The following is a 60,399-nucleotide window of genomic DNA, read 5'->3' on the forward strand; positions in this document are numbered from 1 at the left end:
CTGTCACCAAAGAATGGAGCTTTACTTTGTTAAATCTGGGAAAAGAGGACATTTATGCAAATACATAATGATTAATATAGATGTTATAAGAGGGGAAAATTGGAAAAGACAAGGAACACCACATACACTACTGTTCAAAAGTTCTAGATGGGTAAGATTTTATGTTTTTTAAAGTCTCTTCTGCTCACCAAGGCTGCATTTATTTGATTCAGTAAAAACAGGAATATTGTGAAATATTTTTTGAATTTAAAATAACTTTTTTATTTGAATATATTTTAAAATGTATTCCTGTGATCAAAGCTGAATTTTCAGCATCATTACTGCAGTCTTCAGTGCCACATTATCCTTCAGAAATCATTCTAATATGGTGATTTGCTACTCAATAAACATTTATTATATTATCAATGTTGAAAACAGTTGTGTAAATTCTTTTTTTCATGATTCTTTGATGATAAAAAGTTTAAAAGAACAGCATTTATCTGAAATGGAAAGCTTTTGTAATGTTATAAATGTCTTTACTGTCACTTTTGATCAATTAAATGCATCCTTGTTGAATGAAAGTGTTAATTTCATTCCAAAAAAACTTTTAAATGCTAGTATATAATGTTAAAAAAGATTTCTATTTTAACACTGATAATAATAAATGTTTCTTGATCATCAAATCATCATAATAGAATGATTTCTGAAGGATCATGTGACACTGAAGACTGGAGTAATGATGCTGAAAATTCAGCTTTGTTCACAGGAATAAATTACATTTTAAAATATATTCAAATAGAAAAGTTATTTTGAAATATTTAATAATATTACTGTTTTTGCTGTATTTTGGATCAAATAAATGCAGCCTTGTTGAGCAGAAGAGACATCTTTCAAAAACATAAAAAAAAATCTTACAGTACAGTCAACAATCAAGCAGTAACTTTTGTTGTAAAAATAAGATTTGTTTCTTACTCTGTGAGTGCTGCATGAGCGTCTATGAAGATCTGTTGAGCTAGTTCTGGAAATGCTTTAGTGGAGAAATCGGGGTCATGATCCTTTATTTTACGAATCCTGGTCAAACAGAAAACCATACCAATATTAGCCCAGCATAGTTCTGTTGGGTTTGACTGGAAGAATGAAACACAGAGGCAGAGGTGGGCCTTACGACAGCTGTGACGCTGCACTCTGACGCAGCTGTTCTGTGCGCTGTTTCAGACCTTCTTTGGACAGAGTGGAGAGGCGAGCATCTCCTTCAGGAGGAACGTACGGATCAAAGATGCCAGCTGAAAAAAAAAAGATCACAACCGATGACTAACCATAATGTGAAAATCCAACATCACTTATTTAACTTTATACCATGGTCTGGGTGAATACTTGATTCTGATTGGCTGCAGGGTGTCCATTAAAAATTGATAATGTACACCTAGGAAAGGCGTCCCGTCAATTTGCCTGATGACAGTTCTAAATGATTGCGCTGGCTCAAACTCACTGATCAACTGCTGCTGTCGGGTCGCGGTGGCCACGTTGCTTGGCAACGCCTGTATACGGGAGATATTAAATAGTGCGCTCGACTTAATAAATAAGTCCGTTAAAAAGTGATAATGTACACCTAAATAAACCGTCAGGCGTAACCAAGGAAACCAAGTTATTGTTTGTAACTTGTAACTTTAGATTTCGATTGTAAAACTAATTAAAATATAAACTAATGTTTTAAAAATGTGTTATTTGGCAAGTGACCATGGTATAAGCGGGTTAATGCCCTTCGAGGTGTCCATTGTCAGGTATTAATGGACTTCGGCGGAGGCAACCGTCCGGTAATGGACTTCGGCGGAGGCAACCGTCCTCCGCTGCGCATCGGACGGTTCACGCCTCGCCGTCGTCCATTAATACCTGACAATGGACACCTCGTCGTGCATTAACCCTTACTTATACTACAGGGCCGTTGAATGCTTGAATCTGATTGGTTGACGAACGTTCTAAGGTGTGCATTATTTTCAGGGAAACGCACAGCTAAAGTAGTTCCAGGCAGGTCTTGACCGCATTATAGTTCCATATCACTTCGCGTAGTTAACGGTAATAACGGAAAATAGGATACAATTCATAACAAGAAAAAACATTTAGCCGAATGCGCTTGATCTGGAATTTTCAATGTCTAGCTTCACAAACAATGGAAACATTCAGTTTAATTTGAATAAATAAAGTATATAGTCCTATCTATAATCAATAGAAAATTAAACTGAATATAGGCTAAATAAATGGATAGTCCTGCAGCACGGATTATTATTGCAGATAATATAACAAATAAATAATTATTGATAGGCCTACTTGTTAAAAGGGCTTTGTGTTTCATTTATTTGGCTAGTCTGTCATCTGTCAATAATAGAAAAAAAGAATGAATTCGAATTAATTAAAAGGAATTGAATTAATAAATAAATAATAATATTGACGCACATGCTTTACTGTCTCATTATTGCAACATCTCTCTCTCTAATAACTGCATTAATAACTGGGGACACACTTTAAGGCCGGTTATGAATGTAATTCGATACGTATGACTGATCATGCCCAAACGCATGTTCAGCGCGTTCAGTCTGTGTTCAAAGTCGGTGTTTAAAATCTGCAGTCGATGAAAACAGTCAGAGAATGTGTCAGCTAGTCGTGTGTGCCCAGCATTAGTCAGCTATCAGTGGCTCAAACCTCCGTTACTAACTCTAAAATGATGTTTTGGAATTAGCAACGGAGCCATGGGATTAGATGCGTAAGAAATTAGTCCTACATACAAGAGCATTTTAATGACAAAAACTTTACAAACGTCTTGAAATACATACCGGTAATCTGAACAATGTTTCGAGGTGTGGTAACTTATCGCGAGCCGTCTCATCGGCCACTCCGCTTCGCGTCGTGACCGCATTACCACCTCGGGTGTGCATTATTTTTCTAATAATTCAACGGCCTGTCGTCAATTATTCCTTACATATATCATCTGAACATCTGAAGAGCAATGCTCAAGACTTCAAGGTTTTGAATATGAATCTGAACAAAAAACGAGACATATATCACAAAACTTGATGCAATAATACAGAACCAGTAAAACGTTTGGACACACTTGGCTGAAAGTACACTAACATTCAAACGTTAGGGGGGTTGGTGTAGGGCTGGGAAAAAAATCGATTTGATTTAAAAATCGAGTTGGTAGGTCAAATCGATTCATATTTTCAAAAAATCGATTTTTTAGATTTTTTTTCTCCCAATACATAAATTTTGCATTCACCAAATCTTCCTTCAGGGTTTCCGTAGAACGCTCCCTGCGGCGCAGCCCTCGATGCTTCACGACATCACGTCAAAAATATTAGCATGTTTAATTTTTTAACGGTCCTCCACGACGACGACGGCGCGCGAGTGAGTGAGAGTGTGTGTTCGCGAGTGTGTGTGTGTGTGTGTGTGTGTGTGTGAGAGAGAGAGAGAGAGAGAGAGAGAGAGAGAGAGAGAGAGAGAGAGAGAGAGAGCGTGTATGTGAGTGAGTGTGTATGTGCGAGTGAGTGAGTGAGTGAGTGTGTGTGTGTGTGTGTGTGCGCGCGAGCGAGTGAATGAGTGTGTGAGACGGCTCGCGATGACTGGTCGTAAAACAATGTGTAGTCTGACATGTTTCTTGTCCACGACATGACAAGATTTTTAGGAGTCAAAATCGTGTAATCTGACAGTGACTATTGTAACAGACAAAAAAAAATCGTGTAATCTGAACCAGGCATAAGAGTTAGGATTTTTTGTTGTTTTATTAGCTCAATCAATCCAAATACAGTATAAATAATTTGGATGTTTAACAATCTTTGTTGCACAGTGACTTTTCAGTTAGAGAAAGGGTTTGCCTTTGCAATTTTGTTTATGTTGATGCACTTTAATTAAATACAATAAATATATATTTTTAAAATAGATTTACAGTTCACAGTTATTTTGTTTTAAATGGGGGGAGAAAAAATCAAATCGAATCGTAAATCGAGTTTTTTATAAAAAAAATCGCAGATTTTTTTAGGGGAAAAAAATCGCCCAGCTCTAGGTTGGTGTGAGTTTTTTATGTATGTTTTTGTATGTAAAAGTCTTCTATGCTCACCAAGGCTGCATTTATTTGATTAAAAATACAGTAGAACTGTAATATTGTGAAACATTATTAAAATTCAAAATAACTGTTTTTGTTTCAAATGTAATGTATTCATGTGATGGTAAAGCTGAATTTTCAGCATCATTATACTCCAGTCGTTAGTGTCATATGATCCTTCAGAAATCATTCTAATATGCGGATTTGATGCTCGAGAAACATTTTTTGTTATTAACAAAGTTGAAAACGGTTTAAAATCTTTGTGGAAACTGTGATACATTTTTTCAGGATTCTTTAATGAATAGAAAGTTTAAAAGAACAGAATTTATTTGGAATAGAAAGCAAAGAGACAAACAAATAAATCATATTGACCCCAAATGGTAGTGTGTTTCATGCGATTATCTTAAAGGGATAGTTCACCCAAAAAATTAAAAATCTGTCATCAATCACTCACCCTCATGTCGTTCCAAACCCATAAGGCTTTCATGCATCCTCGAAACACAAATGAAGATATTTTTGATGAAATCTCAGAGATTTCTATCCCTCAATTGACAGTCTACGCAACTACCACTTTGACGCTTCAAAAAGTTCATAAAGAATTATAAAACTAATCCATATGAATTGAGAGGTTTAAATTAAAATTTCTGAAGAGAATCGATTGCTTCATATGACGAACAGATTGAATTTAGGCTTTTATTCACATATAAACATTGATCAGCGAACGTAAACAGAAGCTTAACTGAACATGCTTGACGTCAAGCTTGATGTTATGCTGTTAACACGTCATGCTTCTGTTTAACACAACTGATGTGTGAGTTAATGAATGTTTATAAGTGAAAAAAATCCTAAATTAAATCTCTTCATCTTATAAAAAAGTGATCGAGTCTCTTCAGAAAATGTTGCCTAAACCATTCAATTTATATGGATTAGTTTTACGGTCTCTTTATGAACTTTTTGAAGCATCAGTGGTAGTTGCGTAACTGTCAATGGAGGGACAGAAACCCATCAGATTTCATCAAAAATATCTTCATTTGTGTTTCGAAAATGAACGAAATTCTTGCAGGTTTGGAATGACATGAGGGTGAGTGATTAATGACAGAGTTTTTGTTTATGAGTGAAATATCCCTTTAAAAACGCTTTGAATGGAAGGCTTATGGTTACATCTGACATTGGAAATAATTCTGCCAATGTACACATTTCTAAAAGTAGTGTGTAAGTAATTTACTAAAGGATGAGTAGGTGTCTAGACTAACTGGAATGGAAGAGTTTGCATGTATTTGTGCAAGGAATGACAGTAGTTTGATATGCGTACCTGTGCACGAGATGTTGATGGGTCTCTCTATGTACTGCTGTCGGACCACCACACCCGCAGCCCGGGCTTTAGTCTCCTGCTCGGTCTGTGTTCTCTCTTTCACATTCACCGCTGGAGGAATGAAGTAGCGTTTCTTCGTGCGGACCGGAACCAACACCGGAACCAACCGCACGTCCAGCAACGACGCGGCATACTGGGTTATACGAAGAAGGGATTTTGGCAATAAATGAGTATAAATTAAATTAATATTTGATTTTTTTATTTATTTTTTACAAAAGCTGTTGCTTTTCCTTTAAAAAAAACACAAGGAAATAAATCACCCAAACATTTATAACATGCACTAAAGTCTCTAGCTGACACTCAATGAATATCATTCAGATGCATGTTCACTGAAGTTATGCGAGCAGCATTAACTTATACATTAAAATGTATGTGCCCTCCCTGTTGGGGTAATATCTAAATAATTTCATACCTTAATATTTTGACATGTTATCGGCTGAAAGTATTTCAACGTCCTACAAATGGATGTCGCCATGTTCTTTCAACACTGACTTCGTGTAACCGTCTGAAAAATGGCGAACATGTGCGGATCTGTGATCAGCGCTCTCAGGTGGAGAGGAGAGGCACTAGAGTATCCGACCTCACGCTTGTCAGAGCGACAGTCCTTTGTCATTGCTTGAAGTTTTTTTTTTTTTTTTTTATGAATAATTTTATATAGATGCATTTTCAAAGAACATTTTACAGCCGGCAAAATATCTAATCTCTGAGCATATCTAAAAAAACATATATTCACTATAGAAATGTATGATTTTACACGATTTTATTTCCCATGACATTTATAAACAAATCTTATTTCCAGTTTTTTCATGACTGCTTTTAATAGCTACCAGCTAATTTTAAAGCTGGGACAGATGAATCACTTGTAATTTTTAATACTTTTATAAATGCAAGCAGTCCACTGCAAAAGTCTCCTCTATTGCATCAGATGTGATTTTCTTTATTGCCTATAGTTTTTGTTGTCTTCGGCAATAATGTAATGAAAATCTTGTGACTCTGTGACACTATCATTGATGTTTGAAATCAGACTATCCAAATTCATTCAGATATGCAAACCGCAGTCTGCATGTTGCACAGTGAACACAAGCGCCCAACATAAAATCTGTGCTTCATTGACCAAAACTTAGCATTTGTAATCCTGATAAAATCAAAGTCCTCGTCTTTCCTCCCATTGAACCTGCTGCACATGATTTAAACTCATTATTTACATTTATATTCATAAGTGATATGTTTTTGAAACACTCATTTGAACTGTGTGAATGTCTATGGCATATACATTTAAGGAATACATGTTCATTTGTGTATCGTTTACAAAATGCACAAACACATAAGAGCATGAAGAGTCATACCTCACATGTACAAATCCAATATAGCATTCCAATACAGTTGTGCCCATAATTTTTCTCATCTTCTTTAATGAACATCAATTGTATTTTTAAACAAAAGCACATTTCAGGGAAAGATTTAGAGACAGATTTTGATGATCATGAACCACATTGGGCGCCACATCAGATAATAAATTCTGTTCAGGGTTCAACAAGGGTACCATGCCATCGAACAATAAGGTTGTCCAAGTTAGAAACCAGGTTAAATCATGATTTTTTTGGGGGGGCTTTTTTTGATTTCAACAACAGTAAAATAATCATTAAATAGATCTTATAAAATGTTTCTCTAACAGCTTTGCATTATCATGGCAGATGCTAATGACATTTCTGACTTTTTGTGATATTTTTCTTCCATTGTGTCGATTTCTCTCGCAGTTTCTGGAGGTATAAACCACTGGAAGTGCTGAAGAACAGATGACAGTGACGTACAGGAGACAAGGGCAAAGACGTATGTATATATAATCACATTTCAGATTAATTGAAGGTCTCAGAACTAATGCTCGCAGTTTACAATATACACACAGTACCATGCTTATGCGTCTTCAGTCCTAACCGTTTCTAACGATGGGATTCAGAGCCGTTACCATAGAGTCCGTTCAGTTACCAGTGCATCCCAACCTTTAACCTCCATTCTGCCCAGTCACGCCGCAGAGGATTCTGGGTAAAATGCGTATATAGCCATTACTAATAAAACTGAAGGAGGAGATCGTCATTTGTACAGAACAAAAGAAAACACAAACAAACAAACTTAAAAATGAGCATATCAACATCATGCTTGACTTTTTTCGTTTTTTTTTTTTTTTTTTACCGGTAAATGCAAGGAAAGAGAGATGATTGCGTTATAATACCACTGCATTAAGAGGGGTGCCATACTGAAGGAACGGTGTGTTGACATGCATTACCAGCTCATAAAATAACATGGAGAATCTCTTGCGTTTCAGTCACAGCTCTGCTCGAGTGCACTTGCGCCTCCCACTGGCAGAATGGGGAACTACGCCACACTCAAGCGTGAATAACGGTCTTGTTTCCTAGTTTCACTTCTCTTTATTGACTCTTGGGTAATTCTTAAGATGAAGTTGCAGTTTTGAAATCATTTCTGTTTTTCGCTGAAGATAGCCAGATGATGCTCATTTTGGAGTGAGTGAGCAGGTCAGGGAGGGGTCAAAGTTCGGAGGTCAGACAGGGGGCGCTTTCCGCTGCAGGAGATAGTGGTGGATGTCATCTGCGTCTCTCTTGAGCCAGGCGGCGTTCAGGAGAATGTTCTCGCAGCACTGCTGTACCGTGCGCTCGGCCGCTGGTGCGTGATGACTTTCAAAGAAACTCTGAAAACAGAAAAACAACCAGCATTTCTGTGAAGAACAGCAATCTGCAATGGTTAAGTTATCTTCATCTTTAACAGGATACCTATTGTTTCTATTGAAATCTATTGCATCATGTGAAACCAAACAAACTTCTTTCTGTGACGGGTTTTGTTTGATATGTTAGCTTGTCATACATTTCTTGAAAATAAATCCAACTTTTATAATGGGGTGACATTCATTCATTCATTCATTTTTAAGTGAAACTCAAAACAGCTCTCTATAAAATCTTTTATTTTTAGGCCAAAATATGACCAGGACATTTCATTGACAGGTTTGGTGCGATTCAGAAAATGAAAATGTTTTTTTTTTTTTATATAAATAGTACCATTTTGTTTCATATTTTGTTATATAATTGGGTGGCATTCGTACATTAAGTGATACTCACACAGTTTTATTGTGTTATTGTATATACATTTTTATATCTTATCTGTTAATATAATGTATTTAAATAAGATATAAATAAGATAAGTGTTCCTGTACAGAGTTTATACATTTTTTGATAACTGTATAAGGGCTTATAACTCATTCATATTCAATCTGATTTAGTAATAAATCCTTCAGATTAGTGAACCGGCTTCACTGATAAAAATCAATTCAACTGAACAATTTGCTTACATAGTAAGCCTTCCCAAAAGCAAAATCCAGTCAAATGAAATAAAATTTCCGACCAGAATATAGCTAGAAAATCGTATATTACAGAATTTTCCATTCACTTTGGACAACATTGTCTGTAAAATGCAAAAAAGGCTTTGCAAGTGACATGAGAAAGCACATGATGCTCACCTTAACTTCAGCAGCCATTTTATCTATTGCAAACCCATCCACTGTCAGCTGCAGTGAAGAATCAAAAACAACGCATCAACACTGCATATATATATATATATATATATATATATACATAGTGATTATACATAACCAAATTAGATTTGGTACAGTATTTCTCATCTTAATTTACTTTACTGTGTTGCTTTTTTTTATCTGTACTTTCGTCTCTACTTGCGTGCTGCACTTGTTTCACCTTGATGAGTCTTGATATGAGGAAGCCGCCCTGGTAACGGTTATGAAGTTCTTCCCAGTTGTCCTTAACAAATTTCCATGCAGCTTTGCGCCCCTGTTTGCTGCTTCCAGCTACGCCCCCGATTACAGACACAGTGTCCTGGGGACGAACCTCCTCCTAAAAATACCACAGCCAGAATCAGTGTCACTGTTCACACTGTCACTGGAGATTTTTAATTCCTCCAGATTCAGATTAGAGCTCAGAGAATGAGCATGTCAGATTGGATTTCTTGTGAGAATGTTAATTCAAAGATGAGAGAGAGATGAAAATGGTGATTTATTGATCTCCTGTGGAAAATGGTTTAAATCTTTAAACATTAATACAACAATATTAAAGATACATAAACATACAATTATGTCAAAATGCACATCTTGTGAAATACTCAAACACAGTCAGTTATGTCTTAAATTAACAAACAGTTGGGCAAAAACTGGATGTGTATCAGTATATTAATTCTTAAAGGGATACTCCACTTTAAAATGAAAATTCTGTCATCATATACTCACCCACATGTTGTTTCAAACCTGTATGAATTTCTTTCTTCTGCTGAACAGAAAGGAAGATATTTAGAAGAATGTCAGTAACCAGACAGTTTCTGGTACCATTGACTTCCATAGTAGGAAAAAAATATACTATGGAAGTCAATGGTACCAGAAACTGTCTGGTTACTGACATTCTTCTAAATATCTTCCTATCTGTTCAGCAGAAGAAAGAAATTCATACAGGTTTGAAACAACATGAGGATGAGTATATGATGACAGAATTTTCATTTTAAAGTGGAGTATCCCTTTAAAGTGACAGCAGCTTTGTAAACCTGTGTCATTAATGTCAATCAAACAACAAAAAAGAGAAAATCACTAACTGCTCTTGACTATAACTTTTGTATCTTTAGTAATAACCAGTTTATATTTAATTCATACAGAGAAGTCTATGCATTGTTTACTTTAACATTTGATTATTCAATTTATGTAGTATTTCTTTTATGCTAAATAAGCCTACTGTACCTGAAAGTTTACTTAATCTGTATATCTGTTCTTTTATATTCTTCCTCTTGTTTGTATTATTTGCTTATTTGTTCTTATTTTTAACAGCTAAAATAAAATAACAAAATAGCTATAATCATGATATTATAGAAGCTCTTGCAAAGCGATTTCTGGTGCTTTAAAATTTTCCACACTCTGACCTATTTTCTACAGTAAGTGTGTGCGTATTCACGTACCGACAGGGCAAAGTTAAGCACTCTCTGGATGAGGTCAGGAGCGGGAATGGCTCCCAGCACTCTCTCGATGCGGTTCTTCTCCTCCTGCATATCTGCCTGCTTATGAAGCTGAACACAGAAAATGAAAGATGCCATTTTTTTTGTTTGCACCTTTAACGCTGTAACCAATGTTTAGACGCGTGTAAATTGTCACCTTGAGCATGGTGTCAAGCGTTGTGCTGTCTCCGTGCTTCAGAACTGTCAGGTACACCTAAAAATTTGAAGAAGAAAAAAAAACACCTTTGTTTACAGGGACATGTTGAAACTAGGCTTGCTGCGATGGTCAGTATTACCGGTGTTACATGGCGTTCAGCCACACACCGATTACATCACTTGCCGTAATAAAAATCATTTAGTTCAGTCAAAGAACAGACACTACAATGAGAACGAGAACGAGACGAGAGTCACAGCACAGATCAGCAGCATGAGTCAGATTTAATTTATCATGTGACGAGAGTGAGGCAAGCTGACTGACAAGACGATGGCGGAAGATTTGGTTTCAAAACTAAATGTAAAAGCGCCAATTTGGCAATATTTTGGAGTTAAACCCAATGCTAATAGGGAACCTACAAACATTGAGGCAATCTGTAAACTTTGCCTGATGAAGGCGGCAGCATTCAGAGGTAACCCTTTACATTTAAAATGAGGCTGCTGTGCTTATTCGTTTTGTCAATGAAAGTTTTGCGTGTAATATAAGCGAGTTGGTCATTGAACTGTTTTGTTGTTGTGTTTTTCATTAAAGGTCCCGTATTATGCCCCTTTTCACAAGATGTAAAATAAGTCTCTGATGTCCCCAGAGTGTGTATGTGAAGTTTCAGCTCAAAATACCCAACAGATCATTTTTTACAGCATGTTTAAATTGTCATTTTTGGGGCTCAGAAAAACACGCTGTTTTAGTGTGTGCCCTTTAAATGCAAATAAGCTGCTGCTGGACGACACAGGGGGCGGAGCTTCATGAGCTCGCGCTCAGTCTCTCAGGACAATTTCATCTCACGGAATGATGATAATATCAGAAACTCTCAGTAACAGTGTTCATTTCGAGTCGGACAATAATGCCTACAGAGTCAGAGTGCTGTATAGAGATGAAACAGGTATAGTTTAGTAGTTTAATTACGGTTATTATAACGTATTTGTCATCTGCTTGTATGTATCCATTATTTATTAATAGCCTACAAGTCTGCTGTCTGAATGATGATTAAACATACTGATGAGTTTAATAAAGTTTATTGTACATCACACAAAAGATGAAGCGTCAGTTTTACTTCAGAAAATCACCGTAAGAGCTGAGTAAACAGTAAGTTATAAGAAGTGCGCAAGTACATAAACGAATTTCGGTAGAGTTGAGGGAGCATTCCTGTGGGCGGAGGTTAGTCAAAAAACGGTTTTAATGACGTCATTAAAGAAGGAAGTAGAGGGATGTAGTCCAAACGGGCCGTTCGATGTAGTCAATTTCTGTTAAATAAAATATCTCGCTTGGCATTGAACTTTGAGCTTTATAATTTTACAGATATTATTTATACTCTAACAACAACATTACACACTAACTAAAGTTTGAAACATGGTATCACGAAGAACGGGACCTTTAAGAATGAAAATGAACCCACCATTCAAGCAATTTCCTCCCAGAATCGCTGCTAATTCGAAAGCGAAGGTAAAAAGCGCACGGCTGCATAGGCATTCATAAGCGATTTAAAAGCGAGGTGGTTGTCACGCGCCTTTCAACCGGTGGAAACATTTTGTCATCATCACATCCCTAGTTGATACAGAACTAATAAAAACAATACAGGACCACCATTTAAAAAATAAATTAAAAAATACATTTTTGACATTTCATATTTATTTGCAGAATAAATTAACGACATTCTGTCATTTCAGGCTTCAGTGATTTACATTGTACACATCTCCCTTTAGCTGAACTTGCCATAAATTTGCACCTTCATAACGATAGTAAGCTCTTCTTTTGGCCTTCAAGCTAGGGGTTACAAAAGGGGCTTTCGCACCAGAGGAAACTTTTCATAGTTACTAGAACTATTGGCGAAAGTACCCGGTTTTTGGCCTGTTCGCACCCCAGGAACGATTTTAGTTCTAGGAACTCCTTTTGGAGGAACTAATTTAGCTCCTACATCAGAATAGGATCTAAACCAGCACTATAGGTACTACCAGTGACGTAAGTGTACACTGATTGACCGAACGCACGCGAAAGACCAGCACCTGCCATTTTTTAAAAAGCTGTGTAAACACACAGATTATGTCCTATTTATTTACTCCACATACTAACTCTATGAACATGGAAAACAGTGATAGATGGACCTCTTAACCTTTACGCTGAGGAGAAAATCCAACGCATCTTTGAGGGGACCAAGAGAAACATTATACAGTAGTCAACATTTGAAGTGGATCCAAAAATTTCATCAAAGTTGTCCCAAGACAAGAACGGGTATTGTTCAAAATTCATGTATAACTTCAATGAAAGGTTTTGATCCACTTCAAATGTTGACTACTGTATATTTCTGCTCATCTAGCAACATTGGACATCAACCACACGGCATACGCTAATACCTTTTCATTTACGGTCTACTTTCTTTGTATAACAGTTCTATCTAAAAACGTGTTGGACAGATCATAAACTAATCGAACACGGAGAATGCGAGCACTATGAGCTCAGGCTCATCAAAATAAAGGTCCACCGCGTCGTCAAAATAAAAGTCACAACAACAAGCCTGGCTTACATCACTTCAGAGTTCCTACTGGCTGTGCGAACGTAAACAGGAAAATGTTTCTAGGGGAACCATTCGTTCTCGGGGAACCACCCTGTGGCTAGTTCCTAGAACTTATCAGTGCAAAAGCCCCTACTGACTGCACAATGACACTGTAGGTCTCACCTTAGCTAAACTTGCACCAGCATAATATAGTAATCTCTTCTTTGGCCTTCAACACTTGAGAAATGTTTCAAAACAGACCATGCCACTATTAGGGAGTAGCTAGAAGATTTGATAAAAACTGTGGATGAGCTCATTAAAAAGAGTTGGAAGGTACCCAAGTATCTCAGCTTTTTTGTCTCCACCAATAGAGTCTAAGCTTTGGCATCTTTCTCCACGACAATACATGCTAAGTGCACCATGATGCAAATGTGTCTGTGTTATGCTAGAGGACTCACTGGACTCCTGAGGTCTGCAGACAGAATCTGTTTACCCTCCACATGTTCTTTGAATCTCCGCCGGGCCTCCTCCAGAGTGGCCTTATGCCCCGCTTTACCCAGCTTCCCCAGCACTAGACCTCGCAGCAGGGCGTCCAAATGCCCTGAACAAGAGACAGGGGAGAGGGGCAACAAACGAAAGAGCACTTCATTTGAATGTCTCATGACAAATGAATGACAACTAATCAACCAAAAAGCATTGAGCTAGAATAAAATAAGATATTTCACGGTAAAAAGGGATTAATGTACTACGCAAACAAATGTTTGTGTGAGAAACAGTCCCGATTCTAGACGAACATCTAACCATTGCGCAAGTGCAAATACTTGTGATACAGAAGTTGTATCGAGAGGATCAATTCACACATAAATATATTACTAAATGTTTTAACTAGTAATTTTCTTACTTATTGTGAAAAATAAATGTGCAAAATAAACTCGTCCCAAGAAATTGAGGAAAAAATCCATTTAATAGAGACAGTAGCAGCAGTATTGTTATTGGTGATACTGACCTTTATAATACTTAGTAAAAACAAGCCATTAAACTAATATTTAAAATATCTAATCTTTTTGGTGATTCTACATTAATTTGGACCCTAAATCCAATCCAATTTAAATTTCATTCGGATTGTAAGGGGTGGTTTAAACCTTTTCTAATCCGTTTGATAGGACATGTAAACACTTGATCAGATTGAAAACCGAAACTGGAAAGCAATGACGTAGAAATAGCGTATTGACGTGTGTAATGAGCTGTTGTTGTTAAATAAAGTGTCATAAATGACTGTCGTGTCATTTTAAAATTCCCTTCCACTCATCGTCTGTGATGTGGAACAGGACAACATCCCAACAGTTCTTGTTTCAGACTATCATCCACAGATAACCACACTTGTTGCGCAAACCGCGAGAAACTCTGTATATTCGTGCAGTGTGCGCATGAAGCTTGGCAAACATTAACACTTTATTAAGCGTTCATTAAAACACTAAATTCGAATTCATTTCGATTGAAACAAAAGGTATCCATGTAAATCTAGCTAATGTGAAAATAAGCATTACAAATATAAAAATATATTAGAAATTTTAATGTTAGATACGATTAATTACAGAAAATAGTATAATCTTTGTATCAATTGACAGCACTAATATTTATACATTTAAAACAAAAAAGAAATACTTGAAGGCTACATGACATTTTAAACATTTATATATAAATGTAATTTAACTGATATTAATATATGCATTTCTAAAGATATTTACATGAACTTAACTTAATAAATGAGTCTAATCAATAACATATTTGTTTTTTGCATTAGTATAAAAATTGGTATTGAATATGAAAAATGCAATTTTACTGATACTGTTATTGACTACAGGAAATATGGTATTGTGACAATCCTAACCCTGACCTTTTATTAAAAGTAAAAAAAAAAAAAAAGGTTTGTGATACTGCCATGGTTGTTACATCCTAACTATGAGAACATTAACATATGCTCATTGCTCACCCACATTTATATATCAACTCCCATACAGCATTTAGCAAATTGGCAGGTGGCCAAAACAAAGTTTTTTTTTTTTCATTCAATCAAAGTTAATGGGCTCAAAAGCTTCAAATGATCATCTTTATATGTTCCACAGAAGAAAGTAAATCAAAAAGGGTTGGAATGACAGTGAGTAAATTATGACTGTTTGGATTTTTGGGTGAACTATCCCTGTATGAATTTTGAGTTCTGGCTCTCACCTTCTCCGGCTCTGCTGTCCCATCCCAGCTTCATGCCGATAGGGGTGAAGAGATCTCGGATGAACTCCTGGATGTCCTCGTGGAAGTCAGTGTGTGAGAGCAGAGAGGACAGAACACCCAGATTACAGCTCAGGTCACTCCACACCGTGTAGTTTGGCTCATTCACAAATGCTTCCATCACCTTCAACACCTCCACAGTACTGATCATACCTGCTCGAGCCTGAGGGCATGACAGAGAGAGAGACAGCACAACACTATTAAAAAACAGAAGGTGGTAACAGACGGAGAGGAGAGACAGAAATGAATAATGATATTGTTGAAATTGCTTTTCTCAAGAAACCTTTCAGTAACACTCAACACAATGATAGCGACGCTGAAAAAAAGAACTGTAGCCTATAAAAGAGCTCAGTGAAACACCAATACTAAATCAATGAAGCACTAAGACAAGCACATAATACACTAATTAGTTATATTTTTACAAATTTAATGTGATACATTTAATTGGATTTTTGGTCCTGTATAAATAGATCATTATTATACAAATCAACCGAAACGGGCCAATGGAAATTAAAAATACTTGCACGGTACAGTATCTGATAACCACTTCCTATAAATTTTTATAGTTCTAGAAAAAATTCAACTTAACATTTCTCAGCAGTCTTGTAAGTCTTTTTTTGGAGTTTAAGTTACAAACTCACACGATTTGATTCATAATTTATAATGTATTAGTTAGTCAGACCTGGAGGCTTGAAAGAACCTGACTTCCATAAGACTGTGTAACTTGACTCTTCACTCAAGTCTTCATCATAAATACTTGAGAACTGACTCAAGGTGGAGACCTGAGCCTCTACTCTTGCAAACCAATGATTTAGGCTCATGTGTGGCGTCTCACCAGAGAGAAGAGGTCGTTTTGCAGACCCAGGCGGTCCACAGGCAGCAGTGTGAGGTCTCGGATACCAGGCAGAAGACTCTCCAGCATTGCTGAGCTGTACTGGATCCTGTAGAATCCTACGGTACCTGGATTAATCTGCACATGGAAGAAAACACACACAGTTTGGACATATAGATTGCATACATGCTGTCGTTTACAGGGTTCCTACACATTTTTTTCAGACCATATTAAACAAATGATTCATGCAGCATTATTTGGTATATAGTACAATCATCTGTAAATATTTTTATAAGTATACGTTTTTTTCCATCATTGGTTTTGTCGAAGTGATAGCATACGCTTGAATGATGAGAAGAACCTAAAACGCTTTATAACCTGCATATATCACCTCTGACACATCGGTTTGATGATGTAATTGTGGTTTGATGTTGCATAACCACCAAACAGCAAAAAGTACAGTCTGAATTAAATGATTGTTTGCTCCTTTATCTGTTTCTGGTTTGAGTGGCACATAAACATTCTTTAGTGAAGTTCAAAAGAGACTCGCTTATGGTAAAGAATCACTAAATGATCACTAAATTTTGCCATGAATTCACACTGCTTATATGATAAATTTATATTTAGAAATTCTTACTTTTATATTTTAGAAACCTAAATAGGGTAAATAGTGTGTGGAAAAATATTTGTGTTTCCAGACTGTTTTCTGATTACATACTTTTCCAGACCTGGTAATAGGGGTGGGCTATATGACCAAAATCATGATACGAGTCATTTTATTTCACAGTAACGATATTAGGGATGCATTAGGGACGATATGAGTCCGATACCAATAACGTATAACCGATACCTGTATTTTCACTGCATTTGTCATTTTTAAATGTATTGGTAGAGAAACCAAAAGAATCTAAATCATATTATTAGTTGGCTTAATTTGTTCATCAAATAAATATCTCCTTCAGTTATTTTCATGTTTCATTAAGCCTGCTAAAATGCATTGTATGAGCTTCTGTTACTTTCACTCTTCATTCTATTGCTCTATCATATTTTATCTTTCATTTAACAGTACAGCACATATTTAGAGCAGCTCCAGCAGGGCTCAGTGCTGAGGATTGGGTCAGTGGTACAAATGTTTAGACACCAGTGAAATATCAATTCTTTATTCCAATTTTGATGCTACAACAAAAACTACAGTAATCAATCAAATGTGAAAAACACACTGCATATTCATTACTGAATATTATATATATATATATATATATATATATATATATATATATATATATATATATATATATATATATATATATTATGATAGTTATTTTTGCTTTGAATAAGGTTAGGCTATGATATCAAAATGTTTGATACCTTTGAAATGTCATAATACTTTCAGTTTTGTTCAATTTCAATCTCATTTAAAAAACCAATACTAGCCTAAAACAACTATCAAGCTTAGCTTGTAAACTGATAAAGAGCAAAGAAAAAAAACTACAATAGAACAAAGACACAAATTAAATAGAAATACCTGAAAAATGTCAAGCACTAGAAATACTACATAAAATGTATGAAGTAATCAAATGCATAATAAAACAATGCATTGTCTTTACTGTGTAAATTAAATATACATTCTTATTAAAGTTCCAAAAGTGATTCAGCCAAGAGAAGTGAGAGATTCTATCTCTTTTTTATTATTATTTAATATTAATAATGACAGCAGGTAAATTTGGATGCTGTCACTTTAAGACAGACTGCATGGATCCAATATACTCATGTGTTTTCTTTCTCAACTGATTACGTTCACTTAAGACATAAATTACTATGTTAAATTGCAATACTCTGACACATAGGTATGTGTATTTAACCGTTCAGGTGGTTCCCAATTAGGCGGCAAAAAGCACTCAGTTCAGTTGTTAATTGCAATTCAATGGTTTAAAATCCTCTGTTTTTAAACCATAATGCTAAAAAACGCATGCAAGCGAAAAGCGAGCACAGCAACATTACATGAGCATAACCGTGACAGAGATGATAGTCCAAAATCCTATTCCAGTTGACAAATATCTACCAGTTAATCGTGTCTACCGGTATAATGGCCCACCCCTACCTGGAAATGACTTAAATCTAATTCCATACTTATCCAAACTGCATAGGAACCTTGAATTTAGTTTTATATGACCGTTTTCAACCTCTCTGACCCCCAAAATTAAGCAACTGTTTTAGTTTTTTCCATAATATGACTTCTTTTTATTAGGGCTGTAACGATACACCAAACCCACGATTCGGTTCGTATCACGATTTTTGACCCACGATTCGGTTCGTATCACGATTTTTTTTTGGGGGGGGGGAGAAAAAAAAGAATGATTTTTATTAAAACAATATTTTTTATTAAATAACATTTGTAAAACATATACAAACTGAACACCAAAGAACAAGATTAACTATGCAAATTATTAACAATATAAATAGCCATATATAAAATAAATAAATAGCCAAAGCTATAACACTTCTGTTTTCTTTGTAACAAAATACTGTTGAAAAACAAACAGAACTAAACTCCATTGTGGTGATGATTCGAGCATGTTGAAAATTCTCATTCAATCAAGTTCTCTTACATTTACAAAGTAGGCTAAATTAAATGGCTACTGTTTCACACTGAGGTAACTGAGGCTTACTGCCTGTGCTGCAAACACCAATCAAACCTTACAAATTGAGGTAAATTGTGTTTTTTTCTTGCTTTTCCCCAGTCTTAAAGTGAAAAAGGTAGTATTTAATTAAATACATTTATGGTGAGATTACTACATTTTATTTAATTAATCGCATTTATTGTCAATCTGTTTTCATTTTGACCACGAACCATGCGCTGTCACTTTAATTCAGCGCGTGCAGCACAAAAGAAATACTCGTTGCGGAAACGATCGCTGCACTGCTGTATACGCACGGCAACTGGAACGGGTCGACGGACGGCAACCGCGTGCAGTGTGTGACCTGGGTAGGCTACGGAAAAAATATGCACCGCTTACGGAGTATGTGTGAAACGGCCGTTACTCTGAGAGTTGGAAGGGGTGTGTCGCGATTTTGCCTTCTCACACCGCGAAACAGGATCGTGGATCCGAGTGTCGCGATTTCGATTTCATATCGCGTATCGTTACAGCCCTACTTTTTATACATGTTCATGAGATGGGTTGTCAATCTTTGAGTCATCCCAATTTGAAGTATAAATAGCCTTTTCAAAAAAATACATAAAACACAGCAATCTGACCTTGACCCACTGGTCAGTTGCAACGTTGGTGACGTTAACTGTGGTTTCAGGCTGGTCCAACAGAACCTTTATCTTAGTGCAGCTCGGGTCCTCACTGGTGCAGATACTTATGGGAACCATCCAATTGGGGCAGTCCTCTTCTAGCACACGGAAATTAGGGTATAACAGAGTCAGAAAAAGACAGATAAATAAATTGTTAAACAGTCAGCGGGTTCAGTGCCTAGTTTAACTGCTCTCTTTTTTTGGCACGTACCATTACGTGGTCCACTAGCACAGAACTTCTTCTGAGACATTTTCAGCACACGGTCACTGCCATGCTGGAAAGGAAAAAAGAAAAAGAAAAAAAGAAAAATCAAAAGCAATTATTTCAGCTCTGATTACATCTTGTATTGCCAAGACAACAGTTGTTATTACCAGATGCTCGCTGAGAAGCTCATAGTCCATCTCAGCAAGACTTCTCAATACCCCGAGGGTTATTTAAATTGTATTTGAAAACTTTAGGGGAAAGAACATCCAGAGAAATTTGAAAGAAAAACAATCCCTCTGAGCTGGATGATGACAAAACAAAAATGATGAGAATGGGTCTGTAAATGTTACCTGCTCTTGATCCACTACTATAATAGGGAAGCCCATTTGTTTGGTCCAGGAATTCATCACTGCGGCAATAGGCTTCCCGCTTGCTTTCTCTAAACACTCCCATAAGTCCTCTGGTATAGAAAAAGAGAAAGAGAGAACGTCACACCTTTTATTTCTGACTACACAACAATTAACAAAGCATAATAACAACACTGGTGCCAGTTCACACGCCCACAACTCTCCCGCCAAATACTATGCTTTGTCAGAATTACAACGTAACACCATGTTATTACTACAGCTGTAATTTCTGTTGTTTGGATCGGATCACTGGCTTAGAGGCAATGCTTAATCACTTCCTTATGGATATCTATTCCTATTTACAATACACAGAGCACAAGTGAAAATTAATGGCTAATTTTATATTATAAAAATGTCATTTGTAATACTGTATTAAAATGTATAAAGTATCATTTACAATATCATAAGGTACAGACAAAAGTCAAACTAAATGTTAGAAATATCATCCAAATTTTATGCAGTGAAACTCCCTCAATAACACACTGCAAGCTTTCTACAGTTCAAGATAAAACTGCTAGAACTGCCATGATTATGAACTAATGAGTGGCTAATGAGTAATTGTCACACAAATAACTGTGATTTACGACTTAATTGAGTTCATGCCAAATACTGTTTAAGCCTATAAACACACAGAGCTGCAGTCCGTAACTTAATACTAAATTTATATAATTTGCGAGTACACATCATGAATCCATTTTCCAAACCGTGTTTTTGTCTTATCCTGAATCACTATACGGTACACCTATAATAAGTGTTTATATTCAGACTATTTTAGACTAGTACGGGTCGTACCACCACTTGTGTGACTCGACATAGACAAACCGCAAGACACACACAGTTCTGTTTATTAACTGCTAGAGCGCCTTTAAGAAGTCATTTATTCATATGTAAAGTAGCTATGAAACAGAAGTAGTGACAGATCTTTTCTTCCCTATTGTGATGTGCATCTGAGTGTAATGGAATATCCAAAGACAAAAAATGTAAAGTTGGGACTTGGTTATATGCATTAGATCAAACAATTGTGATTTTGTTTTTTGTTTTTAACCACAATCCCAGCTTCTTTGGCAGTTTTCAGGGTTAAAACCCAGCTTGAATAATTAAAATTTAAAATAGATAAGATATTTAAGACCCATTTTTTCTAAAAATTCTAGAACTAAATTTGGATTTTAAATAATTGTTAACAGGATATGTGATATGTAATAATCTTAACAGGCCTAAAATCTGCTACAAAGGATTTAGGTTTAACAAGGTCATTAGCAGTGTTTGGAATAACGCCGTTTAAAAGAACGGTGTTAGGTAACAACGTTATTTTTTCAGTAACGGGGTAATCTAACTAATTACTTTTCCTGTCGTTACAACGCCGTTAACATTACTGGACGCTAAATGCGGTGCGTTACTATGCATTGATTGAATAAACTCTATTAGACATTCTCTGATAAACTGTGTAATCCGAACGCACCCCTGGCTCGCACAGCTAGTGAGGAGGTGGGTTAATAACGAGGTAAGCGATTATGATTATGTGTTTCATGGTAGCCAATCAGAGCCAGTGTTTTTACACACATGCCAGCATATGTGGCGCGTCACACACACACACACACACACAAGCTAAAAAGAGGAAGCAGCAGAGATGGCGAGTCAGGAGCAATCCGATGAAAAGTTGGCATTTTCAAGGTGGAGATATACTACTTCAAATTCATTGAGGTCAAACAAAGGCAAGAACTTGGGGTGGAACGGTACATTCATACTGAACCGAAACGGTACGGGCGTCACAGTTCGGTACATAGCCTACATTTACACGGAGAATACACGGTATAAAAATAAATAAAACTCGCGTGCAAATTAATTAATGTAATGCGGAACTACTGTTAGATACGCGAGTTCTTTATCTGTATCCCCGCCTTAGCTCTGAACATGGCTTTGGAGCAGGCTGCGATGTAAAGATTGGAATGCTGGAATGTGTTGTGTGTGTGTGTGTGTGTTTGTTTATGAGGGAGAGAGAGAGAGAGAGAGAGAGAGGGAGAGGGAGAGGGAGAGAGGCGCGGGCGCGATCGAAAAGTCGCAAAGTGTTTACATTTGTGTGCGTGCGCGTGTGTATATGTGTGTGTGTGTGTGTGTGTGTGTGCGTGTGTGTGAGGCACGGACGCGATCGAACAGTGAAAACATAAAAACATACTCAGTAATTTTGTTTATACAGGACATTCAAACTGCAAAGTGTTTCCAAATTCTTTGACATAGCTATAGCAACTTTTTTTTTTAACAGTAACGCAAATAGTTACTTTCCCTGGTAATGAGTTACTTTTATTATAGAGTAATTCAGTTACTAACTCAGTTACTTTTTGGAACAAGTAGTGACTATCTATAACTAATTACTTTTTTAAAGTAACATTCCTAACACTGGTCATTAGGCTGTTCAGTCATCAAGATAAAAGTTAAAGCTTAATTTTCACAAATATTATGGCAAGTTAACTTACCAGTAGATGCATTTTTGTGCTGAAACTTCAAAAGGTAAGCATTCATTCCCTTTCTAAAATCCTAGAAAAAAAAAAAAATCATTCAATTAAATATCATTCAAAACCAAAGCTCTAAAGATAACTGCAAAAAAGTGAATGAATCTAAGGGTGTTCAAACTTGTAATTTGGCTCTCTTAGTTCTTTAGGTCCGGAATAAAAATTAAAATGATTAATTTAGTCCTGGTCATTTTTAACACTGAACCTAAAGATACAAAACATAAACACCTTCTATGGTGTATATTTTGCTACGGAACTTACGGGACAACCAAAACAATGCTATGTGCCGGGCTAAAGCGCTTGTTTGTTAGTGCGTACCTATGATGCTATTTTTACCAGCTGAGAAGTCACAAAGAGCTTATAAAATATGTAAATGAGTCAAAACAGTGGAAGGAATTCCTCTGTTACATATACAAATGAAGATCTGCTGCAAGGAGAAGGTGGTTCCAACGCTTTTATCAAACTGTAACAGGAAACATATTTCCAATGACGAGAAGAACCAGGTATCCTTGAGCATTCTGTTCTTTTTAGGGTCGCATCTTCTGACATCACGTCCTGTTTTCGTTTTGTTTAGATGTCTTTGTTCAGATTTGCGCTCATATTTCAGTCAAACCATCTATTCAAATCAACCGCACTAACAGCATTCACACATTTTAATCAAACCCGGTGTGCCAAGTGTGAACACAATGGCAGATTCAGTCAGTGTTAATGATGGCTGGAACTATGGTTGCAACAACTACCAAAAGTCATCAGACAGATTACAAATGCTTAAAGATCTTAGACTCTAGCACAATAGAGAGATAAGCAACATGTCTTTCCATAAATCCTCTTGGGGAGTCACATCGACCACCTGTCTGACAGATTTACACTGAGTGTCTCTCTGAAGCTGGCCAAAAGCGTGACTCTCACCTCATCGCCAATGTAGTTATGCAGCATGCGAATGACAGATGCCCCTTTGCTGTACGATATGGCATCGAATATTTCATCCACTTCTGAAGGGTGTCCGACATCAACCTACGATTCAAAAGAAACACACACACCCAACCACTGAAACATGACTCGGAGATCAATATTTCATTAGGCTAAATCTGGGTCTGGAATTTAAATGCTGTAAGGGATATGGCTGAGTAGACAGACAGACTGACAAACAAAGTGCAAATCAAAACTTCCTGCTGTCCACACAAACACTTAAAAGCAACAAACACCAGAGACACACAATGGGAGAGCTTGGGGTTATGGGGGAGACACACTCATCTCATGCAGACCTCAATAGGGTGGCTGTTATCTAACGCATCCAGGTCCAGAGCCCTGGTGTAGTCCGCAGATACAAACTGGGTCCAGATGTCGTACTCAGGGAAACAGTGATCTACACAAAGGTACTCGATCCAAGATGCAAAGCCTTCATTAAGCCACAAATGAGTCCACCATTCCTGCAGTAAGAGACATATTCTCAGCAACCTGGATAACACAGTTATATTCAAATACCACTGTGACCTACAAAAAACATATGTAGCATGAACCTACCACATTGAACATTTGAACACACTCACCATGGTAACCAGGTTCCCAAACCACTGATGTGCAAGTTCATGGCCAACTACCAGGGCGACCCACTGCCGGGATGACGCACACGAGTTCTTTGGGTCAATCAGCAGAGCTGTCTCCCTGCAAGGGGACAATCACAAAATTTTCGAATAAAAAATGCATAAGAACGAAACACAACACAATGCATCTCATATTGTTGAGGTTTGCTGGGGATTAACATGCTAGTACCAAGAAATATGAAATATTAATGAAGCTCTCTTAAATAGCTGCTTTTAAAAGGCACAAGGTTCTGTTTTCATGATGATTTAAGAAGTCTCAGGTTTGCTATTCATTTCTTTTAAAACTTAAAATCACCTGTAAGTAACAAGGCCCCAGTTTTCCATGGCACCTACAGGACAAGAGAAATCCAAAAGTTAAAACAAGTTAAACGTAACAGACAAAGTCTATTGCGACAGATGTTTCATTTATAATGTAAATGATACAAACCAGCAGCAAAATCAGCAATAGCAATAAGATCAATTTTAGGCAACGGATAAGGAACATTGAAATAATCTTTGTAGAATGGAAGGGTCTTTGTAGCAACCTGGAAAAAAAAAGAAAAAAAGGTTAATACTTTCTCAACCTAAGTATTATTACAACCACAGATAGCATTAAATAATATATGAAATAAATGAACATCAATTAGTCAAACTGTGCATTATAATGTTAAGATATTTAAATTCACTTGCATCATTTAAAACTATTTATTTTTTATTTAGACCAAATACTATACAATTTTATTATCAGTTGTAGATAAAAAAGACACTGTATACCATATAGATAGTAATAATAATGTTAATATTATTAAATAAAATAATCATAAGAAGAAACAACAGCATTTGCTTGAAACAGAAATTATTTGTAAAACTCTTTACAATCATTTTTGTGTCCTGTCTGAATAAAAGTAATAATTTCTCTCTCCCTCTTTTAAAAAAAAAAAACAAAAAAAAAAAAACATACTGACTCCAAACGTTCAAAGAGTAGAGTATTTTTTTCTTTATTTTAATCAGATGTTTGGAAAAAATAAACATTAAAAATTTAGATTTAAAAAAATATTACTAGGTTTGTAAAAATCTAATTTCATTTGGGGGATTCAGACTACAGAAAGCTAAACCTTTTTGAATTTGTATAGCAAAAAAAGAAGAAAAAGAAAAATTTACAGACTGAGGAAGCAGCTCTCATACCTCCAGTGCAAATTTCCCTTGCTCTGCTTTTCCGACAGGGGTGTACACACGGACTGTCACACCGTCCGACGACGTACTCTCCACAAAGTCATACTCGCCGATGACAAACGCTACCAGGTAGGTGGACATGATGGGTGTAGTGGCAAACTTCACCTCCACCAGACTGTGATCCTCTGGATATGGCTTTCGGTCAACAACATTCTGCACAGAAAGTGAAACACGATTGAAATATGCGTGTTCAGTATGGGAACTAGTCTCCCAGAACCACATGTCGAACTATCCTCATAAACTCAGCAGAAGCAGAGCAGACGCTTTCAGTTTATAAATGTAGCATCCATGTCCAAATCAACTACATGTTTTTTTAATTTTCTATAAAAAAGTAAAACGACATTGGTGGCCAAGTAATCTAATCGGTGTACGGCCAAACATTGTGCAACACTGGTAACACCAACTACCGCAGTAAGCTTAATGTGTGCCAAGTGTCATGACTTGCAAGGGTAGGCACAATGCCTCTGGGCCTGGGTTAGATAATACACAAGTCTGACAGTAATGTGAATAAAGCCATTTAGGGACGTTTGTTTCCAGAGGGAAGGATTAAAAAAAGAAAAATGACACATACCATATTCGACAAGGCTACTCTTTCCTTTGGGACGATGAGGGTGATGTCAAAAGTGGCTTTGATAGCTGGTTCGTCCCAGCAAGGGAATGCTCGACGTGCGTCCGTGGCCTGAAGCGGGTGAGAGACGTTGAGTGAGATGAAGACAGCGAGACAGGAAGAGAGGATTCAGGGTTAGAATGGGTTGCAGTGATACAAACACGAGCAGGGATATTTGCATGACATCAAAGACTGAAGATGCACAAAAGCACCCTATTCTGATCTTCCGATCCAGCAGTTTTGATTTTGACTTGCCCTGCCAATATTTTCAATTGCCAAGTGATAAAAGTATGCTACTTTTTTTTTTTTTAGCAATGTATTTTTTATTTTTTCAATTTCTTCAATTGCAATAAGCTTGAAATATTACACATGTAATGTAAAACCCTAAATAAAACAGTTTTGCTGGAAAACGATGGCATTCGATGCAGAACATTACTGATTGGTTTGTTTAACAAGACTATAACAAGCCTTTTTTTGTGCAATTTTGACAAAACCTCTTCTATCTTAGTCAGCTAGATAACACTGTCTTGCAGACAAATCAGCAAAATGTAAAACAACAGTTTAGAAAACATCAACGAAAGCCAAATGCTTAATCTTGGCAAGGCATAAAAATGGATGCACAAGATCAATGCATGTAAATATTTCAGTGGCAACGCATCACTCAACCAAAAGGGCAAATTACTTTTCCATCAACTCTCTCACACTGGCCCAGAGCCAGCGGGACATCCTTATCATTGAGCCCTGATTAAGTTAACTTCAACCAAAGCTCAAGCTAAGAGGCTAAACTTTCAGTTAAATATCCCTCTCACATTAAAATCTATCAAGTATGAGTACTTAAATAATGACTATTTTAATGGATTTATAATGCAAGCATCATAATAAAACCAGTAACTACATTAAAATGGTACAATACACCAGACATAAATCATGGGCCAAACATACATTATGTAACAAGGGGTCTGAAAAAAAGTTCTCCACTATTCAGTTTTACTTCCATTATAGGCTCCCATATAATAAATTGCTTGTTTTTTCTCTTGGAACAAAAGCGAATGCTGAATGACTTTGTGAATTTGTCTTTATCGAGAGACACAGTCAAGATCTTCGAGGAAAGTGAATGACTGAGCAGAGAGAGTGAGAGAGGGACATGACAAATGATAAAGCAAACAGTGGCAGAGAACGTGAGCGAGCAAACAGATGAATGAACCGCGCATCCTGATATGAGTTTACCTCAAACTGTGTGACGGCAGCAAAGCGGACTTCTCCCGAAGGAGCCGTGTATTTACTCCTATAGAAGCCTTTCATTTTGTCATTTAGCTCTCCAACAAAGTCTATTTTCAATGATCCTGACCCTGAAAAACAAGAAGTCTATGATTAAAAACCAAAACAAAAGGCACATAAAACAGAAGGACAGAGCAAGAAAGACCATTCATCTTTGAAGCCGCTTTCATGTGTCAAACCCACTATAGCAACTCATTACACAGAGACTGTTGACATGACAGCAGAAGGCTTCTTCCAGGCCACAATATGAGTTCTTTACCATTTTGCAGAGTGCTGGGGAAACATAGGGTAACCTTCTCATCCTCGTTCTGATAGTTAAATCCTGTAGCGTTAATTTCTAAATGGACGGGGAGAAAATGAGCACAGTTAATCCTAAAAATAAAACAGACTATAAAACATTTAATGCAGGTCGAACAAGCAATCAGGCAAAAGTCGAGCAAATACATCACTAAATGTGGATTACAGTTGAGTAGAACTCACCTTCCCCCCCTTCAGGCACAAAAGAAGCAGTAATTATGTCTATATCTGCACAGTTCATCACAATCTGGTTTGTCCCTTGTGTAACCTGTCAAGAACAATGACATACAGTTTGGTTTTAATGTTCATATGGGTCCAGTGGTTTCATGATCCTCAGTTTTCAGTACTTGGTGTGTGGTTTCTTTTCTAATAACACTTCATCGCCTTTTGCAAGCGTTGTGAACCTTCCTTTGTTTCATACTGGATCAGATAACAGTAAAAAAAAAATTAAACAATCTCACGTCACTTACATACAATCCAGACAATCAGTGCAGGAAAATTCTTCCTGGTTTAGTAAATACTAAGCCAGGGTCTTTCTCTGACGCAGAAAGAGAAATTAGCCTCACATTTTAAAATGATGAAGTTTGTGGTAAGATTTTTTTTTTTTTTTTTTTACAAATACTTTTATCAGTGAGAATGCATTAAATTGATCAAGCGGCATTTATAATGTGACAAAATATTTCTATTTCAAATAAATGCTGTTCTTTTGAACTTTCTATTCATCAATCCTGAAGAATGTATCAGTTTCCACAAAAACATTAAGCAGCAAAACTGTTTTCAACAATGATAATAATAAGAAATGCTTCTTGTGCACCAAATCAGCATATTATAATAATTAGAATGACTTATGAAGGATCACGTGACACTTTTCCATTACAGTAATAAACTACATTTTAAAATTGTAATAATATTTCACAATATTACTGTTTTTTTTTTTTCGATCAAACAAAAGCTGCCTTGGTGAGACTTCTTTCAAAAAAACATTCAAAAGGAAACAGCGGTGAGTAACTGAGTTGGGATCCTCTGCTTCGTTTTTATCTTTGCTCATGTCATAGTGCATTCAATTTCACGCTTCTCGTTTTGTTGTAGGAAATCTCCAGCAGAACAAGCAAATACAGAGCACATGGAAAAAGAACCGCCTGAATCCTCACGGCTTTTCTGAGGCTCAAGGGCCATCTCCTGCTGCTATGAAATTCTGACGTGCGCATATATAATCAGATTATGAATAAAAAGACCAACAGTTTGCATGGCCTCTTATGTTGCAATAGGCTGTTTAAAACTGCATTTATTGCATAATGCTGAAGTGAAACTTTCCCGGGACGATCAATAGCTTTCAGGCTCTCATGTCCATAAGCTAGCTTTTACAGACAAAGAGACACAATACATCCCAGAGTCTGTTTTAATTATTCCTCAACCTAACTATTATCACACTTCATTTACAGAGAATTGGATCCTACATAAAGACACGCATTGTGTTTAGAGGCTTGAAGCTGCCAGGGTAAAGCTTTAGAGGGCACATGTGGCTTGTTGAAGCTGGATGTGACTTGGATGCAATGAGCGCACTGGCCATGTGACAAAAGGCCGCCACTAGCAGTACACTGTTTTAATGGTGTTTATCAACGTGAGCCATATCTGTCCACAATGACAGTCATAATGTGTTTGGCATTGTGGGGGATGTAGTTAATCTCATGCTCCAATGAGTTTTGGCAACTAGACAAGATCAACTGTAAGGCGACTTTCACTACACAGCTGCATGAGAGTGGGATGCAACATGACTGAACGTGTGAAGCTGTTGAGTTATAAAAAGGCACCACAAACAATCTTACGCAAAGTGCAATGATATAGGCCGGACCTCAATTTCATCACATCTGGCCCGCATTTACCTCTACCGTCTTTTCTATTTGTTTACAGGATCAACCACAGTAATTTACCCAGCAGTAATGGCTGCGATTGTACAAAGATCCACTGATATATGTATGTATGTATGTATGTGTATGTGTGTGTGTGTGTGTGTATATATATATATATATATATATTTATATATATATTTATATATATATATATGTATGTATGTATACATATATATATATAGAGAGAGAGAGAGAGAGAGATTGATCAGACCAGACCAACTATTTATGAAAGACGTAAATAAACGATTTTGAAGATTTATGTGTGTTTTAGACTTATTTTATCCCCAGCCACAAAGTCCATCCTGCACCTGAGCATTTCCTCGGGCGCTACACTGTGATTATTCTAAGCTATAAAGTATCATGTAAACTGTCAGACAGGCTCAGAGTGACTCAGGAGCTTGTAGACAGGACTGATTCACCGTCTCGGCCATGTACGTGAAAACTATAACCTGGAAGGAGGTTAAATTACGACATTTATGTGTGTATGTACGTGCTTTTTGACAGCAGCTCTGCAGGCTAACGTGGTTAGCAGTGTAGCGCCAGTTAGCGCTTTAGCTTGCAGGGCAAACAAACTAACTGCTTCATTCTCTTTATTGTGAGAGCCAGACCTCAGAGGACACCAGGTTTAAGTATTTAGTAACAAATAATACAATTCGAACATGCTGGAACTTGTAAATATGAAAGACGTGGTGTGTAAAGCCGCTGTCTGGTTCACTAGCAGGTAGCTCGTTAGATTAGCAGCAACAACACTATCAGCACTTATAAAAATGCAAAGTGAAAAACTAGTCTTAACATTAAAATGGCATGACATTGGGGCCCAGACCAGAGGGGGGCAGAGGGGCTGCATGGAATCGGGTTCAACATTACCTCCACGACTGCCTCCAGTTTGCCCTCGAAGGTGAAGTCGATGAGGTCGGGCTTGAGGCGCAGCCCGTAGTTGACGGGGTAGACGTCAGTGGGCAACCGCACGAAGGGCCTCCGCTCGGGCATGCTGAATAATGTCGATACGCTGGAGACCGAATTAAAACGGACTGGGAGTTTGCTTGCTCGGAGAGTCGGAGACACGGGCTTCGCTATTGGAGTCGGATTGCGGGGTAGGGCTAGCCGTATGACTGACAGAGACACCCGACAACTCATGAAAAACAACATACAAACCGTTGGAGATGGTCCTCGCTGTGCCCCGCCCCCTCTTCGGGTAGAGATGTCCGAAGCTTTTCAGGGAATTGGTTAAATTGGCTCACCAAACCGGTCTGAATGATTCGTTCACTGATCGAAATGAACGAGTCGTTAACGAATCGGATTGGTCAAGGCGGCGAATTTGTTGTTAGAACAAGTTGTTGTTTTCACCTTGAACCAAAATCCCTTTCATGGAAATTCTGTTCACTCGGCGGCCATATTTGCAACGACTCCTGTCAGCTATTTCGGGCATCCAAGACCAAGTCGTATCGATCTGAATGGGGGAATTCTGAAATCTCCAAAACTGCTTGCCGAACTCACAATTAAATAACATATTTCAAACCAGCAACAAAATCTGACATAAACTGCCCAATAAGTGTTGTTTCATATGCTCAAATCGCGTTAATAAAAACTTATTTTTCAGGAATGACCAGCCAACGCTCATATGCAGTGCTGGCTGATTTAAGCACGAGTCCATACTTCTGCGGACCTACGCTGTAGGCAATGCGTGACTTTACCAATCAGCGATTGGCTCTTTTAGTGCGTTGTGTTTTCTCCCATTCATAAGTAATAGGAGTGAACAGTCTTTCTATATCTATATCTACTTGAACCCAATGCAAAGTCTGCGAGGGGAAATATTTTGTCCTGAAGCGAAATTGAAATAAATTGATTTAGAATGTGAAAATTCGCCAAACAACCGTGACCGCAACAAAAATCATGGATTTGACTGATTCAGCAAAATGTTTTTTTAAAAAGAAATGGTATTACATTATTAAAATATATAATTAAATGTTTTGATAAATATGTTTAGAAATGTTGACCGATAAAAAAATAGGCCTATTATTACAACTGGCAAAACAAATTTTAAACCAATAGATAGATTATTTTATATTTAGTGTAAATGCAAATTATATTTATAAATTCTAAATGACTTTATGAGCTTAATAACCTTCACTACAAGTCACGACGTGCCAAGTCACGACGCAAATTTAGCTTAATCCGTTTTGAGCGTTTCTTTTAAATGAACTGTTCAAAAGAACCGATTCGCGGAAATGAATCGGACTTCTTGTCACTATTTTCACTGATGAACTGAGCAGAACGGAAGAACAGAATTAAACACATCTGGACGGGAAAAAGGCTTTGATCCATCTGTGCAATATGAATTTAAATCTGTAGAGGGCGCGCCATGGCCCAAGCCGCAGTGGTTTGTTTAGAATTTTATTGGATTTTACACTAGGCTATATGTCATTGTTTACTTACAGTTTTTTTAATTTTCTGTGAAACAAAAAAGGAGACTTGTTGATGAATCATCAACACAGCTGTTTTCCATACTACAACAGTTCCAAATGACCACATAAATCAAGGTCCACAACTCTAAAAGTAGGCTATATAAATATGTAAATAAATAATAAATATGTATGACATAAATATCTAAATTGTGACATGCTATGAATTTTGGCCCAGAAACAGTCAGATTAGGCAAGTCTTTGTTTTTTCAGGGTTGTTTTTTAAACTAACTTTAAATTCAATTGTATCCAGGATAGGATAGGATTAGGGTTAGGGTTAGTCTTAGAGTTACTCTTTTTCTTTAAAGAGTTATTAATGTAAAAGGTCAATGAAACCTGAATATTACCCCAAATCTGCAAATAGTGATTTGGTGTGCAGATATTGGCCCTGCCCATGTCAAGAGACATGTTTTGTACAAAGCATTTTGTAAAGCTTTATTTATTATCCATCTGAGTCTACAAGACTGCTCTTATACTTTTGAGCACTGTTCTTAAGAAAAGTCAGATTGGCCTAATTTTGGGGAAGGGTATTAATAAAGTGTGAAACAGTGCCTCCATCCGGCCATGGAATGCAGTCAATGAATACTTAAAAACATTTCACATATCTTCCAGAGAGAGGCGATATAGAACCAACAAATTGATACGACATTCAGTAGTGCAAAACAGCAATGGCCATTACAATAAAGATCGAACAATTAAAAAAGTTTACACATTTTTAAGTTAGAGAAGCTAATGTGTGGGGTTAAAGGGATAGTTCACCCAAAAACGAAAATTATGTCATCATTCATTTACCCTCAAGTTGTTCCAAACCTGCAAAAATTGATTTGTTCTGTTGAACAAAGGAATATATCTTGAAGAATGTTTGTAACCAAACAGTTGAGGGGCACCATTGACTTCCATAGTATGGGGGGGAAATACTAGTCAACTGTGCCCCACAACTGTTTGGTTACCAACATTCCTCAAAGTATCTTCCTTTATGTTCAACAGAAGAAAGAAATTTATACCGGGTTGAAACAACTTGAGGGTGAGTTAATGATGACAGAATTTTCATTTTTGGGTGAACTATCCCTTTAACGAGTAAAATGGAAACGAATGCACGTTCATACATTTAATTCATAGGCTAGTCAATTTATTAATCTGTAAACATTTATTTTTTCACTTATATATCCAATGAACAAGTACAAACACAAAAGACTGAGTGTCGCTGTATCGCTCAGGCTGCACTGCAGTGTCTATTCACAGGCGCGATCCCACTACTGATCGGCACGGGGACTTTGACCTGCTCCGTCTCCGACCTGGGCCGGTTCACCCCTCCTTAGACGACCTGGTGATCCCGGGCTCCCCCAGGATCACCATATCGATACCGAACTTAGTGCGGACACCCGATCGACATAGTCCACTGCAGCCCAGAACCCCTGAGCTCAGGCGATCCTCAACCTCAGCCTCCCAGTATCTTGGATTACAGGCGCGCGCCACTGCACCCGGCGAGAGCTGCAAGAATCAGCGCTGATACTGAATCTAGTGGCTCACAGCGACATCTAGTGTATGAAGACGTAATAGTAGGTATTAAATTATAGGTGCTTAACCACATGCAGGCCCAATAGCCCGAGTTTTCTATAAGAGTGACCTATTTATCTCGATCTATTCTAGTTCATTTTAGTAGGCTACATCTGGTTAATGTTTAACCCTCTGATGGTCCGCGGGGTCTTTTTGACCCGCAAATGACTTTTGCTCAAATTAAAAAAAATGTTCCCTTTGTCCAAATGGTATGAAACCTTCTACGGCTCTTAACACTTTCTAGATCTACAAAAAAAAAAAATAAAGTGGGATGATATCTGTTTTTATGTTAGTGTGACAAAATTTGTGACACTCGAGGTCCTCGGGGTCTCTGGAGACCCCGCAATCAAAATAGACAAAATTCATCATCAAAATCAGAAACAACACAGAACACATCGACAGAAATGACAGAAATAAAGTGGCACACTTCCACCAATTCAAAAAGCATCCACAATGCTGAATTATTTTGCTCACAACAAGCGCACACACACACACACACACACACACACACACACATATAGAGGAATACATTTTTGAGACTATAAAAACTGTTCTCTTATCATTTGTAAAATAAAATCATCCTAAATGCAGTACCACCACAAAAATAAATTGGTGACACTGACACATTGAAAAATGTGCACACACACGCACACACACACGCACACACACACACACACACACACACACACACACACACACACACACACACACACACACACACACACACACACACACACAGGAACATTTGTAAGGCTATAATTTGTCAAATAACATCATCCAAAATGCAGAACCACCACAAAACTAAATTGGTGACACTGACACATTGAAAAATGTGCACGCACACACACACACACACACACACACACACACACACACACACAGACACACACACACACACACACACACACACACACACACACACACACACACGCACACACACACACACACACACACACACACACACACACACACACACACACACACACACAGGAACATTTGTAAGGCTATAATTTGTCAAATAAAATCATCCAAAATGCAGTACCACCGCAAAAATAAATTGGTGATACTGACACATTGAAAATGTAAACACACACACACACACACACACACACACACACACGCACACACACACGCGCACACACACACGCACACACACACGCACACACACACACACACACACACACACACACACACACACACACACGCATACACACACAGGAACATTTGTAAGGCTATAATTTGTCAAATAAAATCATCCAAAATGCAGTACCACCGCAAAAATAAATTGGTGATACTGACACATTGAAAATGTAAACACACACACACACACACACACACACACACACACACACACACACACACACACACACACACACACACACAGGAACATTTGTAAGGCTATAATTTGTCAAATAAAATCATCCAAAATGCAGTACCACCACAAAAATAAATTGGTGATACTGACACATTGAAAATGTAAACACACACACACACACACACACACACACACACACACACACACACGCATACACACACAGGGACATTTGTAAGGCTATTGAAAAACTGGGGGGTTTTTTGGTACAAAAAATGCTAAACTTTGACAAAAATATTTTATTTTTGTTATAATTGTGATTTTATAATATTTAGATATGAATCCAACTGAATCCAACTTGTGAAAATATATCTTTCAGGTAGTCTAATAGCAAATAGCATATACTGGAGCTCTATAGCCATCTAGTGGTTAAAATTATTATTTTTTATAATGTGTGTGTGTGATCTAGCACTGAAATGTGTTGTTTTTGAAATCAAGTGATCAAAGTGCTCGTTGCCGCTGCGATCAGATACAGATACAGATACAGATACAGACACAGGCGCGGATACTGTGTTCTCTTGTGGCTCGCGCACAGTCTTCACTCGGACGCGTGCTTCAATCCGTTGTGGAGACTCTCTATTCGTTCCGGTGAAATTACAAAACAAAATGCATACAAACGTATGCTTGCCTCATATACAACCACTGATAAACATAATCGGTTTTAATGAAAAAAACAACAACAAAAAAAAAAAAAACCTACGAGTCTACGATATAAAAATATAGCCTACGAGTGCGGATTAGAACCCACAACCTCTGACACGCTTGGCAAAAGTTCTACCACTGGACCATGTCAATATACACATTTTTATAACGGATTTACCCAAACCAACATATATCAAACCTCATTAAACGACAAATTAAACCCATGCACTATTTCAATCGATTGCTGGACATCGTAATGTTATTGTACATACATCGATTTATGATTTAGCATTCATAAATCCCCCCCCCCCCCGGTTTTTTTTTAAAAACCCGTCCCACCCACTTTTTAAAACAAAGTTACGCCACTGGACTGATTGCTGGAGGAGAGTGTTTGAAGAAGAACTATAAGGAGGTTAGCTTGCCTGTAGCTTAAACTGTGAGTGGTCTTGACAGCTTGAGTCATGAGCAATGTAAGGTGTGCTTAGAAAGAACTTGCAATTGAAATTCCTTAATTAAATGAAAATTCAGGAGCCATGTGTAAATGAGATAGTCAAGACCTGATGCATGAGTCATGTGTGGTTACAGGATGTGGAAGCACTACTGTGTCAGTTGACAAATACAAAAGTGTGTGTGGAAGTGGATGCTGCTCCTCAGCAAGACCTGAACAAGGTTTTGGAAGACATCCGTTGTCATTACAAGACCATCATAGACAAACACTGCAGAGAACAGGAGTGCTGGTTCAAAGAGAAGGTGAGACTTCAGCCTCTGTTTCTTTGATTCCTCTGGAGGTGAATCCTAATTTGCCATCATATATAGTGGCAGACATTTGATATTAAAACAGTAACAGTACAGTATCACAGCATTACAAATTATTATACACAGTTTTCATGTTGTGTGTGTGTTTCTTGTTCTTTTTAAGACGGCACAACTGTGCAAAGATGTGGCCAGCCACACAGAGTGCCTAGAAACCTCTAGGTCACAGATTTCAGATTTGCGGCGTACCTTGCAGTGTCTGCAGATCGAGCTACATGCGCATTAGCTTACCTTGCCTGAAAAATATAACTGTTTGTGTTCTCCCAGCTCTCGCCGGATGCAGTGGCGCGCGCCTGTAATCCAAGATACTGGGAGGCTGAGGCTGGAGGATCACTTGAGCTCAGGGGTTCTGGGCTGCATTGGACTATGTCGATCGGGTGTCCGCACTAAGTTCGGTATCGATATGGTGCTCCTGGGGGAGCCCGGGACCACCAGGTTGTCTAGGGAGGGGTGAACCGGCCCAGGTCGGAGACGGAGCAGGTCAAAGTTCCTGTGCCGATCAGTAGTGGGATCACGCCTGTGAATAGACACTGCAGTGCAGCCTGAGTGATACAGCGAGACTCAGTCTTTTTGTGCAGTTATTCTGTGGAATCTAATAAACAGCAGCAGCAAATGAACACAAAATAAAACTCATATTGACCAAATGAAATGATCCAGTCCAGTCTTCATTTATTATAATAAAGTAGCCTACTCAATTGTTCTTAATGGCTACCCTGTTAGATAAATTTACACCAATGTTATATTTTTTCATACTGTATCACAAATGTAATTTAGATGTCAATATTTTACAAATAGCCTATAATACATGTTTAATGATCAAACAGCTGAAAATCTATAGATGGCAAATGATTAACTGGTTAAACTAGATCATTTTATTTAAAAAAAAAAGTTAACGATGTATTAAAATTAACTGGAAAAGATTAAGATAAATAGGCAACTCTTATGGTAGATGGAAAACTCAGCCTAAGGCCTATATGTGGTTAAACAGCTATACATTAATTTAGTGTATTGTGCTAAATTAATTTAGCTTTTTTTTAAAGGTATTTTTGAAGAAAATGTTCCACTTACCTTAGCTACCAAAGAGATTGTAAAAATATTTTGTTCACCCTGCCTAATCGTTCCCTAGTTTTGTGTTTTCATACACTAGATGTCGCTGTGAGCCACTAGATTCAGTATCAGCACTGATTCTCGCAGCTCTCGCCGGGTGCAGTGGCGTGCGCCTGTAATCCAAGATACTGGGAGGCTGAGGCTGGAGGATCACTTGAGCTCAGGGGTTCTGGACTGCAGTGGACTATGTCGATCGGGTGTCCGCACTAAGTTTGGTATCGATATGGTGCTCCTGGGGGAGCCGGGGACCACCAGGTCGTCTAAGGAGGGGTGAGACGTAGCAGGTCAAAGTCCCTGTGCCGATCAGTAGTGGGATCGTGCCTGTGAATAGACACTGCAGTGCAGCCTGAGCGATACAGCGAGACTTAGTCTTTTGTGTGCACAGTTATTCTGTGGGAATCTCATAAACAGCAGCAACAACAAATTAACACAAAATGAATCCCTTATTGGCCAAATTATCCAGCCCAGTCTTTAATTATTATAATATATTGACTGACATCGGAGACTGTGTTTTTTAAGACAGCTGAAAACGTTTGAAGTATGTCCAGGTTTTATAGAGCTGTGATTGAAAGCGTCCTGACTTTCTCAATATAGTGTGGTTTGGCAGCTCCACAGTCCAGCAGAAAAGTCAGATTTGTAATATAGTGCGGTCTGCTTCAAAGATCATAGGTTGTGATCTTTCTACCATTGTGTTGTGTGGGTGCTTTCATTAATCACAAGGAACCAAAAAGGTCCTAATAAATACTCCTTTTATTGATACAAAGGCTTTAAAATCTAGTTTAAATATCCACCCTCATTTAGGAAGGCATGACACAGACAGCAATCTTTAAAGAAAAAAAACCAAACAACTCAAAATAAACCAATTCTGAATAACCAACCAAATTGTTCAACAAAAATTAGGACAAATTAAATCAAAACCGAGGCAATCTGTTACAAACAAACAAAAATAAATCAATTCACATACATCACTTAAATTCAAATAATAATCATAATACAAAAAGAATTTAAACCTTTCAGTAAACAAACACATCATACCTTTAAAACACCCATTTTACACCCAGGCTGCTCTGGTTACCGGGGTTCTCGGGAGCGCTTGCGATCTATAAATACATATTTTTTTAAAACACCTGCACACCATTCCCTTTATTACTTGAACCCCCCGCACAATGACTATATATACACACACATTACTCACCCAATTCATTCCCAGCGCCGTATTTATGTGGCGTCTTCACCGCATGAGTTTGGTGCATCACTTAAATCAGTCCGTGCTAAACCCCCTTAAATACATGCACAGTTCCTCCCCCCACCCCGTTTAACCAGAGCTCAATGTCACATCCACCCCCCACTTGTCAAATCATCGTCCCGATGATTCACCATATACATTTCCTGACAAAATCTTTAAAAAAACACCATTAACCACCTCTTACTCTTTTTAATTCATGCATCACTTGCAGCAAGAGATCTAAGACTGTCTCCATTGCTTCAACTTCGCTAGAAGGGGGTCTTAAGCCATCATTTAACCCTGTGGGGATTGCTGCAGCTTCCATAGCCTGCACTGATCGTGGCTCTCTAAAGGGATTACTGTGCTGCCCCGCTGTGGCCCTCTGGGAGCGTCGTACAGTAGAGTCTGTCCCAGTGGTTATTGATTTCTCGTCATCTCTGGAAGATACTTCTTCTACACTCCTTTCAACCCCTGAAGACAGATTCTCTGGTACCACCACGCGGAGCTCCTCCCAATCCTCCTCAGACTCAGACTCAGACGGTACCATGCTTGTACTTGAGTCTGCCCCTTGATGCTCCCTTGACCATACAGGCTCCTTCTGCAGAGGTCCACAGCGGCGTAGCTCCAAACGATGCACATTCTTTGGTGGACGAGATTGATTCACTGGAACTACCTTATACACTGCCTTGTCCGGGTCCAATCTTTCCAACACACAGTGAGGCAAATCCTCCCAAACATCCTGGATTTTATTTCTTCCTCTCACTCTGCGATTACGCAGGTAGACCAAATCCCCTGGATTCAAGCTGGCATCCTGGATTACCCCTTGTTGTCTTTGTCTCTGCTTGGCCATACTCTGCAACCGTCTCTGTGTCAGCCTATAAGCCTGTTGCAGTTTGTGCTGATGCTCGATCACCCAGGTCTCCACCATACCTCCTCCTCTCTTTTCCCTTGTACCACCCCTCAACAAATGGTCAATTGGGAGATCGGGGCTCCTGCCAAACATTAAAAAGAAAGGGGAAAATCCAGTCGTAGCATTTTCAGTAGTATTATATGCAAACAATACTTCATGCAAGTACTCATCCCATCTTTTTTTCTTTTCGGAAGGAAGGGCCCTGAGGAGATCATGTAAAGTTCTATTGAAACGTTCACACTGCCCGTTACCTTGGGGGTGAAATGCTGTTGTTCGGCTCTTCTGTATGCCATACATTCTACACAACTTCAGCCTCAAAGCATCGTCCTTGGTCGGAATGAATCCGGGCTGGAACTCCGTATCGATGAATCCACTCCTTGACCAACACCTTTGCCACTGTTATGGCCCTCTGATCAGCTGTAGGTACGGCTACTGTGAATTTAGAAAATACATCCGTTATGACCAGCACATTTTCTCTTCCCCTCTGGGAACGTTCTAGCAACGTAAAATCCAATGCCACCACCTCCAAAGGTTTAGATGCTTGAATGCTATTCATCACCGTTTTTACTTTAGGCTGAACATCCTTAGACACAATACATCGAAGACAATGTTTGCAGAACTCCTGAACATCCTGGTACATTCCGGGCCAATAAAAGCGTTGACGTACTAGCTTAAACGTCCGGTCAATCCCCTGATGACCTTGATGGTCATGCAGCTGACCAAGAACTTCCTACTTTAAGACTTGGGGTAAGAGAAGCTGTTTTACCCAGCCCCCTCCAGCATCTGCAATGACTCTATAAAAGATGCCTTCATGATCTTCCACTTTATCCCACTGTCTATCCCACTGACAGCTCCAGTGCATCTTTTGACTCCTCTTTTCTCTCTTTCTTACCTGGCCCTTCCCCCTTACTCCAATAAAACTTCAACCGGGAAATAACAGGATCCTGTTCTTGCCAGCTCTGCAGATCCTGTGCCTGAAATTCAGGGAAAACAGAAACAACATCCACTGTAGTTACAGATTGTGGCAAAATACTCCCCGTGTCTCCCTCCTCCAGTCCACCACCACCCCTGAATGTGGGGGTAACTCTCTCTGACACGGCCAGCTGTCGTGCTCCTGCTGACTTTTGACGGGACAAGGCATCGGCATTTCCATTCTTCTTCCCAGGACGGTACAAAATCTCAAAATCGAACATGGCCAATTGCGAAGCCCATCGCTGCTCCACAGCCCCCAATTTGGCAGTCTTCAAATGACTCAGAGGGTTATTATCTGTAAACACTGTAAACTTATTCCCAATTAAATAGTCCCGAAATTTCTCGGTTACTGCCCACTTCAGGGCGAGAAACTCCAGCTTCATTGTACTATAATTGTCCATATTACGTTCAGACTCCCTCAAACCTCTACTCGCATAGGCCACTGGCCTCCGCTTACCTCCCACGTCCTGGGAGAGCACCGCTCGGAGTCCTGTATGGCTGGCATCTATTTCGAGAAGAAAAGGCTTAGTGAAGTCAGCATAAGCTAACACAGGAGCAGATGTTAATTTCCTTTTCAGTGTTTGGAAAGCTTCTTCACATTTGTCATCCCACCTCTGTCTGAATTTTTCACCAGTCAAATATACTCTTTTCTTTTGCTTCTTACCCTGTGGCATTTCCCCAACAGCAGCCAGCTGATGTAATGGTGCTGCAATCCTAGCGAATCCTTGCACTAACCGCCTATAATAGCTTGCAAATCCCAAAAAAGATCTAAGCTCTTTTGCTGTCTGAGGTTTCGCCCATTCTGCTACTGCTTGAATCTTCTCAGGGTCTGTCGCCACCCCCTCACCAGCAATGACATGACCCAGGTAACGTACCTCCTGTTGGAAAAAACAGCATTTACTGAGCTTAACTTTGAGACCATGATGCTGAAATCGTTGCAAGACTTTCTCCAATCTCTCCAGGTGTTGCTCTACTGTTGATGAAAACACAATCACATCGTCCAAATACAAGAGTACTGACTGAAAACTTTCATCACTGAATATACGTTCCATCAGACGTTGGAAAGTACTTGGCCCATTGGACAAACCATATGGTAAACGATTATATTCAAACAGGCCAAACGGCGTACAAAAAGCAGTCTTTTGTTTATCCTTTTCTGCCACTGCCACTTGATTGTATCCGCTTGCCAGGTCCAGGGTGGAAAACCAACACGCTCCACTCAACGCATCTAAGGATTCTTCGATTCTAGGCAGTGGATATGAATCTCTTCTTGTTTTTGCATTTAATTGCCTATAATCCACACACATCCGAATTGATCCATCCTTCTTTACAATCACAATCGGTGAGGAATATGGGCTACAGCTTTCCCTAATTACCTTTTGCTCTAAAAGTAATTTAATGTGAGCTTTAACCTCCTCATATTGAGTAGGGGGCAACCTTCTATATCTTTGACAAACTGGAGCCTCATCTACCACTGGGATCTGATGTTCAATCAAATCAGTATAGCCCAAATCCCCACTTCCTTCAACAAACACAGAAGCATATTTATTCAATAACCTCCTGGCCTTCCCTTCATGCTCCACACTCAACAAAGGAAAATTAAGTGCCTGAACTTGTTGAGCAGCTGTTACCCCTGACTGTGACACATTACTCTGCTCAATAAAAACCGTACAATTTTGTTCTTCCTGTACCGGGGTAAACTGAATATCAAGATCCCCTCCACTGACCACCACTTCAGCCCTATGAACAGACGCTAGTCGAACATGTGGGTACAAAATAACATCCCTAGTTCCCACATTCATAATTGGGACCAACAATTGCCCTTTTTCTGGGGACACTATTGAACCTATCATTAAAAGGTCTGCTGGTAAACTCCCCTCACTCTCTATCAGAGGCTCTAAAAGCAAAGACTCCTTTGGCATGAGTCTAGTGTACCCACTCGCTGCACAAACCAATTGAAGCGTACCTGCTGGCACCTTGACTGGACTTTGGGCCAACAGTTTCACGAAAGACTGATTTTGTGTATCGTACAATTGACACATTTCCAAAGCCTGTTTCAAAGAAGTTTCACATTGCTGCATCATAGGACTTTTCGAATATTGAGACCCAAATTGTTGCTTCAAAAGCTCATGACAATTTTGAATTACATTCATACCAATTAAACCAGGAACCTGTTTCTTTCTTTCCCTCGTCTCTGTATCAAATGTGTCTTTCACCACCAACACCCCCTGTTTTGGAAGAATTTGGTCAAGGATATTAATATCTAGCTCCAGATAACCCACATATGGGATATCAAGGCCATTTGCTGCTTTTAACACCAGCCAACCACAGTCCTTCAATGTGTCTACATCCTTTCCAACGATGTGCTGTTTAAAAAAACTCTCAGTTATCATGGAAACCATAGAGCCAGTGTCAATCAAACTATTTATTTCAACACCCCCCATCTTCACAACAGTGACTGGACATTGACCCACCAATTGTTTATAGATTTCTGGGCTAGTTCCTTGAACCATAGAGCCAGGTGACCCCTCGCTTACTGTGTGGCTCTCCACAGCAAAGGGTGTTAGTTTAACGGGCCAGGCTTTTGGGCTTGGGGATTGGATACATCATCTGCAAGGTGTCTCTGCTGCCCCCATACACTCTCAGAAATAAAGGTACAGTGAGGGTACAATTAAGTACTTTAAGGTACAAATTTCACAAATGTGCCAGCAAAGGAACAAACATGTATTCAGCTGAGTACCAAAAAGTACCTTTCCAAAGAAAAGGGGTACACAATGAAATATGCATGGTGAAAGGTACATATATGTACCCTTTGAAAAGGTACATTGTCATATAAAGTAATAGTTAAGGTACAACATTCACAAATGTACCATTAAAGGTCCTATCGTGTTCCCATTGGGTACTTAGAAGTACCTTTTGGGTACACATCCTGCAGGGTACAAAAAAGTACCTTATTCAAGTCAAAGGGTACACTTCATGTGGGGTACTAAGAAGTACTTTTCAAGTTACAGGGTACACAATCCTCTGGGGTAGCAGCTACTTATGTGTGCCTTTTCTAAGACTGATAGAGCCTTTGTCATAATTTGTAAATGTGGTATGCTGAATAATCCTCTGTGATAAGTGCATAATTATTATCACTATCAAGTTTCGTAAGTATTTTCATTCGTTTCTGCTAAGGGATTATTTACAGATTTATACTCGATTTTTATAATTATTATCATTATTGTTTTCATTTAAATAATTGTTGCATATATTGTGGGTTCTATAAGCACTATTGGTTCGAATTAATTCAATAATATATTATTATAGTTAAGATAGATGTGTGTGCTTGGTTGTGTGTGCGTGGGCGCGGCTTGCGTGCATTTAGAGAAGGAGTTCTTCTCGCGATACGTTTCATTCAAGATAAAGCAAAGCTGATGGTCGCATCATTAATTAATATCATCCTTTACAGGTAACGAATGTATAAAATGTACACCATCATTGTTTTAGATCTTCATAAGAAGGACTGTTAATTGTATTATTTCTTATGTATATGAGACTGTTGAGTCTGTAAACTATAGTGTTAACGATCTGTGCTGCGAACATTGTTAGCAAACCTGGTGTGATTAGCGCCCGCGCGCCGCGAGTTATGCAGAGATAAAAATGTGGAGATAAAGTACCGAGTATAGTGTTATTCTGCATGTTTTATGTTTTCCTTTATTCATTAATTCTGTGATAAGTTTATTTCATGCTGTTTCACTGATAGTGAGTATGTATGTGACGTCATGAGTATAGGGTGAACTTGGATGTCAATGGCATGAATGGAATTTGAGTGTTTACAAGAGCAGCATGTAAACAAACTAATCTTCAGCGGCGAAATAAAAGCCTTTTATTGACGAGACCGGTCTGCGAGACCTCCAGCTCACAGCGGGGTCTCTGAGCAGGACTGGCCGAGCGACGAGCTAGCGGCTGGGGCAGGCGCCTGCTGGCTGTCACCTCACATTGAGCTTCTCAACTCCGAAAACTTTTAAGCAAATTGTCAATTTGGCATCAATTTTCACAAGACTGCCTATATTCGAAATCTAAACAGTTCTTTTCTCGCCTAAAACGTTCTCATAAGTGAATTTAGTGATGAATAAGATGGCGAAAATTGTTAAAATTGTCCTGTTGTTGGTCTGTCTAATATTATGACTGGCTGTTTTTTTCGCGCCGTTATTCGCGTTCTACGTCAGCGGTCACTTGACGCCTCTTTCTTTCACTCACTGTCAGTCGCTGGAGCCTGCAGGACCCTTTGCAGCTCAACAATGGCCCTGCCAACTTTATCATCAGATGAGCTGATCCAAACTTTAAAAGAAGATGGTTTAACTATGACAGAGATTGAAGTGCAGAAATTCAGAGGTGAGTACTGTCGTTAGCTAACGTAAAGTTACATTTAAGTGACACTTGCTGATTAAAGTTGGCTGCACGTTAGCTAAGTTACAGTTAGATCGAACTAACATTTATATCGGGACTTATTTGTAAGTTTCCACTAACGTTCGTTAGCTAGTTGTAAAGATTGTAAAGAAAAAAGCATAATATTAGCTGACCTAGCTAACGTTTGCCAGCTTAGAGTTGGCTCGTTAGCTCGAGTTCCTCATACAGAAAAGTTGAGTTAAAGTTAAGTTGATGTCCAAATAGTGCTGCAGCTATGTAGATAATCAATTGTGTAGGTGTTTAGTGTACGGGTATTGTATATTTATATGTTGAAGATGTTGGATGATGTTCGATTCCATTTGTGCACGTGGAACTCAGTTTAACGTTAGAAGATGGCGGCTATGTTGTGCACGTTAGAATAGACTAGTTGCATGTGGCCGCCATTTTGGACATCGGATCAGCGAGTGTGCGGTTAGACACTTCCAGTTTCGCGTTACGCCCGGTGCAGGTAGCCGGATAAAGCCGAAATGTATCTTTTATAGTTGTTTATAGAATCAATTATCACTTAAAATACTTCTAAGATCCATATTACTATCACACGAGCGAGTGGCAATTAAATGCACCGGCGTAATGCGACACACTCGCTGATCCGAAATCCAAAATGGCGGCCACGCGCAACTAGCCTATTCCCGGGTCTTCTCTATAGCAGTGTTTCTTAAACGTTTTTCAACATTGTAACTTACCCCCTTTGAATTGCTTTTTTAAGCCAAGTATCCCCTAACCAGTGCAAAACATTTTTGGTAGGACTTTTTTTAAAGAGGAAGAATACAAACAGCCTTTTTAAACAAAAACAAAAAAAAACATTTAAATGTTTTTTTTTTTTCAAATGTAGAATCCATCACTTAATTCATTCATTAATATAGTATAATTATTGTAGGAATTATGCATGATGTATTTTTAAATCAGTATTTTTGCAAAAAAATTCACGTACTCCAAAGTATCCCTAGGGGTACACTACCAATATTTGAGAAACACTGCTCTACGGAACAAATGAAATCTGTGGGAATTTCTGAAATGTGGACAACCAGTTACTGTGTATATACCCATAATGCATGAGTAATGATCAAATTCCAATGTGCTATTTATTAATAGAAAATTTACTTTTTACTTAATAGAAAATGAAGTGGATGGAGAGACGGTACACCTGGGCTTAACTGACTCAATGCTGGACCATCTATTTAAAGGCTCGTTCAAAAAGCAGGCCAAGTTCCTTCAAATAGTACGAAAGATGCAAGAGCCTGGACACAGAGAGGCCTGTCCCACTCAAAGGAACACACAACCCAACATGGGTAGAGACTGTCCCGTAACGGCTACTCACAGCACAGGTAGCCCCCCCCCCACCCCACCCCACCCCACCCCACCCCACCCCACAGCACTTCAATGTTATTAATGGAGAGTAGGGCTGGGCGATAAAACGATAGCGATAATTATCGTGATATAATTTTTCTCGATAAAACGATATCAAGAGGTCGATAAATGTTCGATAACGTTTTTGCGTTCCAAAAGCGTAACGAAACTCATTTGAACCGCGCGCCACACGGACCATTTATCCGCTCGGCTCAATGTCCAAACGGCAGCGTGAGCTCAGTAGAGCCGATGCGTTTACTCTGATCGGTCTCGGTCACGAAATCCAGTGAAAAGGAACACAATGTAAAGGCAGATGAAACAGCGCTGACAAACAGGAGAAACACTGCGCAACGATAGTCATTTTCCGTCTACAAATTCCCATCATTTACCATGGATTTACTGTAACATTAGCCTAGTAATATTAACTGCACCATGAAAAGTGGGATATACATATTGAATTGTATTATATTATTAATGTAGACAATGTATTAAAGGACTAATGGAATATAATTACAGTATTTAATGTATAAAGCTATTTAATGTATATAAGTATATAAGCTAATGTATTTACTGGCTACTGTTTTTCATACAAATACCATAGAAACAGACCTGCCAACCTGTACGCATTTTGCGTAGCGGATACGCATTTTGACATCAAAGTACGCTGGTACGATTTGTTAGTCTAAACTACGCAAAAACCTGGTGACGCCTCTGCACGCGCAGTCCTCAAATCAAGCAACAGCAAAAGAAGAAGAGTTCGACCAATCATAGCGCTGGATTCATTCCCCAAATAGCAAGCGGGGATGATTGACAGATGCGTAAGGCCTATCATTAAAAAGAGACTGAAAATCGACACCAATAAAGAATCCCGCTCGATCCGCCTTCTTCTACTCCCGCGGCCCGCAGTCTGACTGATTTCATAAGCGAGGACAGTAACGTTACAGTAGTCACTGTACATCTGACTCCTGAAGGTAAACGGGCTGGGCTGGGCTCGATATGGAAAGTTGAAATATTGTACTGAGTTAACCTAATCCTATGGATTCGATGATCACACGGATCGCATGGATTATCTTACTAATACTCCGTTCTTCATGGTCACTCAGAAAAAGAGGAAGACATCATTCAGCCACGCAAATAATAAAATGCTCAAGAAATACTGAACAATAAATCTTAATAAACTTGAAATCGCTATGGCTTCGTGATTATGAAAGTGATGTGATCATTTGTGGATTACGGATAAGCGCGAGTCTGGAGAAACAGGCGTTTATTAATTAATTCTCAGTGCTAAGAAACGTAGCCTTCATGTGTTACGTTATTGTGTTAATAATAACTAAAGTACCTAATTATGTTACATATTTATTTTGTATGAAAACTAGCGTGTTAGTTATGGATTAAAAAGTACCGTTGTATCAGTGCTGCGCGAGCTCTCTCACAAACACGGACGCGCGCACAGAGAGAAGATAATTGTAAAATTAAATTTGACGGGCTAAGTTTAAATTTTGTTCTTGCTTGTTTTTTGTTTTTTTCTGTGAAAATGCCAGAAAGCATTTTGTATTATCCATCCTTGTTTTTAAAATTCGTTAAATGACGAACGTTTTAACAGCCCTTATACACGGGTTTCTTGTATACAAACTATACCGGATGCGCGCGCATCCAGGAGGCAGAAAACCGCTATCTGTTATGCCGAGTTCTGTAAAAGAACATTGTAATTAACGTAGATTTCGCATTGTTTGTAATTTCTTGTTGACTCAATAATAAACTGCAATTTCAGAGTTGGATCTGTTTGTTTGTGTCTCATATTTAAAACGTCCAACTGTTTACGAATCAAAATCCGGACATAATGTGATGCATGTATGAATTATTATGTTAGACTAAGTTAGTAATGTAATAGCCAATGTTAGCAGTGCAGCATCTCTAGACCCCGAATTTGCTTTTATATAAGTGAACTTTGTTTACGTTACTTTACGACCTGCAACATTTCATGACACATATAACGTTACTTTACTGTAAATCAAAGATTTGACGATGGATTATGTGAGAAGCCATTAGTACCTCCGACCGTGGCGATTATAATCTATATATAAATATTAAAAAACTTAATCTCAGCAATGGTGAGATCTTACCGGATCCCTGCGCAATACATGACGATCTTTGGATTGTGGATGACAAGAGGTGGCCAGCAATTGTATGGCCTGATATATATAATTATCTTATTCAGACACCAAGTGTGTATACAAGAGAAATGATTAGAGCGTACAAATCCCTTGATGCATACAACTATATACGTGCTATGTGGTCATGTGCAGCTCGTCAAATTATGAATAGAAAGAATATAACATACAACTTCCTCCTTCTGTCCCACTCTTCCATTCGCCTAGATTTGGAATTACTTACAACACGTATAATTTAAATGAGCAGATAAAACACAACAGATAGGCCTGCATGTAAATAAATTACGCAACAACTCCTTGGCATTTTGACTTAGCGACAACAAAACCACTTTGCTACTAGCTTAAACCCTTTACTCCGGTACGAAGACCGCGGGTCTTTTGCCTCTTGGTTGCGTGCGCAAGCAGTGATGACGTCGCCGAGAAACCCATGTGTCGGATTTAAGTATTCAAGTATCTAACTTACCGGTATACTTGATATTCTTTTTAGAATAAGTGATTCGTTATGCTATTATTGGACTCCTGTCTATTTATTGTCAACTGTTTCCTATAATGTTTTGGCTAACATTTATTCAGCTAATGCGTGTCCTGTTTAAAATGCGCAATGTTCAAATGCAAAGACCACGTCACAAATAGAAGCCCTTTTCCCTGTGTTATTTAGTATCATATTTGGATATTGGAATAATAAATTAAGTAGCCTATCTTTTTTTTTTTTACAGTTTTATAGTGGTTTCTTAATTTTAGACTAGTTGACCAGCACACATTTTATGCAATGCAATATAATGCATGTGTGTCGTCGTCGCCGTCGTCGTCCACACCCCCACCCCCCCCCCCCACCCCGTCGGTACGCAAAAAATAATTTCAAGGTTGGCAGGTATGTAGAAACCATAATGTTACATTTTGCCATGATAGTGAGGTGCTACAGGCTATGCCTGGTTTCATCTGTGGTAGTCATGATCTAAATGCGTGATACTGGATGACCAATGGTTAAGTTAAATAAAACTCAGAATCAGAAAAGTCAGTATTACATAAAAAAAAAAAATGATATGTTCTGACAATAGAGTAGTTTAAAACCACAATTAACGCTCTGGTTTCTACAACTGTCACTTAGGAGCAAAAATCTGCCTTAAACTTGAAAGAAATAAAGATTTGACTTTTATCGTGATAATTATCGATATCGACTGATTTTTTATTTTTTTTGGCCATATATCGCCCAGCCCTAATGGAAAGGTGATTTATGAAGTAGTGTTGTCACAATACCAAAATTGTGACTTCGATATGATACCAGACTAAATACCTCAATATCGATACCATGGGGAAAAAAACTAAATCAGTAGTAGTAGTAATTGAAAAATATGACAGAACTTACAATTCATTGTTTTTTAAATTCATTTGAAAAAATTCTTCTTTTTGACCATTCCTTCCCCTTAAAATAAAATAATAATAATTGCATGCCATTGACATTATCAATCATGTTAACATTTGCTAACCTTTAACAATTCTGGTTAGGATGACCAAAATCTAATTTCATGAAACGAGTTATTTAATATTTTTTAAATGTAATTTTATAATTACAATATAGATATTTAATTTAATTGTATCTCTGCTATATGAAGGCAATATAATTATTTATTCTTACAGAGGACATGGACACAGAGGAGATCCACACTATTACATTTCAAGTGCTAGATGTTGATGCTGCTACGAGGTAAGTGTTGAGTTTCATTCAACTGCAACACCAACTCTCTTTTATTAAGCTCTTATACTTACCTGTTTTAAAGAAATCGAAACAAATCATTGTACTTTAAAGTGGCCGTGAGGGCCTCTCGGCTACCGTAGTACTTACTATAACGAACTAACAGACGTAAATTGTCTTTATTTTTTCTTGTAAAACTAGTTCTCAGTCCTTTGGGAGACTGCCTGATGTTTATGTCCTCCCATCATTCCCTAAAGAGCTTCAAGCAAAGCTGGATGCCAAAGAGGAGGTCCAGAGAGTTCCACAATACAGGCACAAAATAATACGAGTATTGCATGAGACTGTTGCCATGTATACTATGTAAGTACTACTGGCTGTATTCTTTGTCCCGTGTGTGTGTTGTGTGTCTTGTTTTTTGTCTCTTGCTGCTCATTCTGTCTTTTGTTGGCACTGTTTCTGCTGGACTTGTCCATTCACCAATCCAATCCAGATGCTATATCTATCACTAATCATTTACTTTTACTGGTTTCTGTTCTAGGTATCCCACTCACACAGAGTATGTCAAGGTAGCCCAGGCATTAATCCGGAAATACCCATTCCTGAAGGATGTTACGGGAAATGGCTATGTAAGTAGCTTTGCTTAATGTACTCCATGATAAATATTAAACCATGTGAATGAACTCTGAAAGTCATTGTTGTCTAGCTAGCTTTGTTGTAGTCCTATCCTTCATCCTAATATGTGTGTATTAAGTCTCTGGAGTGACAATGGAAGCGTCCATATACCAATCGACCGTTTCCCCGTTTATAGGAGCAATGTGACCACTCACCTGCAGCAGGTCTCTGAATAAAAGCACAAATGTTTACCTCAAAGCTTCCTCCAGACCTCCACCAATGAGGTGGGATAATTAATTAGTTAATATCCAGTCAGTTGTACAATTGATTAATCAGGTATGTCCTGGTCACTTATTCCAATAGTATAGGACAGGAAATGGTAGATGCAGTTTTACTTTCAGGAAGTAGTGGAGCTGGTGAATATAGCCTATAGGCTACTGTATATGGACACACATTTGAGCCTTGATTCCGCGACCTGCTGCAGGTGAGTGGTCATATTGCACATATAAACTGTGAAACGGTCTTTTGGCGTATGGACGCTTCCATTGTAACTCCATGGGACTAGCTTTGTTCATCCAAAGTGAGAGGTTTTGTTGAGTAATTTGGATTTATTTTTGTTGTTGAAATAAGCATACCTGGCACATGTCGCTGAAACGCAAATTCAAGACCGAACGTGCTCCACTTGTCCAAAATGATGAAGTGAAACTGATCAAAGAGAAGTTTGCCCATGGAACGAAGTCCAAGCTACCTGATGCTGAGAGTGCAAACACCTCTCTGAGAACCAAGCCACGATCAGTGAGTTGGATTTAAATAATTTTTGTTGTTTGATTGTCAAACAAGGGAGGGAAAGGGGGTGGGGAGTTGATTAGTCACATGTGCACAAGCCGTGGTAAGGGTCGAACTGTAAGGTCGTATCCTTACCTAATTTCTTGTCTCAGCTAGGGCTGTCGTGGTGAAGGAATTTCCCTTGCGGTAATTTTGAGTGGCTCAATAGCGCGATGTGCCATTTATTTATTTATTTATTTGATTTATTTATATTTATTTGTTGCTATATAAATAAGTGTTATGATGTGGTCAGCATGCACAAAAACTAGTACATTTTCAGTAATGTAACCGAAACTAAACAGTGTCTATCTGCGCATTGAAAGGCTGTCACTCAGCACGCAGTTACAGTGGGAACAGCCTGTCTTTGATTCATATAACCGTTCGTTCAACGAACACGTTCAAAAACGCTGATTCATTTAAAGATAGTGATGAAACAAGGTGTTACTTTATTTTTAACTTTGAGCTCCACTTTTCAAGGCTCAGCTTACCGCGTCGCATGGGTAACGCTGAAGCTGATGCGATTTAATGTGTGGCTTTCTGATTTTTGTTTCCTGCGGCTTCCTCACGCTGTGGAATGCTGACCAGCGCTGTCACTGATGCCAGGGACATATTCAACATATTTCGCTTTCCTTGGACACAGCAACCTTTTCACAAATCTATATGACTTTACCTCATAGACAGACGCAGGTAATCGCACGCAATCCGTCGATCATTCGTCGGTCTATTTAGGCTTAAGTGCAAATTCACAAAGCCTCTGTACAAATCACCATGATAAAAAAAGTCTCGTTATCATTATTAACTTATTTAACATTCAATATATGTGAGCGAAGTTCAAAACAAGAAGGGTATTATTGCCTTATGAAAAAAGAAAATGCGAATATTGCGGTGTGCTGCGATTACTTGCATTCCTCTGCGGTTGGCTTGTCAGTAGCGCGGTACTGCAATATTGCGGTTATCGCAACAGCCCTAGTCTCAGCTAAACATACCCCCCCCTGCCTGTCTCTTTCTTTCACTCACCTCTCCTCCTCTCTTTTTTCCCCCTCTCTTAGAATACAGAAGTCAGATCTCTCAGTCTCTGTCCCACACTCCCCTGGCCTGATCCTTTTTTTAATTTTTCTGTTCTGTTACTATTTTGGTCAATAGGAACTTGATGTTCTTGGGGAAGATGCATCTTCAATCGCTGGTCATGTTAAGATTCTGCAAACACAATACAGCAAGGCGCAGCCAGACACTGTGATTGTACGCGACCTAATGCAGAGAACTTTAGCATGGAGGCAAAAGGAGATTGCAGAAGGAATGAGTGTTGAGGACACTGTGAAGAAATATCCCTTCTTAAAGACACCCTCAGGAGTAAGTGTTAAAAGTTAGATGTACCCTAGAACAACAAGACCTTTATAAAAACATTTAAATAAGTCTTGACTTTGTAAACATGGTTTGTTTAAACAGAGCTAGTATAGTCTAGAATTATACTCCACTTCGCATTCTCTTAACCCCCCCATAGCATGTTAAAATACTCTGTAATCCCCTTTCCCTCATGGTCAGGTGCTTACTTGTCTTTGTCTTTCTGCAGCTGTTGGAGGAGGTGGGTCGTATCCACTCCACAGCGAGCATTAGCTTCACTGATGGCTTTAACCAGATTGTTCCCAAAGTACTTGCCCTGGCTCAAGGAAAATCTCCACTAGTCAAACAGTACTTGGAGGCCAGAGAAGAAGCGCTTACCGAGGATCTACCAGGTACTTACAAAACGCTTATTATGAGTGTACTCACACAAATCAGTAGACAAAGTGCATTTTGAGATGATAATCAGATTTTGTGTTTGTATAAGCTACTGGATGCCTAAAATTTCCTTCAGGATGAATAAAGTATCGATTTTTCATGATTCTCTTCTAGGAATGGACTTCAGAGCGGCACTAATCCTCCTGCCAATCATTTTTAAAGAGAGTGTGGATCATCACATTATGATGGGAGAGGTATGGATCTCTAGCACTCTAGTGTTTTGTATTTTTTTTCTTTTTTGGGGGGGGGGGGGGGGGAGGAATGATAGGATAGGATCGGATCGGATCGACTATCTCTTTTTCTTTTACCAAACATGTGTTTGCATCCCTGTCTACTTTGCTGTATTCTTCAGGGTGAACACAACACACCATACCCAATTGTCCAGGTGACCCAAGAAGACTGGAAGTCCACATTTGAGGGACGAAGCTCCTGTTCCCTGAAGGTAGACAGGGTCGAGGTGTGTGAAGGCATGAAGGTAGAGGAAGCCATGATCTCCTCGTTTTATTCATATTTTGTTTTCAATCTTGAATACCAACCCAAAAACAAGAACACTCTGACATTTCTCCAGCGATGTATTGCGAAAATTAATGTGAAGGGAGACCGGCCTCTGCCGACGACTGTAACCAGAGTTATAAACCACCTCTTCTAAATGCCTCGTTTACACCCACGTTTACACCAGTGCCCTAAGTGCCAAAGAAAAACTTTCACTCTTATGAAGTTGGTCCAACATGTGGGACTAACTCATGCCCATGAGGCAGGCTTCTCGATCACATGTGGACTCAATGACTGCCAATCCACTTTTTCTAGTTACCCATCTTTCAGATGTCATGTTTATAGAAAACATAGAGCTTGTATTTTACCTGCTAGTGAGGAGCCTGCTAGTGAGGAGCCTGCTAGTGAAAACCCTGCTTCTGAAGATGAACATGAGCATGTTATGTGTGATGATGCAGATGTCCAAACCCCCCCTTGTATGGACACACTTTTATATAACTTTAAAAATAATCTTTGTAGCTTCATCCTAAAATGCAGGGAAAAAAACAATTTACCAGAATCAGTTCAGCAGGAAATTCTTAGTGATGTAAACTTTTTATTTTGTTTTTTTAAGGAGAATTACGATGAATTTGTATCTTATCATCTTAAAGAAAATGGTTTTGATGTCAAAGGATGTCCTGAACTTCAGCAGGTTTTACAGTCCAATGATTTTTTTGAGGAAGCATCAAAAGAGTTCTCTTCTCAGTTCAAATTGAAAGAATACTGTAAGTCAATGTTAGACTTGACTGAACCAGTTCAATACACTTTAAGAGGGTCTACAGGACATAAAATAGGTAGCTTCTCCTATGTTCCCATTTCTGATGTTTTAAAAAAATATTGTTCTCATGAGGATGTATGGGATGACATAGTGTCTGTAAATATTGAAGATGAACAGGTCTTAACTGACTTTAGTGATGGATTGTACTATAAAGAGCATCCTTTCTTTAGAGAATATCCAAATGCATTACGACTGCATTTTTATGAGGATGAATTTGAGGTAGTAAATCCTTTGGGATCAAAGAAAACAAAACACAAACTGTGCGCCTTCTACTACACTGTAGGTAATGTACATGGAAGGTACAGGTCTCAAGTGAAGCATATTCATTTAGCATTACTGGTGCGCTATTCCTATTTAAAGGAGTGTGGCTTAGAAGTTATCCTAAAGCCACTGCTAGATGATCTTAAAGTGCTCTCAACAGATGGGTTCACCCTCACTGTTGGTGGGGTTGAGCAGAATGTCCATGCAGCCCTAGCTACCATTTCAGGTGATAACCTTTCAGCTCACATGATTGGAGGATACAGTATGTCATTTAACTCAGGAAGAGTTTGTAGACATTGTATGGGAACATATACAGATATAAAAGAGAAATTTCAGGAAGATAGTTATGTTTTAAGAACATCTGACGTTCACCGGTATCACCTGGAATGTATCCAGCAAAATCCTGACAGTAGAGTAACATATGGGGTACAGTGTAGTTGTCCGTTTAATGTGCTTCCTTATTTTGATGTTACGAAGTCCTTACCTCCAGACATAATGCATGACATGTTAGAGGGTGTCATACCTTTAGTTTTGAAACTTGTCCTGTGCCAAGCTCATAAAGAGAAACATATTAGCATACAAGAGGTGAACGAAGAGCTGCAGAGAATGACAATAGGTCAAAATGATAGAGCAAATAAGCCAGTACAGTTGTCTGAAAGATTACTACAAAAAGGAGGCATTGTGGGCTCGGCATCTCAGAAATGGTGCCTTTTTAGACTTATTCCTTTTTTGATCGCACATCGTATACCTCCTGAGTGTCAATATTGGCGTGTGTACCTGTTGTGCCGAGAAATTGTAGATATTGTTCTAGCTCCAACGGTGAGAAGAGAGAACCTTCCTCTTTTAGATGTACTTGTGCAAGAATTTTTGACAGAGTTGAAAGCTGTATTTGGAAATGTTATTACACCGAAGTGCCATTATTTAATTCATTATTCTAGATTAATTTCAATGTTTGGGCCTCTTCGTTCTCTCTGGTGCATGAGGTTTGAAGGCAAACACCAATATTTTAAGAATATTGCAAGTAATTGTCGTAATTTCATTAATATAGCTTCCACTCTGAGCAACCGCCACCAGTTAAAACAATGCTGGGAGTTTTCTTCAAATAATTTCTTAGATGATTTTGAGAAGGTACCAAGAAGCAGTACTAGCACTCCATTTTGTTCTTTACCACTTACTCTCCAGTGTGCTCTAGAGCAATATTTTACTGATGTTTCTTTTAGTGAAGATAAAGTTATTCAACGTGTTTCAGAAGTAACCGTTAACAATGTCAAGTATGCCACACAAGATGTTTTTGTTTTGGATGTGTTGCATGGTGAGAGAATTCCTCTTTTTTTCCAAATGAAATACATTTTTAATGTGGACACTACATGGGTTTTTTGTGGAAAACTGATATATCCAAAGTATTTTAGCCAGCACTTTTATGCTTATTCAGTCAAATTTGACCTGGAATGGACTGTGATACAGCCTGGGGCAGAGCTAGATTTTAATGCCCTTGATATATATACAGTTGATGGTGATATCTTTGTGGCAATGAAATACTGTGTGTAAGAATTATTGTACAAATATTTTAGCACTTTCATGAATTGACTAATCTTTTGATGTTGTCTTTCTCTTTAAAGGATTAGTTCACCCCAAAATGAAAATTTCCTAATACACTGCTCAAAAAATATAGGGAACACTTAATCACAATGTAACTCCAAGTCAATCACACTTCTGTGGAATCAAACTGTCCATTTAGGATGCAACACTGATTGACAATCAATTTCACATGCTGTTGGGCAAATGGAATAGACAACAGGTGGAAATTATAGGCAATTAGCAAGACACCCCCAATAAAGGAGTGGTTCTGCAGGTGGTGACCACAGACCACTTCTCAGCTCCTGTGCTTCCTGGCTGATGTTTTGGTCACTCTTGAATGCTGGCGGTGCTTTCACTCTAGTGGTAGCATGAGACGGAGTCTACAACCCACACAAGTGGCTCAGGTAGTGCAGCTCATCCACGACGGCACATCAATGCAAGCTGTGGCAAGAAGGTTTGCTGTGTCTGTCAGCGTAGTGTCCAGAGCATGGAGGCGCTACCAGGAGACAGGCCAGGACATCAGGAGACGTGGAGGAGGCCGTAGGAGGGCAACAACCCAGCAGCAGTACACGCTACCTCCGCCTTTGTGCAAGGAGGAGCACTGCCAGAGCCCTGCCAAATGACCTCCAGCAGGCCACATGTGCATGTGTCTGCTCAAACAGTCAGAAACCGACTCCATGAGGGTGGTACGAGGGCCCGACGTCCACATGTGGGGGTTGTGCTTACAGCCCAGCACCGCGCAGGACGTTTGGCATTTGCCAGAGAACACCCAAGATTGGCAAATTCGTCACTGGCACCCTGTGCTCTTCACAGATGAAAGCAGGTGCTTTCACAGTGCTTTTCACAATTCGCCACTGGCGCCCTGTGCTCTTCACAGATGTTGCAGGCAGCAGAACGTTCTCCACGGCGTCTCCAGACTCTGTCACGTCGGTCACATATGCGCCCTGTGATCTTCACAGATGAAGAAGGTTCACACTGAGCATGTGAAAGAGTCTGGAGACGCCGTGGAGAACGTTCTGCTGCCTGCAACATCTGTGAAGAGCACAGGTGCTTTCACAGTGCTTTTCACAATGCTTTTCACAATTCGCCACTGGCGCCCTGTGCTCTTCACAGATGTTGCAGGCAGCAGAACGTTCTCCACGGCGTCTCCAGACTCTTTCACATGCTCAGTGTGAACCTTCATCTCTGAAGATCACAGGGCGCATATGTGACCGACGTGACAGAGTCTGGAGACGCCGTGAAGAACGTTCTGCTGCCTGCAACATCTGTGAAGAGCACAGGGCGCCAGTGGCGAATTGTGAAAAGCACTGTGAAAGCACCTGTGCTCTTCACAGATGTTGCAGGCAGCAGAACGTTCTCCACGGCGTTTCCAGACTGTCACATGTGCTCAGTGTGAACCTGCTTTCATCTGTGAAGAGCACAGGGCGCCAGTGACGAATTTGCCAATCTTGGGTGTTCTCTGGCAAATGCCAAACGTCCTGCGCGGTGCTGGGCTGTAAGCACAACCCCCACATGTGGACGTCGGGCCCTCGTACCACCCTCATGGAGTCGGTTTCTGTTTGAGCAGACACATGCACATGTGGCCTGCTGGAGGTCATTTGGCAGGGCTCTGGCAGTGCTCCTCCTTGCACAAAGGCGGAGGTAGCGTGTACTGCTGCTGGGTTGTTGCCCTCCTACGGCCTCCTCCACGTCTCCTGATGTCCTGGCCTGTCTCCTGGTAGCGCCTCCATGCTCTGGACACTACGCTGACAGACACAGCAAACCTTCTTGCCACAGCTTGCATTGATGTGCCGTCGTGGATGAGCTGCACTACCTGAGCCACTCGCGTGGGTTGTAGACTCCGTCTCATGCTACCACTAGAGTGAAAGCACCGCCAGCATTCAAGAGTGACCAAAACATCAGCCAGGAAGCACAGGAGCTGAGAAGTGGTCTGTGGTCACCACCTGCAGAACCACTCCTTTATTGGGGGTGTCTTGCTAATTGCCTATAATTTCCACCTGTTGTCTATTCCATTTGCCCAACAGCATGTGAAATTGATTGTTAATCAGTGTTGCATCCTAAATGGACAGTTTGATTCCACAGAAGTGTGATTGACTTGGAGTTACATTTTGTTTAAGTGTTCCCTATATTTTTTGAGCAGTGTAATTTACTCACCCCAATTCCATCCAAGATATCCATGTCTTTCTTTCCTCAGTGGGAGAGAAATTTTGTTTTTTGAGGAAAACATTTCTGGATTTTTTTTCTACCAATTGACTTCATTGGTTACCATCGTTTTTAAGTCCAAATCAATGCAGTTTCAAGAGTCTTTGAAGTGTTTAAACGGGCTGTACGAGATCACAGCTGGATATCTTGGATGGCATTGGGGTGAGAAAATTATTAGGAAATTTTCATTTTGGGGAGAAATAATCCGTTAAGCATACAATGAACACTCACAGTAGCTCATAGTAGTTTAAAGCGTTATGTTATGTTATGTTATGTTATGTTATGTTATGTTATGTTATGTTCTTGCACTGCAGTAAGTAATGCGTTCATAAAGTGATTCTGCAGTAATTAATGCATTCATAAAGTGATTCTCTAAAGTTGCTTAAGTGAAAAACTTTGTTTATTAAAGTTTATTGCAAACGAAGATTGTGGTGTGCGGTCGTTATTCTCTTTCCAGTATTTAAATTTTTACAGTTTAACTTCTTTTAAATCATTGATTGTGGGAAAACAAAACATTGCTTTCTTTTGCTCTCATTCTTTTCTATTAATCAAGGACATTTTTGCCACTTTATAGGTACAATGGCATCGTCGCTGGGGTGGTACCCCTTACGAGAACAAATTGGTACCATCTAATTGGGTACCTTTTTGTACCAGTGGATTAAGGTACAAATGTATTGCTAAGGTACCAAATTGTCTCTCAAAAGGTACAGTATAAAAGGGTACAACTCTGTACCTATGGTAAGGGTACCATTGCTGTACCTCGGGGGTACCACCTCAGCGACGAGCCATTTGTACCCTAGAAGGTACATATTTGTACCTAAAAGGCACAAACTGTAGGGGTACTTCTTTGTACCCATTAATATGGTACAAGTTTGTTCCCCTTGGTGGTACTGCCCCAGCGACGAGCATTTGTACCTTTTTTTTGTCTTTTCTGTACCTTTATTTCTGAGAGTGTACTTGACCGGGGTTCACAATCTCACTACAATAACGCCCAATATGTCCCACTTTCTGACACTTGAAACAAATAGGCTGTCCTGAGGGATCAAAGGAATACAATCTTCGTGGCACTCCCTGTTGTTGCCTATTAAATGCTTGCAAATTGGACATTTTCTCAGTTAAGTCACTTAATTGCTTTTGTTGACTTTTCACCATACCAAACAGATCTACTAACATTGGATCAGTACTCTGTTTTGCAATCACTGCTTCACTATCTATAGTACTGAGGTTCTCAGACCCAAACGATGTTTCAGAAACCCTCAACCCGTCACTAGCCCACTCAACAGCTTCTTTGCGGACATCAAGGAATGTTAAGCTTGGTTTCTGTCTAATCATTCTTTTTAATTCTCTACAGAGTTCCTTACTTCTCACATTCTCTGCAAACTGATCCCTAAGCATTACATCCTCTTCCGACACACCCCTTGGGTTACAGCTTTTTAGTTCTTTTAACAAAGCCATTAATGCATGTGAGA

General features: G+C 38.8%; 3 protein-coding genes across 5 annotated transcripts; 1 reads left to right on the plus strand and 2 right to left on the minus strand.

Annotated features, from left to right (window-relative positions):
• Nucleotides 1-7: 7 nt before the first annotated feature.
• On the minus strand, nt 8-5,980 carry LOC308686488 (large ribosomal subunit protein mL45-like; the record flags this gene model as incomplete). The annotated part of the gene is made up of 5 exons (XM_081394913.1): nt 5,857-5,980; nt 5,385-5,577; nt 1,145-1,262; nt 952-1,050; nt 8-35 (listed from the first exon to the last, which is right to left on the minus strand). Coding segments are annotated over exons 1-5 (501 nt in total), but the record flags the coding sequence as incomplete, so codon positions are not given.
• Nucleotides 5,981-6,186: 206 nt separating this feature from the next.
• LOC308686489 (puromycin-sensitive aminopeptidase-like) lies at nt 6,187-30,835 on the minus strand. 3 transcript variants are annotated; one of them, XM_081394915.1, is made up of 23 exons: nt 30,512-30,835; nt 27,918-28,002; nt 27,697-27,774; nt 27,387-27,508; nt 26,124-26,231; nt 25,505-25,705; nt 24,768-24,864; nt 24,636-24,669; nt 24,287-24,401; nt 24,002-24,166; nt 23,646-23,750; nt 22,701-22,761; nt 20,173-20,282; nt 19,829-19,892; nt 19,576-19,712; nt 16,323-16,457; nt 15,431-15,650; nt 13,660-13,802; nt 10,657-10,713; nt 10,464-10,571; nt 9,206-9,361; nt 8,971-9,018; nt 6,187-8,148 (listed from the first exon to the last, which is right to left on the minus strand). In XM_081394915.1, exons 1-23 carry the CDS (start codon nt 30,791-30,793, stop codon nt 8,002-8,004), a joined length of 2,778 nt encoding a protein of 925 aa, XP_081251041.1. In that variant the 5' UTR covers nt 30,794-30,835; the 3' UTR covers nt 6,187-8,001. The 3 variants fall into 3 exon arrangements, with proteins under 3 accessions (XP_081251041.1, XP_081251040.1, XP_081251042.1); XM_081394914.1 differs by having other exon boundaries at nt 19,576-19,715; XM_081394916.1 differs by lacking the exon at nt 8,971-9,018 and having other exon boundaries at nt 6,190-8,148; nt 19,576-19,715.
• A 14,111-nt stretch (nt 30,836-44,946) lies between these two features.
• Nucleotides 44,947-54,325, plus strand: LOC308686486 (sterile alpha motif domain-containing protein 3-like). Its single transcript, XM_081394912.1, has 10 exons — nt 44,947-45,081; nt 46,272-46,481; nt 50,313-50,379; nt 50,569-50,727; nt 50,906-50,993; nt 51,610-51,774; nt 52,948-53,154; nt 53,375-53,537; nt 53,695-53,774; nt 53,933-54,325. The coding sequence occupies exons 1-10, from the start codon at nt 44,988-44,990 to the stop codon at nt 54,227-54,229; spliced, it is 1,530 nt and encodes a 509-aa protein (XP_081251038.1). The 5' UTR covers nt 44,947-44,987; the 3' UTR covers nt 54,230-54,325.
• The last annotated feature ends 6,074 nt before the right edge of the window (nt 54,326-60,399 follow it).

The sequence above is a fragment of the Scardinius erythrophthalmus genome, assembly GCF_964197995.2.
Source record: "Scardinius erythrophthalmus genome assembly, contig: HAP1_SCAFFOLD_316, whole genome shotgun sequence".
In the NCBI taxonomy this organism is placed as follows: Eukaryota; Metazoa; Chordata; class Actinopteri; order Cypriniformes; family Leuciscidae; genus Scardinius; species Scardinius erythrophthalmus.

Bases quoted from the DNA above. Each gene is read 5' to 3' on its own strand.
- LOC308686489 (XM_081394914.1), bottom strand. From the start codon at position 30,793: ATGTTGTTTTTCATGAGTTGTCGGGTGTCTCTGTCAGTCATACGGCTA. The intron at 25,706-26,123 runs GTATGTGTCATT...CTTTCTGTGCAG, and splicing joins GAGTAGCCTTGTCGAATATG to AATGTTGTTGACCGAAAGCC. The intron at 22,762-23,645 runs GTGAGAGTCACG...TTTTTTTTCTAG, and splicing joins ATAACTACATTGGCGATGAG to GATTTTAGAAAGGGAATGAA.
- LOC308686486 (XM_081394912.1), top strand. From the start codon at position 44,988: ATGGCCCTGCCAACTTTATCATCAGATGAGCTGATCCAAACTTTAAAA. The intron at 50,728-50,905 runs GTAAGTACTACT...TTTCTGTTCTAG, and splicing joins ACTGTTGCCATGTATACTAT to GTATCCCACTCACACAGAGT. The intron at 53,775-53,932 runs GTATGGATCTCT...TGTATTCTTCAG, and splicing joins ATCACATTATGATGGGAGAG to GGTGAACACAACACACCATA.